General features: G+C 30.0%; 1 protein-coding gene across 2 annotated transcripts; it reads right to left on the bottom strand.

Annotated features, from left to right (window-relative positions):
• Nucleotides 1–19262: 19262 nt before the first annotated feature.
• Nucleotides 19263–64522, bottom strand: LOC129909318 (transmembrane protein fend). 2 transcript variants are annotated; one of them, XM_055986402.1, is made up of 5 exons: nt 63841–64522; nt 41167–41214; nt 27529–27585; nt 23152–23403; nt 19264–20654 (listed from the first exon to the last, which is right to left on the bottom strand). In XM_055986402.1, the coding sequence occupies exons 1-5, from the start codon at nt 63967–63969 to the stop codon at nt 20049–20051; spliced, it is 1092 nt and encodes a 363-aa protein (XP_055842377.1). In that variant the 5' UTR covers nt 63970–64522; the 3' UTR covers nt 19264–20048. The 2 variants fall into 2 exon arrangements, with proteins under 2 accessions (XP_055842378.1, XP_055842377.1); XM_055986403.1 differs by lacking the exon at nt 27529–27585 and having other exon boundaries at nt 19263–20654; nt 63841–64521.
• Nucleotides 64523–72089: the final 7567 nt, after the last annotated feature.

The following is a 72089-nucleotide window of genomic DNA, read 5'->3' as shown; positions in this document are numbered from 1 at the left end:
CGCTTATAGCCAAGTCAGCAGCCTGTTTCTTGATGTCTCGGTTCAGTGCACCCTCATTTGAAATAAATACACATACAGAAAGAACGAAGCGTATAAATAAAAGCCAAGAAAAATATCCTTATGTGTGCCATATGTGGATTTTTCTAATGTGGAAATTGTCCTTTAGTAAAATTTGATGCTGCTACTGCTGCTGCTGATAAAAAATATACAGAGATACAGCTACATTTACAGCCATTGGCGTAGTCGTCAACGCTCGTTTATTTCTAGTTGTCGTTGTCGTCGTATATAGAATAGTCGTACTCGTACTCGTCCTCGTCATTGTGCCTAATTCAACCAAATGAAGCGGAACGACAAAAGGGGACGAGCATATGAATGTGCAGGATATAACTATAGCTATAGAGAGCTAGTTTTGCTTTTTTTTCATACATTACAAGAACAAGTGCAAAATTCGATTGCAGGTTCTTTTTTTATGAATTTTTTTTTTCAAACAACGCTCCGGTTTTTGCTTATGAAGATCCTTAGCATCAATCGAAGGATTTTGTTGAACCTTAAGGACCAGTGAGAAGCGGTTGGTCGTAAAAACTTGCATTAGAGATGCTTGTTTTATTTTTCAGATCGGTTTTTTACTGTAATTGTACTGTTTCTTATACATTTTTATTATTTGACTTGGTACTGCACTAATAACACTGGTTAACAAAATTAAACTTTTTTTTTTGTTGCCTAATCAAAAATATACTTTTCTGAAGGTTTTCGGTGTGCTGAACTCGAATCCGAACTAAAAAAAAATTAATAAGCTCCCGTTTTTGAAATATTACCGTTAGAAAATGCAGTACTTCGGACCTTATCCTTTTATATAAGGAAAATTGTTTGAGCCGGTTTGAGCTACAAAACTAAGGTTTACATCAAAAATCTTCTTTCAAAAGCTACAATTAATGGCAAAAGAAAAATCTTAAAAAAGTGATTTTTCAAAAAGGTCTCTACTGGCCTGATCAAACCGGATGTGCACTTCTGAAACTTTAAGTTGAAATGAAAAATGACTGGGCTACAAAATTAATTTTTACGCAACAAATTAGCGCATATTAAAATAATAATTTTTAATATTTTCGTCCACTAACTTCAATCTTATTTTAGCGGAATTTTGAATATCAAAAAAACAGTTGAGGCTACCAAAACTAAGCTTGTGGAATTGAAAAGCTACAAATTTGGAGGTTAACTAAACTCCTTGTTTTTAATCATTTCAGATTTTGTCCGCTTACTTCAGACTTATTTTAGCGAAAAATTCAAAAATTCAAAAACTATGCGAGCTACAAGTTTTTGGTTTGCGCAACAAATTAGCATTTAATAAGCTACAATTAATGAGATTATTTTTTTTTTTGATTCCGCCACAAAGTGTCCGCGCCAAAGTAAGGGACGTGATTATGCTGATTTTTTCTAAAAAAAAAATTCAGCTAACAAGAATTACGGGGCTGTTTCGCGATAAAAACTTTTACCATAGATATTGCAGATTTCTGATACTTCTACACAGAAAAAAATATGACCCCCTAAAAACTAACAGATTGCCATATTGTTTTACTGTCCATACATTTTAAAAGGCAATCTTATTAAAATCAACGATAAATAACGTTTTTTAAGGAGATTTCTTATTATTTTTATAGAGAAAATCTTCTTAAAATTTTAGTGAAAAATTCATTTTTGTTTTCAAATTGGCACTAGAACAAAAATCGCGATCAATTTTTTTATGGCAGGTTGGTACAAGTGGTAAGATGTGTGACTCATGATTTATAGGCCCCAGTTCGATCCCCGGCCTGATCGTCCTTTTTTTTTCCTCTTAAAACCCTACAAGTGCAGATTTTTAAACAATTAGAAAAATCCGATTGTTTTAATAAGGTTTCCTTCTTGAATGAAAACCATAGAGAAATCTTATTGTTTTTGTTCCATTTTATGTGGTCTGTTTTTCTCTGTTTAGCCAGTTGTTTGAGTTTTTGATGATTCCTCAGAACGAAACATTTGGAATTTCAGAAGCGATATGGGAAGAATTGTTTGTCGTTAATCGTTAGATAAATATTTAATTTAGGTGACGGTTTCTTGATCTGGCACCCCCAAAGTGCTTGTGAATATCAATAAATAATTTTTCTGCAAAATTGCTCATTGCCCAGTTCTTTTATTGCAACTGTTGCCTCTCTACCATGTAAAACATTTGTAGGTGCGGTCTAATGCAGTTCTTGAAGCCCATAAAACGTATTTCGCAATGTTCAATTTTTGAAGCCGCTGATGTAGTTTAAATCTAAAACAGGCGAGGCGGTAAAAGGTTTAAAGAACAAGTCAACTTTTCAGTACAATCGGTACTCACTACCGCCCAAGAAATTAAGGACATCATTATCAAAAGATACCTGGTCAAAAAATTTCAACCTACTTCCATAAAAGTCTAGTTTTGTTTGAAAACACTTAGAGTAGAGATACTTAGTAAGTGGTATCTCACTGTTAAGTAAACATTTTTAGTATCATTTTAAGTAACCATATGACCAATAGTATTATCACATTGCATTGTTGCTGACACGATGGGAAATGATTTCTTACCAGTTCCCACTGAGTGTTCTTTTTAAGTATAATTATGTATTTTTTTGTATTCTATCACCCATTTTTACCTTTCCTACCATATCATATTTCCACACAACTCCTAATTCTGCGTGAGACCTGACGAAATAAGATCATTTAATAAAAGTTCAATGTTTAGTCTCACGCGCTGAGTGTTCATTATGCTGACTTGTCATTTTTGGCAAAGTACCTTTAAATGATCGGCATAATGGGCACTCGCTGTCCAACCACTTTCAAGTGAACATCAAATAAAAATTGTAATCAATAATAATAAAAAAAGGTGTTTGTATTTTCAAGGTTCTAAAGTTTAAAGAACATTTGGCGACCGTGACAGGACCTACTAAAAGAGTTTAGTGGCCTGTAAATTAATAAAACAAAACAAAATAAAAGAAAACAGTGTTGTGAAGTGAGTCGTTATTAAGAAGACTAAAAAAGAAAAAAAAAAAAAAAGAAAAGAAGTTCCTTTCAATTACTAACAATTCAATATAAAAAATAATTAAAATGGTGGCTACAATTGAAGAACTTACCAATCAGCAAGAAGCTGTAGGAAAAGAAATCTGTACACTTGCTCGCAATTACGGAAAGGATGGTCCAGGAAGGAAAACCCTGGATTATTTAAATGCGCGGTGGACAAGATTAAATGAATTATGGGAAGTATTCGACAATGTTGATAGCGAGATAAGAGACAATTATCCGCAGGTAACTGAACACGAATACTTCACTAAAGGTTTTTACGATGGGGTAAAAAAAATTCATGATCAAATGAAAGATGACATCATCAAGCGGTTTGCAGTAGCGGAAGAAGAAAAATCTGATGGGGCTATAGAGGAGACCGCAGCAGTCCATCCTCAGCCGGAGCAGCTAAAAGAAGCCCTCTTAGGACCAGCAGCCGTTAAGCCCCCAGCAGGGCATTCAGAGGGAGTTACCGCAGCAATTTCCAAATTTAACATACCACCAGGGCTGACAATAAAGCCCACTTTAATAGATGACACCAGTGTAAAGGTCAACAGGATGACTACGGATAGCAAATTCCGATTACTCTGCAAAATATTTCAAGGAGGTCTTAATAAGTGCCCATTGAAATTGCGGGAAACTTTACCGCAAGAATTTAACCAAAAAACAAAAACCCTAATGACCAATTGGGATGAAATAACAACAACATATAGACGACTTGGAGGCGATGCAGCTGTAGAAGATATACAGCTTTACTTTGAGCTCCAGGATGAATTAGATTTGAGGATCACCTGGCTACCAACTAATACATTGCCAGCTGAAACAGTTCAAATGAATCAAGGACGAGCAACAACAATCAAGCTTCCAAAAATTGAGATACCCAAATTCGATGGAAGCTATCTTAATTGGCCGCAGTTCTTCGATCTATACAAACAAATGGTGCACAACCAACCAATTGCACCGGCTCAAAAATTATACTTTTTAAAGACAAATCTTACTGGAGATGCCCAAAACCTCATTCAACATTTCCATGCCACTGATGACAATTATGAATTGGCTTGGAACACTCTAGTTGACAGGTTCAACAACAAGCGGTTGCTGTTATCCGCTCAGTTAAGCCGATTGTTCCAATCAAATACCATCGTAGACACTGTCAGAAGTCTCAAGAGGCTGCATGATACAACAAAGGAAGTCATTCAAGCCATCAACAATCTCGGCTATGACACCAGTGGATGGGACCCATTAGTTGTACATCTATTGCTGGAAAAAATGGACAAAGACACCCGAATGCTTTTCGAGGAATCCCTACAAGCACCAAGAATAACACCAACTCTAACCCAATTACTGGAATTTGTCGAATGCAGGTTCCAAGCCCTGGAGACGGTGAAATCAGATGAAAGGAAGAAAGCGGTAACCACCGCATCTGAAAATAGGGAAGTTTCAAATTGTCCATATTGTAAAACTAATAATCATAAGATCTTTAATTGTAAAAAATTTATTAATCTTTCAGTTGAGGATCGCAATCAGCAGGTGCGGAAGCTTCAACTTTGCACCAACTGTTTGCAAGGACATCGTTTCCCATCGTGTCAACAGCAACGTAGATGCAAGGTTTGCAACGGGAAACACAACACTCTACTACACTATCCAAATAAAAAAGATGTCAACGTAAAAAACCCAGCATCCGGTAAGTGTGATAATATTATTGGTCGGGTGGGTGAGTTTCCTTCAGGGTCCCATAATAACAATTCTCTAGGGGTCGTATTAAAGGGTCGCGAGGTATATCTCGCCACGGCGATTGTGAACGTCGTGAGTTCAAAAGGAACGCGTATTCCTTGTCGTGCTATGTTAGACTCGGGATCTCAATTACATTTTATTACAACATCCCTAGCCCAGCAGTTAGGGAGCATAAAGCGAAGAAAGGACATTCCGATTAGCGGAATTGGAGGCAGGGAAAGTCAGGCCAATTTCGTAATAAATGTTCATTTAGAATCTAGAACTTCATCATATAAAAGAACTATTGAGACCAGTATAATGCCAAAAATAAGTGATTATATGGCAACTGCATCTCTGGATAGGCAAACTTTGCAATTGCCCTCCAATATTCTTCTTGCTGACCCTAACACAATTAGTTCCAACCGCATAGACTTGTTAATTGGAGCAGAGTTATTCTTTGAGCTTCTTTTGCCGGGAGAATTTAAAATCTCAAACAATCTTCCTCTATTGCGGAATACTAGATTAGGATGGGTTTTAGCAGGAAGCGCTGTAGATTCTTCCCAAAATTCTCATTGTCATTCAGTGTCAAAACCTAGTCTGAGAACACTAGATAAAATGGTCCGATCACTGTGGGAAAGTGAAAATTTTGAAGTTGAATCGAAGGTCTACAGCGAAGAAGAATTTAAATGTGAAAAACATTTTAATGATAACGTGGAAACAACACGCCAGGGTCAGTACATAGTACGACTTCCTTTTAAGAAAGACCCAAACCAAACATTAGGAGGTTCAAAAGAAATTGCAAAGAAGCGTTTTTATTCATTAGAAAGAAAACTAGAAAAAAATGCAGACCTCAAAGAAAGTTACACAAACTTCATGGAGGAATATGAGCGTCTAGGTCATATGACTGCAATTCAAGAGCTTGACATACCAAAGTCAAATTATTTTCTTCCACACCATTGTGTAATTAAACCCGAGAGCTCATCAACAAAGCTCAGGGTGGTTTTCGATGCTTCTGCAAAGACGACATCTGGGTATTCACTTAATGACACCCTCATGGTTGGTCCAACAGTCCAATCAGATTTATTTTCAGTTATAGCCAATTTCAGATTACATAAATATGTATTCACTGGCGATATTAGCAAAATGTATCGTCAAATACTCATTCATCCAAAGGATAGAGCATATCAGCACATTTTATGGAGGCCAGATCCTAAGAGCACATTAAGAACATACCAGCTCAACACAGTTACGTATGGAATGGCGTCTGCCTCTTATTTATCTACAAGATGTTTGGTCAAATTAGCAGATGATTTTCAACATATATATCCTAATGCATCAAAAATTATTACAAAAAATATCTATGTGGATGACTGCCTAACAGGAGCAGATTCTCTTGAGGAAGCCAAGTTGCTTCTCAATGAAACAATAAAATTATTAAGTCAAGGAAATTTTAATTTAACCAAATTTTGTTCAAATGATCCACGCATTCTAGAAAATATTCCAATGCAAGATCGAGAAAGAATGTTAACAATCTATCAGTCGGAGGTCATTAAAACCCTTGGTTTGGTTTGGGACCCAATTGAAGACACATTCAAATTTTGCTACAAGTACAATGCACCCAATGATTTAAAGATTACCAAACGCCGCGTTCTTGCCGACTTGGGAAAATTCTTCGATCCCTTGGGATTGATAGGCCCAGCCATATTACTAGGAAAAATATTTTTACAAGAACTTTGGAAATCTAAGATATTGTGGGATGAGAATCTGCCTCAAGAACAGGCTTATAAGTGGGTAAACTATTTATCAGAATTTTCTTCTTTGTGTGAAATTAATATCCCACGCCTTATCTTAATAGACTCAGCTACGAAATTAGAAGTGCATGCATTTTCCGATAGTAGTGAAAGCGCATATGGCGCATGCATTTACTTAAAATCTATTGATAATGAAGGGAAAGTTTTTGTTCAATTGTTATGTTCAAAATCTCGTGTCGTTCCCTTAAAGGCGACAACTATAGCTCGGTTAGAGCTTCAGGCGGCTGTCCTAATGGTGGAATTAGTGCAAAAAATCCTTCCAATAATCAGTAGGACGATCACATCAGTCAGTTATTACACCGACTCTACAACGGTTTTAACATGGGTAAAGGCACCTTCCTATACTTGGGAGACATATATAGCAAATCGTGTAGCAAAAATCCAATCTAAATCAGATTTGAATCATTGGAATTATGTAAAGGGAGTATTAAATCCAGCAGATCTTATATCGCGTGGGTTAGGAATGCCCAATCTTGTAAGATCAACCATTTGGTTCAATGGCCCTGAGTTTTTAAGACAAACTTCAAGTATACAAATGGAGTATTCGATTCCAGAAGAAATCTCTGGGCATCGAAGGCCAAAGACAGTGCTAAATATGTCAATCCAAAATGATATAATAAATTCAATCAACCATAAAAACTCGTTTTTTACACTGCAGAAAATTTTTGCACATTGCTATAGATTCATGATGAATTTTAATATTCGCTGCAAAGGAAACAGAAGAACTGGTTCTTTAACCGCGGAAGAAATCCAGAAAGGAACGCATTTGTTATGGAGGATTGTTCAATTAAGTGTTTTTCCCGAAGAGTATAAGGCACTTCAGGCAGGGAAACCTCTCCGCAATACCTCTAGCATAATTTCGTTAAGCCCATATTTTAATAAAACAACAATGTTAATACATGTGGGTGGAAGACTTAAAAATGCTGAAATTCCTTCCCAAGCAAAAAATCAAATATTACTCCCAAAAAATAATATAGTTACCACATTACTCTCAGATCACTTACATAAAAAACATCTACACGTTTCCCATAGAACACTTGTATCTATCTCTCGGCAACAATTTTGGATTTTGAGTGTAGGAAGAGAAACACAAAAGGTACTTTCTAAATGCATCCAATGTTTCCGTGCGAAACCCAAATCCATAGATCAATTAATGGGTAATCTACCTAAGGAAAGAATCGTACCTTCTCGCCCATTCTATTATTCAGGGGTGGACTTTTGTGGGCCAATACGAACACATTATAATATTCGAGGGAAAACTCCAACAAAATCGTATCTTGCAGTATTTGTATGCTTTTCAACAAAAGCTATTCATATTGAAGTTGTATGCAACCTTACTACTGAATCATTTATTAACTGCTTGAAACGATTTATAGGAAGACGAGGTGTATGCCATACTATATTCTGTGACAATGCCACAAACTTTGTAGGGGCAAGAAACCAATTAAAAGATTTTCAAGATTTTCTTGATTCGTCTGAAACTCAATCATCGATTAATTCAAATTGTTTAAAAATGGGAATTAACTGGAAACACATTCCACCACGTTCTCCCCATTTCGGAGGCCTTTGGGAGGCCGCTGTTAAATCCGCAAAAACATTGTTGTTAAAATATTTAGGAGAAGCGTCTTTAACTTATGAAGAGCTTTCCACAGTTGTGATTCAAATTGAATCTATCTTGAATTCACGCCCACTTACACCTAACTCCTCAGATCCTAATGACATGCAGGCATTGACTCCCGGTCATTTTTTAATTGGTGCTCCGTTGACATCGCTTCCAGAACCTGACATAACTGATCATAACATCTCAAGATTAGACAAATTTCGTCAGATTCAGCATATTCAACAGCATTTTTGGCAAAGATGGTCAAATGAATACCTCCATCTTCTTCAACAGAAATTAAAGTGGAAGGTGGAATCCAAAAATCTAGAACCTGGAACAATGGTTGTTTTTAAAAGATGCACACCAGCCTCCAATGAAATGGAAGCTCGGACGTGTAATCGAAGTTGTCAAGGGAACAGACGGATTAGTACGAGTGGCATATGTTAAGACTGAAACCGGCACATATCAACGAGCTGTTCAAAATCTTTGTCCCCTACCGATTGACCATAAAGAGCAGCAAAAGGATGCTGCACAAATCCCAATAAAAAAACAACCCCTGATGAGATTAAGAAGTGGGAGATACCTCCTTAACTCTTTAACATCATTATTATGCTTCATGTTGCTATTGTTTCCATTAGCTGCCTCTTCAGATACCGAACCAATAAGAATAACCCAATTTGACCATCCCACAGGGATTTATTTTGAAGATATAGGTAGTGCGAGCACCGTTAATAGTTTTTGGAACATTTATATATTTTATAATTTATCATCATATTGGCTAGTAGCCCAGTCATTTTAGTCATTTTTAAGCCCAATCTGCGGAAAAATTCCTACTGGGCTGAATTTTGGTATACAGCTTAATGACGGCTTTGTTATGAAGATGTGAAAAATCGACATTGATATCGTGTCCGCGTTAAGAGTTATAGGGGTCAAAAGGTCACAAAAACTGGTTTTTCACGATTTTCAGCAAAACGGTAAGTCTTATCAAAAAATTTTCAATGCAAGAATTGTAGACCAGATTATTATATATAAAAAGTGTCATGACACTTTTTTTCCTAAGACCCACCGTTTCTTAGGTATAACGATTCAAAAAGTTGAAGTTTAGTTGTAATCGTCATAATCCTATTCCTGAAAAAAAAAACTCCTAACTGAAAAGTTCCTGAAATTTCATTATTTTTTTAGCTTGAATTTCGTTCCTCAACTGTTAAGGATATGGGGAAACCAAAAAAAAATGGAAATTTTCGCCATTTTTCCGATTGGGGCCCTTCTCCCGAAACCATTTCCCTGGGAATTTTTGTTTAGAATATGTCTGAAAATATACAGGGTGTGCAATAGAGAATGGACAACCCTAAAACGGCTTATAGCTACACTTATGATTGTTCTAAAAACAGATAGAAAAAAGTTCTATCGCAACCAGTTCATAAAATATGGACTTTTTTTCGTTCAGTGTATTTTAAATTTTATCATCTTATGTTTTCGTTCACTACAACCACGAATGAATGAATTTTATTTATTTCTTTTTTTTATAATTTTCTACAATAATTGGATGAGTACATAAACACTTTAAAAATTTCATAGCTATTGCACATTTTCGTAAAAAAAATTTTGAAATCTGTTTTTCGATGCAAAATGTAAAAAAAGTATTTTATGAAAAATTTTAAACACCTGTGGTATAAAATAAATCTATAGAAACCTAGGTAGCCATCTTTCTTAAAAATATTCTCCTTATACCAGAATATTTTTAAGAAAGATGGCCAGCTAGGTTTCTATAGATTTATTTTATACCACAGGTGTTTAAAATTTTTCATAAAATACTTTTTTTACATTTTGCATCAAAAAACAGATTTCAAAATTTTTTTTACGAAAATGTGCAATAGCTATGAAATTTTTAAAGTGTTTATGTACTCATACAATTATTGTAGAAAATTATAAAAAAAAAAAGAAATAAATAAAATTCATTCATTCGTGGTTGTAGTGAACGAAAACATAAGATGATAAAATTTAAAATACACTGAACGAAAAAAAGTCCATATTTTATGAACTGGTTGCGATAGAACTTTTTTCTATCTGTTTTTAGAACAATCATAAGTGTAGCTATAAGCCGTTTTAGGGTTGTCCATTCTCTATTGCACACCCTGTATATTTTCAGACATATTCTAAACAAAAATTCCCAGGGAAATGGTTTCGGGAGAAGGGCCCCAATCGGAAAAATGGCGAAAATTTCCATTTTTTTTTGGTTTCCCCATATCCTTAACAGTTGAGGAACGAAATTCAAGCTAAAAAAATAATGAAATTTCAGGAACTTTTCAGTTAGGAGTTTTTTTTTCAGGAATAGGATTATGACGATTACAACTAAACTTCAACTTTTTGAATCGTTATACCTAAGAAACGGTGGGTCTTAGGAAAAAAAGTGTCATGACACTTTTTATATATAATAATCTGGTCTACAATTCTTGCATTGAAAATTTTTTGATAAGACTTACCGTTTTGCTGAAAATCGTGAAAAACCAGTTTTTGTGACCTTTTGACCCCTATAACTCTTAACGCGGACACGATATCAATGTCGATTTTTCACATCTTCATAACAAAGCCGTCATTAAGCTGTATACCAAAATTCAGCCCAGTAGGAATTTTTCCGCAGATAAAACCTAAAATTACTGGACTATAGAGCTAGGAGAAGTGAAAACTTATTTACAGAGAATGGATAATATTTGTTTAGATGAATTGAAAATTAATCCGTACTGTTTGCCTACAGTAACAGCTCTCAAACAAAGAGTTATAGCAATCGAATCAAACAATGACCTCATTCATAATTATCATACTTCTTACAATAAAAGGATAAGAATTGCTAGATCTCCTTTCGATTTTATAGGAAACGTGGCACATAGCTTATTTGGGGTATTGGATCAAGATGATGCTAAGGACATACAGCACCAAATCTCTTTGGTCAACCAAGATGAACAGCATCTCGTGCATCTCCTTAAAAAGCAGAGCTCAATCGCAGATTCAACCGTAAATCTGCTTAAACGAAATAATCTGCAACTCAGTCAGCAATATCAAGGTTTTAAAACCATGTTCGAAAAATCCTTAAACAGCATTGAAAAGCATCAAGAAATAATCGATGTCAGTCAGCGCTTTTCTGCATTAACTTCATATTTGATTTTGTCAATTTCAAACCTCGAAAGAGTGCAAGACACATTACTTGACGTTCTTCTTAGTCTTAATAATGTCAAAATGAATCCTCATTTTATTTCGCCGTCACAATTTACTAAACAGCTCCAAATTATTCGGAACAACATTCCATCCCATCTTAACATTCCGACAGCATCTGTATTAGATATTTTTAAGCTGTCATCTATTAAAGGACGAAGTCTTAATGACTCAATAGTATTTGAAATGATGATCCCTTTGGTTGATAACCAAGAATTTCAGCTTTTTAATTTAGTTCAGTTTCCTCTATTTCAAAATGATTCAAGTTTCATAATAGAATTATCATCCCCTTATTTAGCAGTCACTGCAACAAGAGATAGGTATTTTGAATTAACAGAAAATCAGCTATCATCATGCCACTTCCTCTCAACGAAAAATTTTGTCTGTAACCAACAACTACCAACAATGATTCATCGAGACAGCGGTATAAGTTGTGAAGTCTCGCTTCTGAATCATTTGAGTAGTGCTTTAAGTCACTGTTGTTTAACGAGATCCATCTCTCAAGATCGATGGGTAAGCCTAAGAAGTTCCAATACTTGGATATTTGCTCTTAAGGAGGCTGTAACTGGTTTATTGGTGTGTGAAGGAATAACAAAAAGTCTTACCCTAAGTGACAGTGGTTTTATAGAATTTTTGATACCATGTATTTTAAAACTTCCACACATAGTGATAAATGGTCGAGTCTTTAGCAATACCACCTTAAAAAACTCATTTGTTCCCTCTATTAAAATTTCTGAGTCAATTAAAGGTAAAATTCCGATGAAAAATATTAACATCATAACATCCCCGAGCAATGAGACTAATTTTAAAGAGATAGAAGATTTAAAAGGCAAAATTAGTGAAGTTGATAAAGACCTAGATAATGATACCTGGGTAAATTCTATAAATACGCACGATTACCATCATTATAGCATGAGCTTCATATTATTCCTTACAATGATTGGCTTCATTATTTTTTATTTTATTAAAAAAAGAAAACCCAAACCACTTCCTAGAAGAAGCGCTCCTCGTTTTGAAATAGACACACAATTTTAAATTTTTTTTTTGAGGGATTAGATCCCTCAAAGGGGGGGAGTATGTTAAGTAAACATTTTTAGTATCATTTTAAGTAACCATATGACCAATAGTATTATCACATTGCATTGTTGCTGACACGATGGGAAATGATTTCTTACCAGTTCCCACTGAGTGTTCTTTTTAAGTATAATTATGTATTTTTTTGTATTCTATCACCCATTTTTACCTTTCCTACCATATCATATTTCCACCCAACTCCTACTTCTGCGTGAGACCAGACGAAATAAGATCATTTAATAAAAGTTCAATGTTTAGTCTCACGCGCTGAGTGTTCATTATGCTGACTTGTCATTTTTGGCAAAGTACCTTTAAATGATCGGCATAATGGGCACTCGCTGTCCAACCACTTTCAAGTGAACATCAAATAAAAATTGTAATCAATAATATTAAAAAAAGGTGTTTGTATTTTCAAGGTTCTAAAGTTTAAAGAACACTCACATATAAATATCTTATAAAACTGCAATTTTGTATAGGATGCAAACTGTTCGCAATATTTCAGAAACACTTGGAACAAGTCAAAACCAACTCTTTCATTTAAACAGAAGATAACTCGGATATCTTTTCCAACACCTCAAATTTTGTATAGAACTATTAGCGACCTATGTACATACTTATGACATTCCATCTATTAAACTTGTTATAAAAGCAATGCGTAATTAGTTAAAAATTTTATAAATGCCGTGTCCCTTTGGAGGTTTGAAAATTGGTCATGGGCACTTCAGCACGAATTGTAAATTGAAATCAAAGGAAATATTATCTAGCTTGTATGTTATTAATACTAGGTACTAAACATTTCTACTACCTAAACAACTTTTATTTAACTTCTTTTAATGTTTTCACTTAATGTGCTGTTTACTCTAACAAAACTGCTGTACTATTACTTCTGGTGCTAATGCTTCCTAAAATATTAAGTCTGAAGAACATTTCTATGGTATTATTGCAACTAACTCTTCTTGGTTTAGATACAACTAGTATTTCTTCCACTTCTACTTGTGCTACCTCTTCCTCTACTAACAGAGCAGTTTATTCCCATTCTTTTACTATTCCTTTTTCTGGTTCTTACACTGATTTCACTTCAGTATTAATTTTACCACTACAAATATCTTCGTCTTTTCCTTCTTTTTCTTTTTCTTCTTCTTCTTCTTCTTCTTCTTCTTCTTCTTCTTCTTCTTCTTCTTCTTCTTCTTCTTCTTCTTCTTCTTCTTCTTCTTCTTCTTCTTCTTCTTCTTCTTCTTCTTCTTCTTCTTCTTCTTCTTCTTCGTCTTCTGAAACTACTACTAACTTCATTTTCCACTGATACAGATTAAACTATTACTAGTTGTCTAATTACCAAGGTAGGTGTACAATGTACATCAAGTAAAGGACAAATATTTCCAAAAATAGTCTTTCTTTTATCAATCAAATACTTGTCCCCAAAATACAAAAAAATTAGCGCTGCAAAAAAAAGAAAAGGTTGTTGTTCTGAATTTTCCATGACGATGATCGAGTGCACTTAAATGATAAATTTTCTTGAGAAAAAATATATTCACGTTAGGTATATAATATAGCCTTTTATCTGGGGTGTTATGCAATATTCAACACGCTCGCGGGCCTTATCAAGGACATCAATATATGAAGGAGGAGGACAACACATTGTCGACGACGATGAAGCGCTCAAGTCAATTCGGCTATAATTTATTGAATTTTAAAAGGGCATCATCATTTTCTTGCATTGAACTCTGATTGAAAACGGCAGGCAGCACCCTCCTTTTTTTTCGAATGAAGAACCGATTCCAAATTAAAGTATATACAGAGCTCATCCTTTTTTTCTTTTGTGAGATATTGGATTAAATATTCCCGATTTGGGTCGTTGATTCTGCTGTGTTGCTTTCTCTCTACATACTCCCATTTGCATCAGGCGAACAAGCTGCCTTTCATTCTGCTAGAATTTTGAATCAAAAAGGAGAGAGAGAGAGAAATTCCTGCACCGTTATTCGCGATGTGAAAATACAAAACATTTTTTTTTTTTTTTTTTTTTTGTTTGAAGGAAAATTAATGGCATTTCCCTTCGGGCATTTCAGGAAATGATACGAATTGAAAGAATGATGACACAATCATGCGTTGCAGTGCCTCCGAATCGAATTGGTAACGAGAATAAAGGATAACAGGCCAAGGACGAGATTTTATTCATCTCTTTTGTTTTCTCTCAGAATTTTATAGATATTCTTTTTCTATACCGTAGGGAGAAAGTTCTACAATTAGCAATAATAATGTATAGGGTAAAGAGGGGTTCAATGATAAAATCAGAATTGACTCTATGAATTATGGGCGTGTGACCTTTTTTATTTTCACTCACATGACATTAATTGTTAAAATTTAAAATCATTTAGGAGAATAAATTGACATGAAAAAGTTGATTTTTATTTATGGGACGGTTAACTGGGTGTTTCTTTGTTGAAAGTGTGGCCAAAAAAAAAAACGATTTTTTATTTTTTAATTTTTGAATAAAAAAACAGCTCACCGTTTATTCTTATGTTTAACCTACTTGTTCATTAATCACACCTTCAAACGTGGGTTGATGAATATAGTAAAACTGCCGTCGCCAGCAGTGTTGGTCGTTGTCGTCGTCGATAGAAAACATTGATTTATTTCTTGGATTTCAATGAAGTTGCTTTCCGCATAGGTTATAGAAATATAATTTGCATAATGTTAATTCATGTTTTAGTTTACTGTGCATTTTTAGACTCAGATAATTCTTCTTTTCGAAAGAAGCGTTGATAGTGAAATTAAAATTTTTTTTGATCACAGTTGGTCAGTGACCAGGTTTGGAGTTTCATTTTAAAATAAAAAAAAAGAAGAAAAAAAAAATATTTTATTAGAAATCGTTTTTATTCAATAAAATGATTTTAAATCAGGTATCCGCTTACACAATATTAAATTTTCATGTATATTATGCATAGAATTATAACAAAATATCATGATTTTTTTTAGACCTTTCATTCTTTAATAGCAACTAAGGAAATCTGATTGAAATTGAAACCTTTTTTTCAACTTTTACTCAAGACTCTTTTCTAAAAACATTTTGAAGACTTTGGAACAATAAGTTAGTTTTGGTTTTATTGGAGTATTTCGCTCTTCGCATTTGGCTCGTTTCGCTCGATTGATATGAACTTAGCGAAACACTTAAAAAAACAATCGGAGCAAAAAAATCAAAACTGACCTTACTATCCAGCAACAAAATATGAACCTAATTTGGATTCGCTAAGTTCATATAAACTGGATCTAAATACCCAAAATACAAAAACTACGGGAGCCAATAAATCAAAATTGAAACAAATTAATTAACTATTTCCAATTCGATTTTCAAAAAGTGCATTGCTTAGTTAATACTCATTATGTCAATGACATTAGCTCTTAATCTAAGTGAAAAAAAACTGTAACGAAGCGTTACATATTCTCTCTATAACCCCCACCCCCGGACTATACACACCAGTCAACCATACCGCCCGGACTATTTACCTGTCCTATTACCACTATTACCTTTTGCAACTGTACGCCCGGACTATAAAATCCAAGAAACCGTACCGCTCAGACTATAAAGTGTACCAACCATCACCACACCATCAACAGCAACAACAACAACATCTTATATTTAAGAGTTATGATAATGTGTAATTTTGTACTAGAATTTTTGTTTAGTTTTTACAATTCACATTAAGTCTAAGCAAAAATATATGTAAGTAGAGGTGAAATTTTCACAGAAAATCGAAAATCGTCAACCTTCAAATAATAAAGAAGTAGTTCTCCCGCCGCTACTAAAGTTGAATAGCAACTTGGTTATGGTGCCAGAGGTCCAATTTTAATTAATTGTTCCGATTTTTTTAAATAAAAGTTTTTCTTAGTATTTTTATATATAAGTCTTTCACCCTCGTTAGGAGGCTGTGCACTAGGGACTTAATTAATTCTCACTCACTTTGAGACTGGGCTTTCTCCGAGAGTTATTAGGTAGCGCTCTATTCACCCTCGCTAGGAGGTGTGCACCAGAATAATCCCTCTCATCTTGGGCCTGGGCTAATTCCCACTCAACCTGAGAACTGGCTTTTCTAATCAGAGCATGTTAGGGTATAACATTGTTTAATAAATAAAGAAGTAAATAATTTTAATAATTAAAAAAGAAAGTAGTTAGTCTATTGAATGAATAAAGAACATTAATAATTGGAAAGAATTCGGTGCTTTTACTCTAACTGAATTTTAAGATTGCTTTTCTCAGGACGAACCTTGGATTCCGGCGAGCTTACCTCAGCCTTTAAAAATTAAGCATCATAGAACATTTGCATTTCCAAAAAAGAATTATAGGTATTTGCACTTTATGGTGTCCAGATGTGAGGGAAATTTAGACAAAAAGAGGCCTGACCCGGACAAAATTGTATGGAGCATTTTTACTGGTCGATATTGTGGACAGTAATACCATTTGGTTTTTGGTCACCATCGTCAAAAAACTGCATCAGTAATGTATTTTTCGGTTTAATTGTATACTGAGTCTAACAAAATTCATAGGAGTACTACTAAAAGTACCTACTTTTAACGTATCGGAATGTTTTGGGTGAAAGGGTGTTTGTTTAAGGGAGAAAGACCATTTTTGTATGACCGTCACTGATGGGCAATTTCGTGTAGTAAAAAGTTTTTTACTTTTTTTGTGTAAAAAACGTAAGAAATGGTATAAAACGGTAAATAACTTAAAAAAACGCATTCATTTTGACAGGTTGCCATACGAAGTATATAAATTTTGTATAGAAAACTTTATTTAGCGACATGCAATTCATTAATGGCCTTTTTTCCCTAGAGCCCAAAGACCTTTCCAAATTAGCTTTAAATTTGTCTGCTTAATCACCCCAAATGGCCCAACATTTAAATTTGACGCAAGTCCATTAACATTTGAAAGGTTTAGAAAATTAATTTACATTTATTTAACGTTGAACAGCAAACAAAATCAAGCATTTTCTCTGAATTTGGATGATGAAATAATTTAATTAAATTAACTATAAAACCATCGTTCAAAAATTGTAGTGTTTTTGTTTTTCTATAAATAGTTGAAAATAAAAAAACATAAAAGAAGTCAATCATTTAATTTTTCTGTCTTGACTTTCTGAAGCAATTTAATTTTTTACCATTTTTTACATCTTAACTCATGTAATTTTCAAGTTTTTTTACATCGAGTTTTTTAAATGTTAAATGTACTCAATGTTAAAAACCGACACAACACCGATGACCGTAAAAAAGTTATACTTTAGTAGGTATCTCAAATGGCTTAGAAGTATGCTATTTGATAACTCTCCTAGGAAAAAGAACTTTCTTCTGGAAAATTTGAAAAAAAAAACTTTATCGACGAACAAAATGCATTGAACTTTGACCCATTAAAATCTAACTTCAAGTGGAATCAATTCACAAAACTGGTTAAAAGCTCATTCAAGAGAAAATGATATTATCGATGGATCGTCCCACCACCTTTTGTCTTAAAATGACTAATTAATCCTAACCACATTCCACGCAACAAAAATTTAGTCCCTGCAATTATTTTAATTTTTTTTAAATTTCTCCTAAATCAAACAATATTTCAAATTTGTTGAAAGAATCTAAAAATTTTTTTTATTTTCTGAAAATTTTCATGATTCTGAAACTATCCGAAGTCATAGGCATTTTTTAGAATATTTCTATTTACCAGTTTACATCACAGCTTCAGAATGAAAAACATACAATTAGAGATAACCTAGTTTGCACTATAATTTTTTTCATTTTTGAAAATTTTAATTATCAGTGTTAATTCAGTTAATTGTTGTATTTTAATAGTTCCAAAGTTGCGAGAGAACACTTTTTATTTTAAAATTATATAATTGCATTTCCATATTTCTCATTAAACTTCACTAACCGTAGTCAAAACTACTTCAATAATAATCAATCACTTGCCACCATCGAGCTTGGGAAACACATTACATATATGTAAATATCATCTCCTTCAGACTTAAAGCATGTATGTATGTATGTGTAAAATTGAATACTTGGTTAAGTCAGTTTTTCCTTTTGGCTCTTGGATCACCTGAAAAATCCATCTTCATTTTTCATTTTAAATAAAAAGAAATTATTAAAATTTATTTTTTAGTGTTTTTATTTTTTTAATTTGTTTTAATTTTTTTCATTTTCTTGTTTTTGTTTTTTATAATAATTACAATTTTATTCAAGATATTCACTTCTCGAACTCATTCAACTCAACATAATTTCTAATATTAACTAGAATTGAAAATATTTCTTAAATACTTAAAAATATTACAATTTTCTTTTTTGTTGTATTATATAATTTAGTTGTTTTTTTTTTTCTTTTATTATTTGACAATTTTTTTTTTCTTTTTCACTTATTTTTCTTATTATTTTTACAAAGACAAAAAAAAAAAACAAATAAAAAAAAGTTAAACGAATTGCTTTCCCTTTAAATTTTTTTTTTCTTTAGAAAAAAAAAAATTAAACATAATTAAATTTAATTAATTTACATGTTTTTTAAAAAGAATTAACTTTTATCAGTCTTTGCATGTGTGCTTTCGTCGCCATTGTTTTTTTTTTTTTAGTTTTTTTGTTTTGAATTTTTATTTGAAAATTTAATTTAAATAAAACAAAACTTAAATGAAGAAAAAAATCTAACAGGAAAAATTGTTGTATTTTTATAATTTTTAATCTTAGAACTACTTTTTTGTTTTGTTTATTTTTTTTTTTAATTTTTATTGTTTTTTTTTTAATAAATATTTTGTTTTTAACTTTATAATAAATTAAATCTGAAATTTAACTTTGCAAATTAGGTTGAACTCTTATTTTTTTCTTTCTTTTTTTTTTCATTTTAATGGATTGCTTTTTTGATGAAAACACACGCAGAGAGTAAGCATTTTTATGTTTTACTTATATTTAAATATTTACAAATTTTTTTCTTTTTTTTTCTATTTACAAATTTTAAGGACAAAAAATCGTTTGTTTTTATTTATTTTAGATCTCATATGGAAGATTTAATTGATTTTATTTCATTTGTGAAGATACAAATGAAATTTTCAAAATAAATTAAAAAAATTTAAAAAAGAATCTCGAGAACAAATGAGATGGGGTAATAAATTTATATTCATCGTTTTTTTTCCCATTTCGAAAAAAATTATTTTTAGACATTTTTTTTTTTCTTTTTTATTAATGAAAATTAATGGTACACACGACAATATTTTTTTATTTTTTTTTCTCGCGGACTAGACAAATCCTTAAAATTAGAAATTTTTTTTATAAATTCTTCCTTTTATTTATTTCAGCTGAACTAAAGTGGGTCTCACTCATTTTGAAATGACACCGTCCCTGTTTCCCCACTTTTATTCTTCTCATTTTCACTTAGGGTTAGTTTTTTTTTGCTTCTTAAATTATTTACACTACTATTTACAATTTTTAATTTAATTTTTTCTTCTTTTTGTTTAACTATATACACCTAAGGACATCACTACTTCCAGTTTGGATGTTTCGTTGCTTAACCTTAGACAGGATAACACAAATTTATGGTACCTAATAATAATAATTAATAATGATTCACAGCTTTACACATGCAGCGTTCGGTTTGATGCCGTCGCTGTCGACACTTGCTCGCAGGTGACTTCATTGTGAATAAGATTGACTTTGTCGACAGGTACGTCTTTCCTCACAGGCCGTGTTAACACATACAATACGAATAGGCCGACGAAAAATGCAGCAGCTAACACAATACCAAACACTATACTTTGTGCAAGGACATCGGCTGAAAAGTAACCAGGTACTGTTGAAGAGGTAAGTTTAGTGCGAAGCACCGTCGACATATGCACAGGTGTTGATGATTCTCTTTCAATAATGTCATTGCTGATACCGCTACTGCTGCTAAGTCTGCTTCTGCTTGTGCTACTGCTGCTGCTCCTTTGACTTGAACTTGGTGTTTTCTCAACATTATTGGCACTGGGATTGTAGGTGCTGATGAAATCCTTTGAACTGTCCTTGAGAATGCGCATGCGGGAGTCGGTTTCGCCAGAGGAAGTTTCTTGAGCGAAGATATTTGGCAGAGACTTCATACCGGCATTTTCGATTGCGATAGCTTGCATGCTCGATGATGATTTGTCGGTAAGTTTGTGAGTGTCAACGATGAGTTTGAATGATCGACGCATACCACCAGTTTCCTAGAATAAAAGAAAGAAAATAGAATAATTAGATTGGTTGATGACAAAAAAAGGGATAGTTAAATACTAATTCAATAATAACTACTAGCTTTGTGGAAGGAATTAATACAGTCCACACCTTGTGAAAATTTGATGATGGACAACATTTTTAAAGTTTTAGCTTTTGCAATGCTATTTCCGTACATTTGCAGATTTCACAGCTTTAAACCTTATTATATGCGCAAGGACAATTGTGGAACCTTTTCGTTAATTTGGTTTTCTGCGGATAAAGTAGCCGACATTGAAAAAACTCATCAATTGTATAACCAAAAATAGCTCCTTTTTTGAGACAAAATGTAGATACAAAGATAATTGAGAGGAAACCAAACTTACATTCCACAGCTTACATACAATACCAGAGATGAACAAATGCGAAGTTCCTTAATGAAATTATAAAATAAAAGAATTTTCAACCTTAAATCATCATATTTTTGACACTTGCACGATAAACAAATCATAGGAAATGTTGTGGAACGTATTGCAAAAAGAATGAAAAATTATCATTTGTCAAGTTTTTTAGTGAAAGTTTCTCAGCCAACCTCGATTGATATAAAATTTATGTTTTCTGATATTCTATCCTGTTGTAGAACGTATTCATTTTTTAGGAGTTGGGTTAAATGTGATCATTTCTCAAACCAAAGTCTTAAAATTGGCTTAAAATACTGAGACAATCATAAAAAGAGTAGCAAATTCACCACAAATTTACAATCCACAAAGAGATTTTGCTATAGTTATTGTGGAACGTATTAATTTTTCACTCTATACTAAAAGTGTGGCAATAATTCTTTTGTGGAACATCGGCAAATGAAGTCCATAATGCTGTTTTGAAATGAAGCTGACTCACAATCTTAAAAGTTTTCTATATCTTTTCTACATGTCTTTTCGTTTTTTAAGTGAAAAACATTGTGTAACGTATTCATTTCCCATTTTAGTTGGAAATTATTAGTTATTTTTTTCTACAGTACGTTGGTTTCTTCAATTGTTTATATTTTTCTTCTTGCAATATTATCAAAATGAAATCATTCATAGAAATTTGTATGTGTGGACATTTTAGCAATACGTTCCACAGCTATTTTTTCATATTAAGTTGGTAACTTTCAAGTTTTTTTTTCTTTTGTTAAAAATTTTGAAAGATAAAAATAGTGGAACGTATATCTATTTTTAACTACATATTCCTCCATTTCTATTAGGTAAACTAGTTTACAAAATTTTTCACTGTTTAACGGAATTTCTCTTTAGCTTTGTTACACCACTCGTGGAGTGGGATTGCAGTACATGAATAATTATGTGGAATGTAATTCTTTTGCATTAAAAGTCTTCATCAGCAAAGTTGATACATGTTCCACTTTCTTCAAACTTTAAATAGAATTTTATTGAGAAAATTGGGATTGTGACATAAGATCAAAACGACACATTCTAAATATGTATTGGATTAGCTGTTTAGCTGAAAGTAGGTCACCAGGCCTTATTGCTAACTCTTATATACCTAGCTCATTGAAAATCAGGTTTTTCGCATTTAACTTACATAGATTAAACATGGTCTTTAATACCAACTTTAACGGAAGCCATACTAAGCTTGAATTCAAATGATATCGGTCCAAAAAATCAAACAAATTCGCAGATTTCTCCGATATTCTCCATTTGATTCCAAATTGATACCCAAGACCATAACTTAATGCCTACTGAACAAACTTTTTTCCAAAGCCTCCTTTCATCTGAAAATTAAAAATCTTAGATTCCTATCCGCATGCGTGCCAATAGATACCCATCCACTAGCAACACTAATCACTTTGCACGCAAATTCTTTCAACATGTTAGCAATACTTCTTTCTATCCACGCCTAGTTAGTTCTAGGAACCTCTATATCTTCAGTCTTTTAACTCTTATGCGCACTTGTTCAAAACTTGAAGAAGAAAAAAATAACTAAAACACTTGTGGAAGCACAACTTAACATTCTCACACATGCAATACAAAAAAAAAAAAAAAAGTTGGTAGTGGAACTAAAAACTAAGAAAAAAAAGTCCTTGGAATGTTCGCCAATGCAACACATCTCAATTGCAATGTAATTAGCCAATTAGTGATGCTTTCACACTCTGCGAACAAACAATTAACAAGTAAAGAGAGGTGCATCCCAGAACTCTACACACATAAACACACACATCGACATAGATTACAACCTCTATGGAGAACGGGAAAAATAATCGTGCGAAGATCTTTGGAATGCACATCAGCAATTTATTATGCTCTAAGGAAGAAGGCACACAGATGATATCTCTGCGCGCATCGTCGTCATCGGCGGACCTAGTCCACCGCATCAGGAGGAGAAATTCGTGATTTTCTAGAAAACATGTCCCCACTTTTTTTTTTCCTCATTGTGTATCTACTCTATGGGAGTAGGTAAAACTAAACACACACACAACATAATCTAAGTACTAAAAAAAAAACAACAATATCTTACCTTATGCTTACAGGTAACCTGCACGTGATATACTGTGTCCGGCCACAGGGACAGCTCAACAGTGGAGCTATCAGTCAGTAGATTACCCATCAGACCGCCTCCAGAGACCTCCCACGTGACCAGACACTGTTTAGATGCATTGGTAACAGCCTGATCCCATGCAATATCAGTTAGTACAAGAGATCCTTCTCGCATCGCTGAATTAACGTTCAATGGAAACGGTCCAAGTTGTTGATCGCAATTATTCCAGCACTGCAAAAGGAAGACATAAAAAATAAATAAATACATATATATAAAATGAAAAACTCAAACAAAAAACAAAATTAAAGGAAAAAGAGAGATGAAAAAAAGAAGATACTACTAAAAGGAAAAATAAAGATTTTTAAAAGGAAGACAGAAAGAGATAGAAGACAAAAGTTATACAACTCTAAACAAATGTTCGACAACGATCACGCAACAAAAGATTATCATTTTTGTTAGGCAAGTTGGTCGATGTACCACAAATGTAACTCTGCACTTTTGTGTACTAAAGAAAAAAAATTTTTTTTTTTTTCTTTTTTGGTTCAACTTTTTGTTGAGTATGCCCCATCGTGGTGGTGGATCGATCACGATTTAGTTCAGCGTTTTTATTCGATTGTGTCATAGGTCGGTTATGCTGTACGACGACGATGTCGACAATGCGAAGACGTGAACGACAACATGCTGCACAACAGGAATAGACTACAGTCTCATAGAGATCTTTGGGGGTAAATTGCTAAGTTTAGAGGAGCAGACGAAGAATTGTTGTTGTTTTTTTTTTATTTTTTTGTCAAAAAGTCTACAAAATAATTACCTTCTACCACATTGGGACAAGAGAGTAAGATAGATTCCACTCCTTAAAGTATATAAAAGTTTAAACATCCATTGGCATGTGCTTAATATGGTCGAAAAATATCGTAACATTTTGATCTTTATTATCTTGCAAAGTCTCATAGTATAACCAAACCATGCTATAGCGGTGCATAGTTTGAATTTTAAATTCGGAAGCTATAGTGCATGGAGATACATAGTTTTTGTTGACCAAAGATATCTTACAGAGAGTATAAAAGCGATGAAGGTAGAATGAATGAGGGGAGGAGACTTTTTTTTGTCCCCAATCAAGAGAGGATCAAGATAGTCGATTAGATTACTTAACTGCGGTTAATGTTTGGCATGGATTCAAAAAATAAAAAAATGTTGAAAAAATTGGACATGGTTGGTAACAGAGGTTGAAGTTGGCATAATGTGGAATTCAGTTGGGGTTTTTTTTTTGTTTTTGCCTAGTACGTGTTGACCAGTGTAAATAACAAAAGTGATAAATGACTAAGGTACTAAACATGAGAACTAGGTTGGTAAAAGTAGGTTATTTTGAGAATGAGTACAACTTCATTAAAATATGATTATCTGGGACAACACGTATTTACTACTATAGATATAAAAATATAATTTTTTCATCTTTTATTTTTAAGATCTTAACGAACCAAATTTAATGGATATAATTTTTCTTCGCAATTTATTTGATGATTTATTATAAATTTAGAACAGAATTGACATTATTTTTAAGAAATTACTTAAATTTTTGTTTATATCAGGTTTTAAAGATTTAGTACATTTTTAGTACACTTTTAGAACATTGGCCAAAACACACTTATAAATATTCTGTAAGGAATCAGAGTGGTCTCATTCGATCCTTTCTTGTTCCTTGACATTTTTAACATTTTTAGTACAAATATAAATTACTTGATTATTTTTGAGTTTCCCTTTTGGACCAAAAAAATCGAATACATCATCGTTAACATACAACATACTTTAGAGCGATTTTCTTAATTGGTCTGGGTTTCAAGAAATATCCAATGTACTTAGCAAAATATAAAATTTAGTACAGAGATAAAAGCCTTTTAGTACATCGTAAGAACTTGTTTTTAGAAGTTATTCAACTTCTAGCTTAATTAATATTTGCAGTTGATTTGATTCAACTCCCCAACAATAAATTTTTAGCACAAACGACATTAATGTATCCATATCTCTTCCGACATAAATCCGTTAAATATTTATTGTTTTATTTTCATTCAATCATAAGTCTTTAAACTTATTACAGTCCATTTATATTAAGGTTGGATTTTAAAACAATCTAATTAGAAACCAGTACATTTTGTTATGGTAAATTTATGTACTAAAATCAAATATTCTTTAACATTCTTCGCAGGAATTAGTACACGATGGTGTTTGTTCAGGTATGATACAAAGTAACAATAATTCATTTTAAATACATATCTAAACTTATATCACCTTGCATGCCAAATCAATTAAAGAATAGAGTACTAAAAAAATATTTATTTAGTACATTTAATTTTTTTGAATTTTTGAACATTTAAATTCTAAGCAAAGTAGTGTCATACCTATTAATTAAAAATAAGGATTTTAGTACAATTTAGAACAATAGTTCTTTTAGTTTTATAGCCTCATATCAGCTGAACTTTCAAAGAAGATACATTAAAAGTACTTAGTAGGTACTAAACTTAAATTTTCGGGTAAAAAAAAAGAAATTATCGTAGTAAAAAAACATGTACTAAATTAAATATGTATAATATACCTAACAACATTTATTTTTGAATAAAACATTTTTCTTAGAACATAATTAAATAGCTACAATAAGTTCATTTTTTTGTAAAATTTCAATATTCTTATGCCAAAAAATCTTGTTCATTATTTTGGCAATTTTGACACAAAAGAATCCTTTCAACGCATCTCATAACTTTAAGCAAAAACTTTTAACAAAAATTAATTTCGAAGTCAAATTGTGCTCATAAAACTCATAAAATACCATTGTGACCTCATTTCCTAAAGAGTATTTACTTTTCATCTTTTCCTTCAATTTTTTTTTTTTTTATTAAATTTGTGTTATCCCAAAGTAAGTTGAAGTAAATCCTTCATAAACACATTGTAGTTTTAAGAAAATAAAAAAAAAACAGAAGACAAACAAAAAAACTTAAAAACTTTTCCGTTTAGTACTAAAAAAAAGTTCACACAACAGATATAAAATATATAAAATAAACATATTGTTGCTGTAATTTTCTGATATTTTTACTCTAGTGTTTTTCACATTTTTTCTCTTCTTAGTGTGCTTGTGATTATTTATGCAGCTGATGAGCTGATTTCGTTGCCAAGAATGCTTTTGAACTAGAGTAAAGTTGTCATCCTTGATAGTAAGTAGTAGTTTGTAGATGTTGTTGTTCATCATCATCATCATAATACATCCGCATCATACATATCTACAGTTAAACATACTGCATATAACAGGACGAAAAGTAAGCTAAACGACTTCAAAAACTCGAGTAAATTTCAACAATCTCCCATAACATAAGCCCTATATCTCTCATTCTCCATATTATTGCTTGCATAAGCTCTCTATACAACAAAATTGTAGGTATATGTCCTGAAATAGGGTACCCGCTGATTTTTTGGGCGCGCATATTTATACAAAATTTTCAACTTCAACCCATGTATCCTGTGAACATACAGTAACAACAAAAGCATATTACTATAGCACACAAGCAGATTCTCTGTACTCTATACTACTTTAGTGAAACTTGCAACAGCAACGTTTTTGCATATGCGATGAGTTTTGCTGCATTTAACTCATATAACTTTTAATATTTAAATAGTTTTACCTCGCGCGTTTCGCATAAAATATTCCCTCAGGATGTGCAACCCTTTTTACGTTATAATATCCTCCTATCTCTCTGGATGGCGCATTTATAGTATCTAAAAGGGAGTGCAGTAGTAACTTTGCATGCTGGTTGTGTTGTGTTCCTTTTTTTTTGTGTGCCATTGTATGTGAACCTTTCAACGAGATACATCCTCTCAACAAGGAACAGAATAAAAACAACAACAACAACAACTTTTCCTATACAACCACAAAATGTGTTGAGAACGTTTTGCAGATATGTCGGTATACATCTCTGACATCAAAATGATAACTATTTTTTCGGGATTTTCATATACTTTTTTCATGGACACAAACTCTTTATAAATTCTTTTTTTCATTCGAGTTTCATACAAACACAAATATCAGGACATATAAAAAGGATATTTATAAAAAAAAAGGAACAAAAAAAAAATGCCACTCAAAAATAAAATGAGAAAGAAATATATATCCAAAAAAAGCGTTTAAACATAAAAATGATATAAGCGAATGGATTATGAATATATTTTTGCTGGCACATATTTATTATTTTTTTTTTTTTGATTATTATATTTTTTGTTATAGAAAATAATAAAAAAAAAAAATTATTATAGAGATGGAAAAATATAGTTTGACTTTTTTTTTTTTTTGAAAATATAAATTATATCACTCACCAGAAAACTGAACGCTTCTGGGATATAACTATTGATATTTGGTGGTGTGATGCACATCTGTAACATAAAAGAGAATTGTTTTCTATGTTTTAGTACTTTTTTTTTTTTTGAGAATAAGAATGATTGTTTGTACTAAAGAAAAAAATATAATGAATATAAAAAAAAGAAAATAACAAGCAAACATTATATAAATTTGTTTTAAATTTTGTTTTCGTTTAATTGAATTTTCTTTTAGTACATTCGAAAGTTAAAAAAAGAGGGTACTAAAAATTTACAAACATGGATTTGTTTATATAATTTTAGCACTAATATTTTTTGTTTTGTTAGGGTTATTTATTTAGTGCATCGTTGTTGTGATATAGATATATTTTTTTTTTTCGTTCTAAAATGTGTATGTGTGTGTTTTTTATTTACGTGAAATAATATACATTTTTTTTATTTATTTATTTTTTTGTTGTGCATGAAATGGAGGATGATTTTAAATTTATATAAAAATAAACTCAAAAGAAACTTTTTTAATATAAGCAAATGTATATATAACTTTTATATAATATAAAAAATATGGTTGCATTTTTACATTTTACAGGAATATTTTTAAGGATGCAAACAAAATTTATTTTATTTTCCAATTACTATTGTAGGAGAACATAACAGGGTTATACACGAGCAAAAGTGGGATAAACAAATTCGTTTAGCTTTTTTAGTTGCAAAAGCCCTAAATTAATCAATTACGTTAGGCGTTATTTTAAGTAAATGATATTTCATTCCCTGCATTTAGTACAATTTTTAGAACATAGAATACATCAAATCAACAGTGTTCTAAAAAAATTTAAAAGAAAATTGGGAATACCAATCCATATGGATCGATGATAGAGTATAAAATTTAGTACAGTTTTAGAACATTGGTTATTTCAACCAGCAGCGTTATTTATACTTAATATAATAAAAACCCCAAAAAATCTAATTCTTTTGTAGAAGTTCAATAGACCCAACACAATAAACAAAATAAAGTACTTAATTGCCAGTGATTTAGTACTTCAAGCTGAAGTTCAAGTCGCACATATTGATTTTATTTTATCTTAAAACACGAATTCTTTAGCCTATTTACAATGTCGTTATTCTTGTGATCAAATATATTTAACGTCCAATTTCTACGTTGGACGCCAAGATCAATCTTGTAGTTCGTTGGGCGCCATTTAAGAACTTACCTTTGGCAATTTTAAGGATAAACATTAAAATGAAATGAATAAAATTAAAGTTTTGCAGAAGAAAATCATTTTCAAAATGGAATAATTACACAAAATTGCTCTAAAAATATTTCGGATAAAGAAAGTTTCCGGAAGTCCAAGGCCCGTTAAATGGAATAAATTTAACATTTTTCATTCATTTTAATGACTGAGAATATAATTTTTGTTTATTTTCAGTTTTAATCTCCCAAAACAAATCAATAAACAAAAATGACCGCACGTTGGGCGCCATTCCAAACACAAAAATTCAAGTTTTATATAGCAATAATTTATCCCTTCAAATTGATTTGATCTCTATGATCTTCCAAAAAAATGCAAACATGAAATCCATTAAGAAACACTCATGTAAAAATACCACCAAATCAATCGATAAACCAAGAAAATTTCATAAAAAAAAAACACCACATGAAATTTTTCTTCTTTTTTAATTATTTTCTAAATATTTTTCTTATCCAATTTTTGTTAAAACATCTCATTTAGTTTTCCCTGCTGGAGATTATAGTTTTTTTTTTCTATTTTGTTCAAAGTGAAATACTTGGCCCCAATTTATTAAAAATATTTTTTTTTTTTTTTTTCAAAAAAAAAAATCAAAAAATCGACAATTAAAAACCTCTGAACCGTGTATATTGGATATAGAAGCGGTAATATCTCAATCACTTTATGCTCCATTCAATGTGCTGACAGATGAAACAAGTTACACCATCTCAGTGCAATCTTCCATTTCTTCAGCATAGCAGAGCGCCTCTGCTGGATATTATTTTTTTTTTTTTCCTTAGGATAGATATGTTATTCTTTAGCTGCATGTTGCTTCATATCTCAACGCATAACAGAATCTAATTAGTGCGGGATAATAACACAACAAAACATGCATTTCGTTTTTTTTTTTTTTTTTTTTTTTTTTTTTGAGAGAGAAAGAACTACTTGGAATTTATAAATAAACAAAAAAATACAAAATTCCATTTTATAGATGTTTTTTCCCCCTGAAAATTCAATTTGAATATCTTCCCAGCATAACTACTGATAAATCGGACAAAATATTTATTGATCCTGTTCAACAAAAAAAAAAGGGGGGAACAGATTTTCTAGACTTTCTGTTTTCGTTCTAAAAGGAGAAGATGAGATTTTGATTTCTGATTTCTTCTGATGGCCTGCCAATCATTTGTAAAGAATGCCAGATAAGCCTTTTGGAATATATATGTTTTCTATTCTAGAATAATTTACACCACTTAGGGGGGGGGGAGAGAATATCCATTAGATTTTCTATAAGGCATCTGGAAGATATTAAAAGAAAATAATATCACTCTTCCATTTTTTTTCTAAATGAAGGAAAATTTTGATCTAATCGTCTCACGATGCTGGCTAGAGGAGCTAGGATCCCTCCCAAGGGAATAGTCCATTTAAAATACCACAGAAATAAAACCATTCCATAACTTGGAATCTCAAATGACACACAAAATCTGTAAAAAAAAAAAAAAAAAAAAAAATTTTTATTTTTCTTCGAAGAACTAGAGAAAAGTCCTTCGAACAGAAAAAAACTTTTATGCTACATCATCCTTTTGTCGTTCTAGCTAGATGCTCTCCACTTCTTCCCCCATCCCTATACACATTCTCTAGGAGTTCTCGAATGTATACACTTTGTGTGACCACTTAAAGTGACAAATTGAAAGATATGACACAAATTGCAGATGATATTTGACACCCAAATGTGTTGTCGTTGCTGTTGTCGATGTTCCTTCGAATGTGGTTGGTGGAGTCCATTTTTTTTGTCCTTGTCTTGCTTTTGTTTTGTTTGTTCATTTCAAACATCAGGTCCTTTGAACTCTGAGATTTCACAACTCTCATCGTCCTTATACGTTTTATCTGTGTGTGGTTTGAATCTTTGGTTTTCATTTGTGGTCGCTGAGATGATGATGGTTTGGTTGAATTGGAATTCAATTCAGCTGCTGAAAGAAATGTGAATTATTTCTATCTATACACAGCAACAGAGCACACATTCTTGAAGAGATAATAATTTTTCTGGCTGTAATGTTCAATTTTTTTTTCTTTAGTGTGTAATACGAGAATATTTGACAATTTTTTTTTTCTTCTTCAGTTTAGTTTTAATTTTTTTTTTTTTTTTTGAGGATAATTGAAATTTTATGTTTATGTTCACTGGGAGGATTTATAATTCTTTCCAGAACAGTTGTTGTGTGTACTCTTTGTTACAGAGTAAATTTAAGTTGATGTCCAATTAAGATATTATGTTTTATGAAAAGAGACTCTTTTGTGTAAAGTGAATCCAGATGGTCTTAAATAATAGTATCTGGGATGTTTGGAATGTTGACAAATTTTTTCAAGTAAGTGTGATTAATAGCAGAAGATGTTTAATGATGGTTTATTTTGGTCTATGAATTTTTTACGCTTGCTTCACTCTGTTCATTAATACTCTCTATTTTATGCCCAATGAGTGGTATTCTATTAATCAAAATTATTCTTTCAAAAAAAAAGTGGCGCCCAACGTTAGTAATATTTCCTGTTAATAAGTAAAATTTTCAGTTTCAGTAGGTTTCTAAACTTGATCTTGGTGAACAACTTATATTGTAAAAAAAAAGAGAGTTTATGTTATGAAAATGGCGCCCAACGCCAGTCAATTTGATAAAAATCAAACGGTTCAGCAATTTTTATTCATTATTCAGTTATACACTATTAGCTTTAAAGCTCAGAACATTTAAGATTTCGGTTTGATTTTTAACTGGCGCCCAATGTGAGGAAAGTCTTTAAAGTAGCGCCCGACGTGAGGAAAGTCTTTAAAGTACCACCCAACGTCGGACGTCTACCAAACGAATTATAAAACGTGATTTTCTATTATGGTTATTATTGGCCTATAGCCCTTAAATTAGGCATCAAAAGTTAAACCTTAGGCTCAAACGGTTTTAAATTGATAGTTTTGACTCTTAAGTAGCGCCAAATGTTCTGACATTTTTTAATTGATTCCAAAAGAAAGTTCTTTAATTAAAATATGCTTTTCTCAAAATAAGCAATGTTCTGAAGTCTTCAAAGAAAAAAATATAACGAGATTTAATGCAATTGGCGCCCAATGTGAGGATATTGTACCAAATAAAAAAAAATTTGACATGGGCTCTTCTTAAATTGTTCTCTATTCGTAAAAAGAGAAATAAAAAATAAACTTTTTGCTTAGTTCAAAATATTTTTTTTTTATTTTTAACTGGCGCCCAATGCGCGGAAACAGTACAATTCTAAATAAAAGCTTTTTTCGGACTAAAACGAAAATGCACTTCTTCCTTAGCATAAAGTGGGCTTTGAAAGCCTCGAGGTTAAATACGGATGAGTAAAATTTTTGTTAAAAGTGGCGCCCAACAAAAATTAAACAAGAAGTGACCCAATTTCTCTATCGTTAATCGTGATTTCATAACTGTTTTGATTCTTATTAGACAGATATATGCACCTACATATTTTCAAAAATCTTGGAAAACCCCACGCAAAATTTTATCCTCCATCTTTAATCTCCATAGACATAATTCTAGATAGTTTATAAAGTTAAGCCAATTAATAAACCATATCGAAAAAAAATTCATACCTCTGACTAAACACATAATTGGTAGATACCAAAACAAAAAACTGATTTATAATGAAATTCCTATTGGCCATAAGCAAAACTATCTAGTAAATCTTCATAACATAAATCTTTGTATTTATAAATACAAAAAAAAAAAAAAAAAACAAATACCCGGGCGCCATTTTTGTTCGAAAACAACAAATTTGTAATAAATCGTTAAATTTATAAGTTATAAGTTATTCTTCTTCTTTATTTTTTTTTTTTTTTTGTTTTTTTTTGTAAATGAAATAAATCCTATCTATGCGTTTTAAATTAGTTTCAAGTTTCATTTTATATTTATTATTTTTTCTGTGTGGTTTAAGCTCATAGAGATACACGCATTTTAGATACATATCTAATGAATTTAATACAAAAATATTCAATTTTAATATTGTGACTGTTTTTTTTTATATTAAACACGAATAATAAATTAGTATAAAAATATCTCTACAAAATGATAAACAAAATTGTTTAGTTTTTTTTTTTTTTAAATGCGAATTTAATCCAATCGAATTCCAAATAAAGAATTTTTATATTTTTTCGATCAAAAAAAAGTATCGAGTTATACAGATAGAAAAGTGAGTAATAATATTGTAAACGAATACGGGATTTTTTATGTTCGATTAAAAATAAAAGATACAAACTTTTTGGTGTAATCAATGCAAGGGATATAGACTTAGACAAAAAATAAAAATAAATAAATGATTTTTATTCATATTTCGGGAAATTCAATATTTTTGACGATAAAAATTGGTCTTTTTTTGTATACAAATATGATATTTCTATATAAACAAGATAGATATTAACTAAACAATGTTTTATTAATCAATTTCTATAGGTTTTTATTGTCTGAGATGAATGTTTTAGAAAAACAAAAAAAAAATTTTTTTTTGAAAAAAAAAAAAATTATTGACTTTGTCTGTGATTCTAATTTATTTAATCATTGATCTAGTAATCGAATATATTGAGATATTGAAGATATTTTTGTCTTTGAAAATACAAAAATACACAAAAAAAAATACACATAAATAGATAATCAAAGAAATTGGAAAATGAAATGGAGTCGTAAATTTGATCTGTTTACGATTATTAGGTTGCTTTCGGGTGGCAAGTGGTCAAATGGTTTGACTCAATCCAATTTTTATTTTCGATTTTGCTTTTTGTTTCTTTTCAATCGAAATTGTCATCAGATTATTTTACATATTTTAAAAATACCAAAAAACGAAAAAAAAAGATACAAGTGTATCTTACATTCTTGAAATCAATTTCGTTGACATTTTTTTATCTGTTAATTCAATCAAAATCGATATCAAAAAAAAAAAAAAAGAGAAAATTCTTCTTATGCTTAGGCAAACACACAAGACAAGAAGATACACATTCGTTTATCGTTATTCACCTCGATTATTTTCTGTGAAGCTGGTGTTTTTTTTTTATTTTTTTTTTTTTTTTTTTTTTTTTTATTTTAATTATAAAAATATAAAAAAAAAAGGTAGAGAAAGAAAATTTCAACTTGTTTTTTTTTATATATTTTTAAATCATCGAAGAGCTGCAGTTTGCCCTGAATATTTTTATTGAAATTCAAAATAAATACAAAATATTCATCAGAACCGATGAACGAAGAAAAAGAAAAAAAAATATATAAAGATGATCCCATTTGTTTGTGCGTTTTGTTAATGAGCGGCTATCTAATATTTTCGTGTTCTTAATGTCATTTATAATCGAAACAGATCAGTTGACAATTTATTGACATTATAGTTTGTTCTAATTAAATACAAAATGTGAGGAGACCTAAATAGAAAATTGGGATGTGTTTAGAGTGAAATTTATATAAAATAGAAAAATTCACATTGCTAGCTAGTTTGTGTATCTTGACAGCTTACCAATGAATTGAATTGGTTTGTTGAAGGTTTTATTTAATAGTTATGAATAAATATGATACAAAGTTAGATTTAATGAAAAAAAGATTTTCTAATGAAAATTTGAACTTCTAGACATAAAATAGAGAATTAAATAGGTCACACGTTGGGCGCCATTTAAGTGTATTTCTAAATAAAAGTTGCATTGATGTATGCAAAATAAAATGCTAAGTCGTTTTAAATGATTAGAAACAAAAAAATCACTGATCTGCTGAAACAAAAGTGTTTTAAATGATTGTATCTCACCTTGGGCGCCAATTAATTACATTCAGCAAAGTTGGGCGCCATTTAAAAAAATAAAGTAAATAAAACTAGAATCTATCTTGTTAGTTGTTATATCGATTTAAGATGGTCGTTCGAGGCAAAAATTCATTTTAAAAAAATGCCTCACGTTGGGCGCCAATGAAATAAAAGTAATAATTTGTATATTTTCTGAAGTTTGACAGTCTTTTAACCCATTTTACGTAAACAAAGTCTCTAAAAAGCACATGTTTACTTATTCATTGAACGAGTATTACTAAAAATCAGCACTTCAAGTGAAAAAATTGAAAAAAAGGCCACACGTTGGGCGCCAATTTAAAAAAAAAAAAATAATGTAAAAGGTACTGTCTAAACATCAAACAAAAGAAATAAAATGTATATCCTGTCAAAACATCCCAAGATAATAATAATTCAACAATCGAAAGTAATCAATTTCAAATCAACAAATCAATACGAAAGAAAAAAAAAGTAAGAAAATTCATCATTTTTATTTGTTTTAATTTCATCGAAAGGATTTTCTTTCATCGATAAAATTGAAAAAGAGTAAAAAAAAACCTTCGATATAATTTTCAGTTCATTGAGCATTTTAAAAGAGTAAACACACACTCTTATAAAATCTATCCCTATTCCACTTATCTACATTTGCAAAAAAACAAAAAAAAAAAAACTTAAAACTTATAAAACAAAAGTTTATTTTCCATCAGAAAATCCTTCGAGCATTATTTTGATGCAATAGAGTAGAGCTCTAGCTACCTTCTATTAAAACAGTACAGTATAGTATGGGAGAATTTCATCTCCATTATTCAAAAAGTCATTAGGTCAAGGCTGTCGGATGTAATCTTCCAGCCATCAGGAGCTTATAGATACTTTTGTATTTTATTTTAGTTTAGTTTTTTTTTTTTTTTTAAATATATACTTTCTCTTCTTCAAATCGAAAGCTTTTACAACACAAACACAACACATATAGATATATCTTCTTCTCATTCTCGGAGGATATCCTTTCTCTGATAAGATTACCTACTTAATTCTTCCTTGCAAAACAAATATAACACACTCTTATACACCCACTCTTCTTCATTCTTTTTCACTTTATACCATGTTGGGTTCTGAATTTAGTATCTTAAATCCATTTGCACTAGAATAAGTATAGAATACTCGTACTCTTATGTTTAAGGATATAGAGTTGGTTGTCTATAGTGTAAGGATAGAAGAGAAGATATATCTACAATCTGGGAATCCTGGGTGTAATCGATATCCTTGCCGACCCATTCACAGTTCAGTCATCATCATCATTATCATTACTACGTATCTAGCACCCTTAATTGCTATAGAGCCAACTGTTACTTTATCTATTCTATATGTGCACCAGAGAGTATCCTTTGAAAAAAAAAAAAAAATATTTTTTTTCTTCTTCACTCGTGCGTTGTGTATTTAGAGTGAGAGAAGAAGTATCTTTCACGATTAAAATTACAAACACATGGACTCTGCGATGTTTCACAGGACTACAAAAAAAAAAAAAAAAAAAAAAAAAATACACATTATACTCCCTTTCGATTATTTTCACGTCCAATAAAATTTCTTTGAAATAAAACAAAGTCGAAAAGCATAAACATGAGCATATAGACATAGATATACTGTATCTCTATATGTTAAGGATAGAAAAAAGTCCTGACAATGGTTGTCCTGAATTGATTAGGGTAAAAGCGGGTGATATGGCGTAGCGGGGAAGATGGCGCACCTTAAATATCTTGAGCATTTATTGCTCTAAAAATGTATGAAAAATATTTTTAGCTTTCTTTAAATATTTTAAATCGAAGTAGCCAGTAATCGTTTCTTTATCTGTGATACAAAAAATTAAAAAAAATTTCGAAGCAAATAATGTGATGATTTTTTTCGAATTTTTTTTCGCTCTTTTTTTTTGTTCCGATATTTTGTGAGTTGTTGGGATCTTAGATGCCCTTGATACACCAATACATACAAGAGAGTATAAGTTATGCATTGCGTGTGAAATCTGAGCTCTAGTTCTATCTGCTTTTTATGGGTGCTTACGAATATGAATTATGCGCAAAAAGGTGAGATGGCGCAGTTTTTTGCGGGTGAAATGGCGCATTCCGTACTAGAATTTTTTACTCGAGTATAGTGTTAGCATGTGCCATATCACCCTCAAACTATTTTTTTTAAGTAATTCAACCAAGTTCAAATTTTATAAAAAAGACGACTAGTTGCAATCTATTATGCCATGCATTGGTGCTTGACTCCTTCACATCGTTCAACCATTTGTGCAATGAATTTGGCAATAGAAACCTAAAACAAACTCATGCGCCATCTCACCCACCCTATAGGGGGAGATGGTTTTTTTTTAAACTTTTTTTCTATATTAATTTAAAATTATAAATTTAATATATAAAAATCTGTAAAACAAACAATACGTTGGATATTGAATATAGAACATTTTTGCATTGTTAGAAATATGAAATGTGGTTTACTTTGAAAAATATCCCAAAAACAAAAAAGGTATGCCATCTCACCCGCTTTTACCCTATGTGGATCCTTTTATTTTCTGTTTTTTTTTTTTTTTTTTTTTTTTTTTTTTTTTAATCCATGATATAGGTACCTATAGTCGATTTGTGTGTGTTTTCTGTTTGGATGAGTAAAAATTTTTTCCAATTGGAGAATGTGTGAGATTTATAACGGATTTCCCCCTATAAAAAGATATATACGCAATAACACAAACTCCCTGTAATTGGTCAACAATAACATAAAATCTAGCCCCAAATAACTAGATGGGGTTTATATCTAAACAAACAGTCAGAGCCAATATGTGCTCCAAGGATGCTTGTTGTTTTTTTTTTTTTTTTTTTGTAGAAATGTCGCAGAAACATAAGGTCCTTGTTTCTCTTAAATAATTTGGGGACAAGAAGGATTTTCTAAATAAAAATCTTTAAGGAATGTCTGTCTGGGGTAAGTTTTTTTTTTTTTTTTTTAAACATACATGATGAAATTGAACAAAGAAGAAATGTTTTTTTTTTTTTTTTCTTTCAAATAGAAGGCTTATGTACATGAACATTCGAATATAAGGACGACTTATTTGAGAAAAAAAAAAAATATGAATCCTCTTTTTTTTCTTTTTTTTCGGATTAATTGAAATAAGTAATCTCCTTGGGGTAATCTCTATTCCAAAAACTTCGTTCCACAAAAAAAAAATTCTTCAAAATTAAAAAAAAAAACTGATTTACGATTTATATCTCGCACGAAAAACACATTGAAATGGAGAAATCAATTAATTTCCAAAAACAAACCAAAAAATACACCAACACGACTATAATGAACTTCTTCTCTATATGTTCGTTCTATGAGAATATACAAAAAAAAATCCTTAATCCTGTAAATCATAATCATAGAAAAGGTAGATTGACATTTTTAGAAAGAACTGAAAAGATTTTCATCGTTATTTTTTTTTTTTTTAATATATATTTTTGGTCTTTGTTCTAGAAAACGTGTTGAGTTTGTTTTTTTTTTTTTTAATTTTATTGGAATGCTTGATCCCAACGCGATGTTGACAAAGATATATATGTCATTTGGGATACAGGGAGCACATTGAAATCCCTGCAATAAATTAAAGGCGATATATCGAACAAAAAAAAATAGAAGACAGAAGTAAAAAAAAAAAAAAAAAAAATAGGTGCACGTAAAATCTATTCATAGTCTCTCTCTATAAACGCTTTCTATAGTCATTTTATATGGCTGGCAATAAAGGTGTATCTGGATCTGCCTACATATTTGGGCTTAAACGTATTTTTTTTTTTTTATTCTTTTGTGTTCACTATTGTAATCAGGAATATGTATGTATAATATGTGGAAGGAGAGATGAAATACGTGCGATTCAATTTGAAGAAAGAATTGATTTTCAAGCAAACACACAATGAAATCGAAAGGCTGTGAAATTTTGGATTTTTTTTTTTTTTTTTTCTTGAATAAATTTAAAGGGATTTAGGTCTTGACATGGTAAGGATAAAAAAAAAGAAGTTTTACATATATCAAGGATGCAGTGAACGTATTGATTTCATAGCAGACACCTTAGGAAAACCAAGAGAAATTGTTCAATAAAACACACGAATGGGTTGGAAAAACATTTGTTTATGGTTCAAGGGGCTCAATTTTAAAGGATTTTCAGTGAACTGATTCTTCTTTTAGAACAAACACAAAAATAACCCCCAAATGATTACAAAAAAAAAACAAGATTAAAATCATTTGAGAAACAAAAAATATACATTTTTCAATCTAAAAACCATAAAAGACAACTTTTCTAAAATTTTCTTCTAAAATTTATTATAAAATGAAAAAAACAACCAAAAATACATTTTAAAAATTTTGAATTTCAAAAAACTAAAAAAAAAAATTTTTTTCAAAAAAAAAATTTTTTTTTAACTTAGTCAAAATTCTCATTTAAACTCATTAAAGGGATAAAAACACATTTTTTTGAATGGTATACTGCAAAACCCTTTAGAAAAGCTTCAAAGTTCAACAGAGAACTCATAAAAAAGAAGTTACACTGGACTTTAAAATATTCAATCCCTTAACATTCCTCTCATCACTTCTTGTTTTTTTTTTATTTTTTGTCAGTAACAACTGTTTCAGTAGTCCATCAACAGTTAAGTCAACAAAGTAACGAAAAATTTCACAGATCCAGGTCATTTCTATTCGACCCTTTACCGTACTCTGTTTTTTTTTTTTTTCAAAAAAAAAAAATCTGTGAACATGTGTAAATTTGAATCTGTCAGAAACACAGTGACCCAAAATTTTTATTTTTTATAATTTCAAGGCAATTTAAAATCATAGATAGTGCAAACAACATCTGTTTGCTTCAAAAAAAAAAAAAAAAAAAAAAAATGGTAAAACAAGAGTACAAAGGATTCATTGGAATTTAACCGCCACATAACTTTAGGCAAAAGTGAGGTCCTTTTAGGTCAAATAAAAAGCAGAACAAAAAAATATAATAAAACATACACAAAAAAGGGTTCAAAAATGAATGTGTACAATGCGTTTCATCATATATATGCGGTAGTTGTTTTTATATTCCTCATTACAAAATGACAAGGGTTCAAAAAGAAGAGAAAATACAAAAATAACAGGACACAGAGCAAAATATACACTTCATGGATACGAGTACATATCCAAGTGTGTGTTGAAGAGTTTTGGTATAGTAGGTACCTCTATAACTAAACACATTCTTGAAAAACAAAATGAAATTATCCAAATGAATGATCAAAGTAACGTCATTTACAATGAGCCCTGTCATATGTATGTTTATTGTTTTTTTTTTTTTTTTTTTTTGAAAAAAAAAAACAGAGAAAGAGAGTGGAATCTCAAGTGGGCTGGACACTAACACTCCGGAGTAGGTACTCCATGTGGCCGGCCATGTTTCCATCCAACAGCAGCTCCCCACTTATAATAATATGATTTTTTTTTTTTTTTTAGTATGACAATATCCTCAAGCCCTTGTTGAGTTTGTTCGTCATACTTCCATGCAATGCAGTGTAATGGATACCCGTACTTTCGCGGCCATCCGATGACAATGATGACGTTGCCAACATACACGTATTTATATATATACAAACTATGTACATAATAATATTCGATTTGAGGTGTGTTCTTGTGTGTCAACCCCTTTTGGTTGTGTTTTCTTTGTCAACATATCACAATTTTTTTTTTTTTTTTTTTTATTTGCTATTTGCCTTTATTGCCTGAATGAAGAAACCCTTCAGAAAATCTCTTTTCTCCTCATACGGAAATGGACGGATGGATGGATGGATTGGATAGATGGATGGATGGATGGATGGACTTTGAAGAGTGTTTGTTCGTATTCGTACGTCCGTTTCGTCGTTCGTTGCTTTTATATGTCCCCCATCTCACAAAAAAAAAAAAAAAAAAAAAAATACGAACAACCATGAACGTATTATGTCAAACTAAAATGGATCTTAAGCATGCTTCTCTTCTGTTTTGCGGAAGAATTAATTAAGTGCATGACAAAGGGGGGAAGACACACACACGAACAGACGGATGGACATTATACCAAGAGAGACATAAACGGAGCAAATATAAAATGCACACCCTTTCTTCTATAAGCTACCTATAAGAGCTATACAAGAACAAGCTTTAATATGAGGACGATGTGTTTTTTTTTTTTTATAGGATGCGATGTTGGGGGTATTTGCAACTAACCAATGCGTGCGAAAGATGTTATTTGTATTTTTTTTTTTTTTTGTTTTTGTATTTTAGTAAATACCTATTGTGCGTTTTTGTTGCACATTCATCATTCATTCAAAGAGACATATAAAGGAAGAATTAGGGAGGAGTATTATAAAGTTTTTTTTTTTTTTTTTTTTGTTTTATTAATAGATTATACAAACGGAGTATAAAAAAAGATACAAATTAAATAAGAAAAAAAGGGGAGTTGGTATAGATTTTTGTTTTATGGGTTGAGAATATTATAAGGGGGATAGAGCTAGTTTATAGATATATATAGTATAACATGCATTATCATAGCAAAGAAAAATATTCTAATTTTATTGATTGAATTTTTTTTTTTTTTTTTTTTGAATTTTTGAAGGAAACTTACATTTTTGCAATCATCAAAGTCCATACAGTGATGCCAATCTTGAACAAACTGCAATTAAAAAAAGAAAAAAAAATTATTAGAAAAATAAAGAATTTGGTATAAAATATTAATTGGTATAAAAAAAAAACAAAATTGAATTTTTCGACCTAAATATTATTGGTAAGAAAAGCTTCTTACTAGAATAGTTGATCAAAATAATCCTTGTGTTAAGATTTGTAATTGGTCTAAAATAAAAATATCTGCAATATGATTAATTTTCATACTATCAGCTGTTGATTTTGGATCAAGTATGGGAAAATGAATAAAAAGTATCTACCACCAAATTCTCAAACTGGTATAAAAATTTTCCTGACTGGTATAAAATGGGATTTAACCACTTGATCGAATCTGAATTTTTTTAATTGACTGCAATCTAACTGAAATCGTACAGATAACGGTATTTATTCAATCTGTGTTGTTTGGTATAAACTGGTCTAAATCATAAGATCACTCAAAACTCTTTCAAAAACTCGTTTTAAGCTATCTCCATTGAATAGAAACTAAGAACCATTCTTCTACAAATTCTTCTTCTTACAAATATCATTGTTATGCAATAACAGTTGGTATAAATTGGTCTTGTGCTTAAAAGTAATGATTCACAATCAGTCTTTTTTTTTTTGAAACCCCTTTAATGTCTCTGTTTAACTTCAAGAATCATCATAAAAATGCCATTTTTCAATGAATAAAGTGACACTTTTTATCGAAATTCAAACAAATCAAATAGCTCAATTTGAGGTTCATGATATATTTCAAACCCATTAGTTTAAAAAAAAAAGCTCAACCTTACTCAAGAGTAAGAAAAAAAAAAAAAGTGTTAAAAAATAGTCTTTCAAGATAAACATACATAAAAGGATTGACTTGGCGAAGACAATCCAAGTTATTTATTGCATATTTAACTCTATCACAAATAAAACAAACAAAAAAGTCACCAATTTTGACCTCTTCTTAAGCGTTCACACAAGTGTATCTACTATATTCAACCCAAAAGATTGAATTTTTTTTTATATTTCTTTGTCATCGGTTTCGTACAAAAAGCTTAGTTTAGTTTTTTTTTTTTTTTTGGATTATCACATGGTTTTGTTTGCTTTTACACCATCAGATTGTCTCAAATGAAACATAAATTTCTACTTAATCTCCAAAAGACACTTAATTCTAAGAAGTGTCCTTGGCATCACGAACGTTATTGTATACAGCTATAGGAGCACCAGTGTGACACAAATAAATCAGCGACATATAAAAGCTTATATAGATGTATGCTTGCTCGATTCCCTTGTTGATTTGAGAATTTCTCATGCGACAGGCAATTTATCGAATTAGAAAAAAAAATACCAAAAAAAAAAACCTAATAATATACAAAGAGAATGTCGAGATGGTTATGTGTGCTAAAAGTATCTTTTAGTCTTTTTTTCCATCTCGAACTCAACTGGAAACTCATCCCACTCACCTATTATCCATCACCCCCGCAGAAAATAGCTTTGACTTAAAATAAATAAAAAAAAAAAAAGATACAAAAATGTATATCAACGAATATCTTTCAAAAAAATTATTTTTTATGGTTTTTTTTATCTGAACTGCGTGGAAATGTGTGAGCTCATTTTTTTGTGTCTACGTCTTTTTTGTAAGTCGAGTTGATTTATGAGGAGCATTTTGTATGGCGATACATTTCAATTTGTTGTTGCACTAAAATAATAAAAACTAATTAGTTATATAAATAATGGATCAGCCATCATCGATGGATGGATTTTTTGTTTTATATTTTTCATGAAAAAAAACCCTTAAAAAATATTCAAAAATTCAAGACTCACTCATTCAATGCTTTTTTTTTTTTTTTTTTGAAATTGATAATCAAAAATTACGATGGCAATACGAAATGGATTTCAAAGATACATTATTATGGCGTATTAAAATTTGATGGCGCGGAAAATTCGATTGGATGGAGAATAAGGAAGACTGGAAGATGATTTTGTGTTATGATGGTATTCAGGTTGATGTGAGAGCTCCTAAGAGTTCATCAAAAATAAAAAAAAATTATATGATTTGAAAATCTGCTTCTGGAGCTTTTTTGAATTGGATATAAAAAATATGTGGGGGAGGTATAAAATATGTGAGATAAATAGACGTACTTTAAGATACTTTTTCTCCCTCAGCATTTTTGTATATTTAAAGTCGAATATAAGTCGATTATTATCTTTTCATTTACATCAAATTTTTAATACATTTGGGTAATTTTTTGATGCGCTTTAAAAATAAAAATTCGTATAAAAATTTATCTCATTTACATCATCTCAAACAAATAATAAAACAAAATGATATCTTTTTATTGCAGTCACAATATTATCTGATATAAAAAAAAATATTCTCACACTTCTAATCTTTTTGTTTGAATTTATATTTTTTTTATTTTTGTTTCATTTTGTAATTCCCACAAATTGGTTTTAATTAATTTTTTTTTTCTTGTTTGGAAAAATATATTTTGTGAAATAAGAAGCTTAATGAATATAATTTGTCATGGAGTTTCTTTAATGATTTATTTGACATGGGTCAGGAAGTAAATATAAATATAAGACGGAAAAGGTAATAATGTAGAGTAAGAAATTTTAAAATAAAGAGGATGTTTGTTAAGTATAAAGATAAATGAAGAGGTGTAGTTTGTCGAGTTTTGATGAGTGGTTTAATTTATTATACATTTTAAATGGAGCATCTTTCTATCGGCTGTATTTTTGATGATAAAGTGTTTTGAAGGAGAAAGTTAATAAGACAATTTCCTTTTTGATATTTAGCAAATTTTATTTCTGCAGACTCTATCAAATTATGTTGTAGTGTTCTGAACTGGTCTAAAAAGAACATCAATTAAAATTAAAATATTTAGAGACTTTCTTTAAACTTTGTATACCTCTATAATTTCCAAGATATAACTAAAATACTAGGAAATTAAAGAGCCTCCAAAGACCAATCTTAAATTATGAAAATTGTATAATAATACAAATTTATACCAATTAATAAAATTAAAAATATGGAAAAAGAATTATTAAATAAATAAAGTAACGCATTTAATGTGTGATTTACAAATGGTATAAAAGTTATCAACACGTTCTAATAAACTCAGTTTTTAATGAAAGTATAACAATAATTTTTATCAAACTGTATATGAGTTCTAGACCAGTTAAGTCCAATCAGTAAATAACAGCAATGCAATAATAACAAAAATTAGAATTCTGCATAAATAAACCATAAATTATATTATTTGTTAGAAAATATATTAGCAACTCAGATTTTTTGTAATTATTTTTATACCATTTAGATAAAATGGATGTAAAGTGACTTTGTGTTTTACATGTTCATGTTAATCTCCATTTTTTCTGCATTGAGTTTGTAGATAAGGACGAAAATACATATTAAATTTCTCTTTATTCTAAACTGGTATAAAACTAGTATAATATCTACAATTACAATGAATGCAGTTTTTTTTATTTTCTATCAGAAATATGACTGACAAAAAAAACCAGACTTACTAAAATTTAAGATATACATATACCAGTTCAATGTTATGAATGACACTTAAATATAGGTAGGTACATATACATTTTTTTTCTTCAAAGAAATAGAGGAAGAAATAATTCAGATGTACACAAACATCTGAAACAATTTGTGTCGTTAAAAATAAGCTTAAGTGTATTTTATACCAGTCATTTATGGTTTGGAAAACAAGCATCTCTATTATTCTTTTTCAATTTAGTTTCAATTTTAATGAAATACTTAAATTAATGATTGGTCTAAAACAAGCATATTAATGATTTTATTAAAGATATATACATTTTATGTGAACCCTTTAAGGCACAAACTTTAATTAAAGATCATTTCCAAGTCATTGCCGGTCTTGATCATTAAAAAAAACTATTAAATTTTCTAAACTGATTGAACGAACAATGAATTTTGTATAATAAATCAGGAAGTCATAATTTTTTTTTTCTCAAAGCCTAAAGCTTTCTTAAATTATCTATATCATTATGAACGAATATCAATCAAACCAACTATACCTACCAAACTTATTGCAAAATTACACATTAATGATTTTTAAATTCTTCATTAAATTGCTTAACATTATATTGTTCTAACCCTCATATTGTTATAAACTATCTACACAATAAAATACAACATTAATTATTGCTCTGCATTTAATTTTCAAACTCATCTCACAATCCCAATGGCAATGAATCAGACTTAACTATAGTTAGCCAAAAAGACTTAAATTTTCTTTCAATTCCAATCAATTAAAGTGGTCAAGAATAAACGACATAAATATAAATTCCCATATAGATAGATACATGCCGGCCGCCGCTGACTTGTGTCGGTCCCATATTATTGATTGGAATTATTGCTTTTTTTGTTGTTGTTGGATAGCTTGCTCTGCATTCAATTTAACCCGTCCATCGTCGTTGGTCGGTCGATTGGGCTGGACTGTGTTGATGTGTGTCTGTCTGTCTATATGTTCGATACTACACCGTTTGGTCCATCTTTTGTACCCTTTTTTTCTATATGAAAAGGCATAAAATAAACTTCTCATAAAATTAAATCACCAATCGAAAGTCCCAACAGGGCAAACCAACAACAACAATAAAGAAAGAAAAACAGATTGTATAGTCAAAGAGAAAAAGTTGTAAATAGAAAAAGAAAAATACCTGTAACTTTTCTAATATTCAAAATATCGAAACATCTATTAAGACAAAAAAGACGCACAATATGATTATTTTCATTTTGTATGTTGAAAGCTTTTCCCTATCTCTAATAGATATGGAGAAAATCACTAAAAACTTAAATCCTAATCCAACTTTACCTTTCAGACTATCAAAAATCATCAAAAAAACTTCGAAAATTGAAGAAGAGATGAAAAAACAACACAACAACGTGAAATGCTGATGTGGGGGCTACCACATAAAAATAATTTTATTATTATCATTTTATTCTCTGGCTCTTTATTCTTGTTCATCCAGCAGCAATCTATCTCTCAAGCCACCAGAATACAATATATAGATCCAAAGTCATTGTTGTTGTTGTTTTTTGTTTCTGTTTTTTTTTTATTTTATACTTTCGGTTGAATTGATTCTCCCATGTACAATCTACATACCGCTGCTGGTGATGTATTTTTTTCTTTTTTTACGCATCAATGCAACCAAACATACAATTATTTATCTCTCAGATACTCTCGCACTCGTCGTCATTTTAAAGAGGAAACCAAAAAAATATATACGATCACCAAAATTCTGCTTCATTTTTATCCAAAAACAAGTTTTTTTTTTGATTAATTTATTTCAAGTTGGTTTTAATTTATATTTTGTTTGTGTATCTTTTGCACCTGTAGCGCTCTGAAACGAATGCAATTTTTGTATCTTTTTGAATGAGATAGTGTATCTTTAAGAAGATAGAGGTACACAAATTTTGACAAATTTCATGGGAAATTTTATTTATGGTTTGTGTTTCGATATATTTTCGCACAAACTATATCTTTTGTCAAGAAATTGAAAAAAAAAAAAAGATAAAATATCTTTTTGACAAAGTATCTCTCTCCATGTAATTGCACATCAATTTCGCCTCGCTCTCTAAAGAAATGGAATTATTTTCTGCTCAATTGAATTTTTCTCTAAAGACTGACTCCTTTCGACTTTCAATAATGAAAAAGGACACAAATAAAAAAAAAATTGTAAAAATCTGGACAATAGCAAATGCAGGAGGTCGTCGAAGAGAGAGAGAGATGAGTTAAAAGATTCAAGAAAGAACAAAAATAGATGAAAAATAAAAATCCTCAATGAATAGATAGAATGGGACATCTATTATAGTAGCCAAGCCCATTCAAGTATAAAAGTCACATTAATGCATTTAATTGTCCAACGCTGAGAGGAGCGATGGCCGGCAGAAAGGAAATGAACGAAGGCATTGGAAATAATATAAGAAAAAAAAAAAAAAAGGACGCACTCTAACATAATGGCAATTCATAAATGAAAATGCTTGCAAGGACGAAAAGACATTTATTTTATTTTATTTTTCTATTTTTCTCTCGCTGAGAGTTGAATAAGAGTAATGGTAATTTTTTTCTACCGCAATCCTAAAAGTAGGTAGAGTCTTCCTGTTATATTACTTCAAGGAGGTCAAAAAAAAAAAAAAACAAGCGTAATAAATATACAAGAAGTCCAAAAGTAGAAAAAAAAGGAAACAAAAAAATTCTTTTCAATGAATATTCACCACCGACTCTGAACTGACATTATGATTATGTGCTCACCTGAATGGGATTTTCTTTTCAACAAAATTTCATTCTCTCTTGGGAAATATTATTAAAATCGTTAAAGCCGTTGCCGAAACTATACTATTGGAAGGTACATATAAGGGTTCTTGTGGCTACTGCAGTTTTATAGTATATTCCTGCACCCTGAATGACTTTGAATGGATTGTTAAACAGAAGTACAATAGCCATATCCACTGTGAAGGAAAAAAAAAACATAAAGAAGGAAAGTGAAAAATTATCCTCTTAATCAATGCATGCTGCCACCATCATCATATTCATACAACGGAAACTTGGGATAAAAATTCTTGTTGTATGTGTATGTGAATTATTCAGAGAACTCTTTTCAAACTATAAAATAAAAAATGAATCGAAAAATAAAATAATACAAAAATCTCAGAGACAATAATTTTATTTTTTCGGGTTTGGGTGTGCAGTAGCGGCGGTAGGTATTTATTATAGAGGTTAAGAGGTGACTCTTGCTTGGTTGTGGACACTCATCTATTGTGTCATACTTTTATTATAATACTTCAACCAGCTCAGCTTTAGCTCATGGGGTTGCATTGTTTCGGCGAAAAGGAACTCTCTCTCATATAAAAATGAATGAAATTCAGTTTTTCTTTTATACTACTTTATCCAACACAAAACTTATAAAAATGTGTTTTATCGTTTTTTTGTATTATATAGAAGAGGTAGATTTGTATCCCTGACCTAGTTAAAGGTGGAAAAAAGTTTGACATTATTTTGCATTTAAATTGAATTAAAACAAAAAAAAAAAACAAAAAAATACTAAAATCAGAGAGGGAGAGTTTTTTTTTCATACAAAAGAATTTTTTGGAGAATTTTTTTGTAGGAGGGGGATTTTTATAGTTAGAACTGATTTTGGGTGTTTAAATTTTCTTGGAGGGTTATTATGTATTTAAATTTTTTGTCTTAAATCTACTACATTTTTGAGAAGATTTTTGAACGATTTTCTTAATTTTATAAATATTTTCAATTAAAAAAAAAATCTTGTTTGTTTGGTACAGCATTAAACCTATAAATCTAGTTGGATTTTGATAAAATTTGGAGTAGAATGGATATAGGCTTGTTTCTTTTTGGTATTACAAAGCTTTCAAAAAAACAGAAAAAAAAAAACAAACTTAATTCAAATCTGCTTAAATGCTTTTCAATGTACATAAGAAATTTTTTGTATTTAATAAAAGTTTTAGAATAATAAAACCTCCATCATGAATTATAGATTACAACTAATTTATTTGTTGTGTTAATAATAAATAAGTTTTTGTAAATTTTAATATTGAATAAAAATTTGCCAAAAAGCCATACATACATTCAATAATTAAATAATATTCAATTCAATGATTTATTATATTTTTTTCTATCAAACCTATAATAAGTGATGACATTTTATTAAAAATATAATTTTAAACAACATAAATTATTTTTACTAATATCTTAACAAAATATTTGCCATAAAACAAACTCTTGACAGGCAGATAAATATGCCATCATATTAGTTAAAAGTATCGGTCCTAGAGTTCAGCCTTTAAGTACTTCTCTCTTTATTCAAATTTAATTGTAGTTTGATTGTATTATTGAATATTTGAATGTAAAGTTCTATGAATATAATGTAATTTTTAAATATTTTTAAAATTACCATAATTTTTGAATAGATATTGAATTGCCCTCATCACAATATCACGTTTCTTCAAAAATTCAATATTAACAACTTTATTTATTTTTAATATTATTTTATTTTTAATTCTATTTAAAATTCAACTCGCATAATAAATTTTACCCGTTACAATTGAATAAACCCTTTCAATAATATAATATATTCAAAAACATTGTTTCCTTCGAACTTGTCTTTCAAGAAAGAAAAGAAAACAAGAAGTCCGTTGCGCTAACTGAATTCTAAATCAACTTTTTTTTTTTTGTATAGGTATCGGGAGCAGTAGTATTTCTAATCGACCTTTTTTGTGTTATCATCATCATCATCCTACTATATACCCCTATAACCAAAAAAGGAGTGCATCCAAAAGGAAACTCACAACAAAAAAAAAAAAAATCAACACGAAATTTCAAAAAAGTTCTAAAATTATTCAAAAGATACTCTCTGATATTAGATTCAAGATACACCGTCAAGGCGACAACAACAAAACAAAAAAACAACTACAAACGGTCAAAACGTGTGTCCGTGTGAGAGAGCCTCCTCTTCGATGAACGGAAGCCGTTTATTTAGTTGTTTTTTTTTTTTTAATATTTTCTCCTCGATTTTCTTGTTATTTTTCTTTTTATCGATGATTTTTTCCATAATTTTCTTTTGTCATATTCGGTCATAAATGTTTTATGATTTTTTATTATTCGTTATTTTTTTTTCGGGGGAGATAGAACAATAAAGCCTGGCGCATCGGAGTTCGACATCGGCATTATTATCTCTCCACTGAAGTCATGAAACATTGTCCTCTCATGTAAATATGACACGAAACGTGTATGGCTTTTTAACGCAATGCAGGACAGTGATGGATTTAAGGGGGACTTTGGGCCCTTTGAGTGCATCTAATTTGCATCAAGTTTTTCTATCTTTTTATATTTGGGGATGTTGACTAAAGTTTTAAGACTTTTGGTAAAAAATTCAAAATTTAAATGGCGCCCGGGTAGGGTTCCAACGTGAAATATATTTTTTTTTAAACTTTTAGATTTATTGTATCTCTAGTTTTTCGTCAATTGAATTCCTGATTTGTATCTTTCTTATCATCACCCCATTAAAATTGACGCCCTAAGCAGCTTATAAGTTGTTAATCCATCCCTGGGCTGCAGTACTCTTTTATACAACAACACCGATAAAAATCATGTAATTATTATTTATAATGTGTTGTCTGTTGTATACGTTTGTATATTTTTGGGAGACGTGTGTGCATTTTTTCAGATAAAATATCCATCATTAATAAAGGCAATCAAATAACAAAAATCATAGAGACGAGATATCCAAATCGACTCGCGTGCAAACAGTTGACTTCTGATATTGAACTCAAAATTACCTCTGCATGATGTCGGTGCATGACCAAAAAGAGGATTTCATTTCATTCTCAGGGGTGTTTTTTTGGCTGTATCAGCGAAGGCTGAACGATGCCAGACAATCTTGATAACTCAATAAAAAAAAAAAAATAAATCGTTTCCCAAAAAAAGAAAAAACAGGGTACCTTTTGTCATTAAAGCGTTATAGTCTGTGTATTTGTTTGCAAACAACATACCCGGGCGCCATTTTTTGAAAGAATTCCTCAAAACGTTCAGTCTAGGGGTTGAGATTGTGTCCCTGCTCATATGTATAATCGGATTAAATAGAGCGCAGATTCAATCTTTAATTTGTTGGAAATTCATGTAAATTCTGTTTTTTTCATTAAATTCCTTTTTCAAGGACAATGTATATAGACACAAAATCCCGACTGATGAGGTTTCTGGTTTAAATTAAATTCTCTCTCATTGTTTTCTTTTAATTTTATAAAAAAAAAAATAGAACAAACTCGTTTGAAAGAATGGGAATCTTTAAAAAAAGAAAAGAGGGATGTCCTTTTGAGAAGTGTTTTGTCATGAAAAGCGTGGAAAATCATTACTAGCGTGAGGAAAATAATATGCGTAGGAAGTTTTCCAGTTTCTTGCACAAATTTCAGCATACAACTGAGAAAAGGGTGTCACGATGAGCTTTTGACAGGATGACAATTAAAAAATCCCCCTTCAGACAGAACACAAGGCAATAGTCATGTAAAATGTGGCATATCCTTATATAGTCCTTGTGTGAGTGTGCATTTATTTAAATGTGTAAAATCCGATTTGAAATTGGGGGATTAAAATCACATTTGTAACGCATTTGGTTGGGGATTTGCATTATGCTTATTTTGTCTATCGATAAGGATATTATATCCTTGGGGGGGAGGCAGTAAATTTTCATATTAAATCCTTAATTCACCATAGCACACACACACACAAGAGTATTGTAATTTGCTTGAATTCTCGCAGCTTGTGGTTATGTTGTTGCTAAAGGAAATATATAATTTGTCTTTTTTTTGGTCCTCGAAAAAAAAATGTCCTTCAAATAAAAAAAAAGAGGCCAATTTGTGTAATTTAAAACAATAGGAGGTTCCTTACGGCTATAAAACTTCTCTTCTTTTTAAGTCGTCCTTTTTGAGTTAAATTAAATGGGAGGATCTTTGTTATATTTAAAGTCACGTAGAAAAGACAAAAGTCCCTAAAATACAAAACTTTAAGGAGGTCCTAAAAAAAGGAACGAACAACGAGTCTAAGAAACTTAATTAACTCAAAAACTTCAAAGGATATTGTTATTCCTTTTACCCCTCTCTTTTACTGTTTCCTTCGACAAGTTATAGGAACCATCAAGGATAAAAACATTCAAAATAACACAGAACTCATTTACTTTCGTCTTAGCAAAATTAATCGAAAGGATATTCTTTATAAGAAAAATAAAAAAAAAACTTTACTATTATAAAGGATCTTGAAGATAAATACCCTCACATTAACAAAAGGTGTCAGCTGGTGGTTTTTAAATGTTTCTATATCCCATCTATCTCTCCTCTCTCGCCAGGGTTTTTCTCTTTTGGTAAATTAAATTTGTTTACATCCGAAAAATTTGAACCAACCAGTAGTAGCTATAAGTTTTAAATTTAGAAGAAGTGATGGTATTATATTTATTTGCTCCTCTCCAATTTATTTATATTTATTAAAGAAAAGGATATACATATACAAGAAAATAGAAAATTAAGTTTAAGGGACAGAAATTGGATCTTAATCAGGGTTTTCTTCATTTTGGTTTTTATGGGTTGAAGGTTATATTTTGTTGCCATTGAAGATGAGATAATTGATTTTCCTTTAAATTTTATCAAAAAAATAAAAAAAAAACAACAAAATTAATAGAAAAGGTTTTTGAAGATTTAATCAATTTTTAAGAAAAGGACTTTTTATGAAGAAGATGTTGTTGATTTTAATTTACTTTGTGTGAGAAGAAAGTTAATTTTCTTAAAGTTTTGGGTTGGAGATACAACTTTGGTTTTTCTTGATTTTCTTTTTTTTTTTTATTTTTTTTGCTTATCAATAAAAATAGGAGATTTAAGGTCATATTCTTATTTTTTTATTTCGAAATACCATATTTTTCATTTTCCACCAAATACTTTATCTCATCCTTTAAGCTTTAAAAGAAATAAAAGTCAATGAGTTTTTGTGTGAAGAAATTATTCATTTAAAAATAAATGATATTTTTAACGACTGTCTCCAAAATTTCCTTAAAATCACGTGGAAGAACTTTGTTTAAATTTTGTAGATTTTATATACTAAGCAATTTAAAGCAGAAAAAATCGATTTGATTAAAAAAATATTTCAAACGACAAAAATTTCTAGCAACCGGAAATTATCAGTATGAAACCAAATTTTTATGAAATAGCTTTGTTATAGGGATTTTTATGAATTGAAATCTTCAAAAATTTTATCAGTTAACGAACTAAACAAATACATTTCATAGCTTCTTTTAGACTTGTATAAAGCTTCCGAAAGTATTTTTGGATGCTAAAAAAGGCATTGTTCAAGTTGTATAGACATAAGCAAATGCATCTTCTTAGTCTGAATTCTTACCAAGAAAAAACTTAAAGCAGCAGTTGCTTCTGTAAAGCTTGTATAAGGTTTCAAATCTAAGTAGATTATTCTTTGTGTCGTTTTTTTTTTTATTTCTTAAAAATGATTACATTTATCATGGAAAATCCGTTTGCTCGAAATTTTTCTACTGCTTAAAATATAAAACTAACAAACCTTGAATAAAATCCTTCATCAAGTTTATAGGAAATCTAAAAGTCAAAATCAAAATATATCATTGATTCAATTTTTGCAAATCTTTAATGCTATTATGACAGCGCTATCAATTCTTCTGATACCTTGAAATTCTTAAATACACACTGCATAATTCATCTTGAAACAGTGTTTTTCTAAAACTAAAAATAGCCAATGTTCTTCCGCCTGCCGTAAAAATCTGGGCCAAGGGTCAATTTGCTTTATATTATCGACAAAATAATAATCTTCTCTCATTTTCAAATCTAAATATTATTTCTTTGTTTCTATTTTAAAAATACAATTTTCCTATGTGAAATTTTTCAAATTCTATTTTTAGCTATGCCGAGTAATCTTCTTCAAGAATTTTTGCATTCACTTGTATCTTTCTATTTAATTATCGTGTAGGCGTTGGCTGGCGTTAAAATTGTTTAAAATTGTTTGAACTTTTGTCCTATTGATTGCTTCAAATCTATTTGAGAAAATTGCATCGTTACTTTTGTCAAAGAATTTTTATAAAAATAGACCATATACAAAATTGACAACAAACATGAGAAATAAATTGAATTTCCGTTTTGTATTCATTCGTTCGAATAACTGTAAATTCTAAAATTGTCATTCACTCTTTGACCATTTAAATGCAAATTAATATCATAACCATCATCGTCTTCATCATATCGATTCAACCAAACCCTGGCCACTATGAGCAAAAGACAATTATGACTGGCACTTCCGTTGTCAACTCTTTCTGACAAGAATACATAAAATAACGTTCTTTATAAGCAAAATAAGACCAAAGAAAAAAAAAAAAAAAACAACATGCTCATATAAATGCTCGATTAAATGCTGTCAATATTGGCCAAAGTATTTATAAAAAAAAAAAAAGAGAGAATGCTACAAGACTTTAAAGTTGGTTTAGCTTCAGTTGACAGCACGTCGTATGTAAATTGAATACTTAATTGCCAAAGTGGCACGTGCAACCGAAATAATGTTTTTTTTCTCTTTAGTCAAAGGTATTTTTTTTTGCGCGCATGCGTGCGTGCCTTTAAGTTTTTTTTTTCAGATCTTTGATTGGAATATCTAGATGGTTGCCTTTTTCGAAGGAACCAAGAGTGCGTCACGAATCACGACGTAGACCGACCGACGGAACAAACAACGTTTCAAACGTTTAATTCATTGCCCAGCAGGTATTCCAAAGCTCACTGCACAGACACCAAGGAGAAGACTTGTCCAAGAGTATACCCAACCAACTCTTGATTAGAATCTGTCCAAGTCAACATGTCATATTCACACTGACTTTATGTGCGGAAGAATTCGCTAGATTTGATCTAGCGGAGACTTGGCGAACTATAATATGAATTTACTTATTTTATGAGGCTCCCTCTGCCGCCAATTCACTGCATGGTCTCTCTCCATATGGTTTGCCGGTAGGTGGCGTGTGTGATGTTTTATTTGCTCAGGCGTCTTTAAAATTGCATTTCCCGTTAATTGATTTGTCAGTTTGGTTCAGAATTTGCACACCATGTCACTGGGAGAGATATTTTTTTTTTTTTTTTTCGAATCCAAGATGGAGCGACGAAACGCGTATTTATAAATTATATGCAGATTGCAATTAAAAACCAAATGTAGATTCTGGCCATGATGATGACTCGAGGAGTAATCGCACACTCGAGAGTGTGTTGTGTACTCCATCATCGAGATAATTACATGCCTTTCGAATTATATATATTTTTTTTTTTTTTATTTTTACTTGTTGGCGCTTTCTTGGAGATTCTTCAAGTTTTTTTTTTTGTATAGAAAAAAAGATACAGATACGAAAAAATGAAACGATGTTGACTCGTACAAGCAATGAAACGTGAAGAGAGATGTCTCATTTGGATTTAGTAGTTTATATATATATATTTTTTTTTTTATCTTCTCACAAAATAAAAAAAAAAACATATTTTATCATTTTGTTGATCGCATTTTAATTGGACGTTGATATGTGGTCGAGAGCTAAAAAAGTTTTATGAAGTTTTGTATTTTATTTTTTTTTTATTTCGAATGAAAGAAGATGATAAGTTTTGTATGTTTTTTGAAATATTAATTGGGGCCAAGAGCCATTAAAATGTAATGCGCGGAAAATCATTTCGCGCGGGGGAGTTTTTTTTTTTTTTAATAGCACAGGGGGAAAGATTGAGTATAATTTACTTGGAGCGGAAATAGCAAGAGAGTAAAAAAAGGAAAAGATTACTTTTTGTTTTTTCCTGTTTTTTTTTTTTTTTTTTTTTTTTTTGTGAATCAAGTGTGCCCCTTAGCAGTTTTGGTATACTTTTGTTTAATGTCTTTAGAATATTTTTTTTACTTCAAGATGATAGAAGGCTTTTGTGGATATTAAGAGTGTGGGAATAAACAAATAATTTAATTGTTGTTTTGTAAGTGTTTTTTTTTTTTTTTTTGTAACAAAGAAAAGTTTTTGGTTGAGTAGGAATTTTGGCAAGAAAGCAAAAAAACAAAAAACAAAAATAAATGTTTGATAATTATTTCTGTCTAAGACCTAATTGCTGTGTTAATTTTTTATTATTATTTTTGTTGTTCAAAAGAGAAGCCGTCTTTAAAAAGTTTTAGAATAATTAAGATGTTTGTTTGGGTTGAAATGAGTATAATGTGAGTTTGGGTACCAGCAGCACCTTTTTTAGTTTAACTTTTATGAGACTAAAATTTTTTGGTACTTCAGATAGAGATTTTAATTGTTAGGCGTTTCTTAAGCTCTTCGTGTTTCTTTGTCAAGAGTTTTCTGACAAGATTTGCCATGATATTAATTCAAAATTTATTTAGTATGTGCAAGAAACTGCAAAGAATATGAAATCTTGAAGTTTTTAACAAAATCCTTCAAAACGTTTTTCAAGAAATCTAAAAGACAGTACTGAACTTATTTTACTTTTTTGATCAAAAACCCTCTCACTATTCATTTAAGAAATTTCTGAACTATCAACTGATTTCGGTTTGCTAGAAATTTCAATATTTTTCTGAAGAAATCAAATATTAATACTTAATATCTACATCTCAGAGCCAACATGATAGGATACCTACCAAAGAAATGAATATGCCCCCAATGACTTTAAAGTCACTAATTAGTCATTCAAAGTGCAAAAACTACTATAGTAACCCTGACAAATAATTTCCTGATCCACTTGTAGATTTAATTTGTCAAAAAAGTCACAAACTTTTACACAAAAAATACAATGTTCGTCCTTCTTAATTACTTTATATTTGTATGCAGTTTTTTCTGTTTTGTTGCTGTGTTGTCAACTAAATAGGTATACATTTCAAGTTTTATACCCTTTACCTACTTTAGAAAGAAATAAAACAAAAAACCCAACGAAAAAAAAAAAACTAGGTCGAAGTTGGTAAACAAGTCAGGGACAGAATGTTTTCATTTTTTTTTTCATTCTCCCATAACGATTATAAATCCAACTAGAAAAGTTACCAAAAATAAAGAAGAAAAAAAAAAATGATGCAATTTTCTAACACAAAAGATGCACTTATAAATCAACTTTTCTCTCTCCGTCTCTTTTTTTCCGAAAAGGGAAAAAAAATTGCATTCTACCTGCCATGCAAAACAACAAACTTAACAAAAAAAGAAAAATATTGTAACCTATTTTAGTTTCCTTTTTATGTTTTTAGTTTTTTTTTTTTTTTTCTTTATATTTTTTTGTCAGTCAACAATCTCATTGTCATTGACATGAATTTTGTTCTTCTTAAAAAAAAAATACAAACAAAAAAAAAAAAGATATAATTGTAACTTATTCTGCAAATAAAAAAAAAATATTTTTTTGCACAAATCCAGTTTTTTTTTTTCCATTCTGTGTGAAATTCATTTCTTCTTTTAGTAGAGATACATTTTATTTTCTCTTTTTTCCTCCATTTGAGTGCACATCAACAAACCAACCAACTAACAGAAAAAAATTCTATATAATAAAGTATCTGAGAGATAAGAATTAAAACATTTTTTTGACAACAATGCAAACACTCAAAATCATCACACAGAGGATATTTCTTTGTATATCATTTTTTTTTTTTTTCTATGTACTATCTCTCTAGAAATATTTTTGTTGGTTTTGTACATCAAGAAGACGAATGAGATGATATATATCACAGTGAGATAGAAAAAATAACATAATCGAACATCATGAACATGAAATACAAAAAAAAGAAAAAAAAAAACTAAAAACTATAAAGATTGTGAAACCTGAAACTTGTCAGCAAATAAAAGTATCTCACATCTAGCATTTATACCATTGAAGAGTATCTATCTATCTATCTGTCATGGCTATTTGGTCAAATAAAAAAAAAGTAGAAAATAACGCGCGTGAGTAAACATAAACGGCTGTCAGAAAAAGTGATTACTCCTCCAAATTTATATACAGGTTACCTCTCTCTGATATGTTACCATTAACTGATTGAGTATCGACATTTCGACAATAATGGTGATTGAAAGCTTTAAAACAAATAAAAGTCAAAGGGTGTTTGGCGAAAAGAATGAAATTCGTGAAAAAATGATATTTTTCATTACTGACTTTTTGATTTCCTCGAAATCCTGTGAAAGGATTTTTATGAAAATTTGTAGATTTCATATTCTTAGCAGTTGAAAACAGAAAAATTCGATTTCTTCAAGAAAAAATGAAAAACACCAAAAATTTCTAGCAAACTGATATCACTTGATGAGTTAGTACCATCGATTTGCTAGAATTTTTTTTTGTTTTCAATATTTTCTTTAAGAGATCGATTGATTCTGTTTGCAACTGTAAAGAACATGAAATCTACAAATTTTGAGTTAATTTCATCAAGTAGTTGCTGAGGAAATCAACAAGTCAGTATTGAAAAATATCATTTACAACCAAAAAATTCATTTCAATGCAAGTGCTGAAGTCAAAAATGTTTAACATCCAACACAACCTTCTATCATATTTTAAAAGTTATCAGCCGAAACACCCTGTTCGAGTGTCCCAGTTTACTGTATTCTTCCTGAATCGTGTGATCAATAGAGAAGTGCACTCAATTGATATCAAACAAAGTGGACTATTGATTCACTACACGCTATCAACCCCAAAACCAAACAGAAACCAACAAACAAAAAAAAAAAAGAAGAACAACACACACAAAAAATGAACAAACATAACCAATCTATCTGAATTCATTCAGTTCTTGATATAATCTAATTTACGACAAGTAATAAACTTTTATTGGATTTTGTAGAGAAAAAAAAAAACCGAAGAACTACTCTTATATCTGCTACCGATAATAATTAAAATGAAAATCGGTGCAGTTGTGAGACCAAAAAAGCTACCCAAAAAATCATATTTTAACTTATATCGACAAACAATAATAATAATAAGAATTCGGCGGCGTGATGGAGTACCACGCGTAGCCACAGAAATAATAAAAAATAATTTCCTTTGTTATCAGTTAATTGACTCCAATTTATTCATTCTTTCCTTCTGCTCTGCTTTTGTAGTTGATTATTGATGACGGGGCCAAAAGGCTAAGTTTAACGACATTCGAAAAATGCAGTTACAAGAGTATCGGAGTCGAAAACATCAAAGACTTGGAAATCTAATATCTTATGTCAGAAATACTTTTTTTTTTATTGTGATGAAATACGATTTGTGTAATAAATTTTGATTTTATTACCACATACATGAAATGAAATGAAACGAAAAATCCATTGCAGAATGAATAAAGAAATTTTGTGTTATGTGCGCTTATTTACACAAATAGGAAGCAATTTTTTATTGATGATATGCGATACCATACGTTTAGTTTTTTTTTTTTTTAATTTTATTGCGCGGTGCTCTCTTCAAATGAAGAAAAATTAATGTTTATGTACAGTTTCAAATATCAATACAAGTCAGTTGGAAGATTTGAATTTTAATGATTTCATGACATTGTAAGAAAATAATAAGGATTGGTTGAGGTAGTGTATTTTTCTCTACTGACTTTTTGATTTCCTGGAAAACTTGTGAAAGGATTTAGCTCAAAATTTGTAGATTTCATATTCTAAGGAGTTGGAAGCTGAAGCAATCAATTTCTATGGAAATATATTGCGAACAACAAAAATTTCTAGCAAACTGATATCAGTTGATATGTCAGAAATTGCTTATCCAATACTGATCCAAGTGTTTAATATGGACATTTTTAACATTTAACACATAGCTAACTGGTGAGAAACACTTTTTACAACAGTTTAGAAAATTTGGAGGCTAAAAAAAAAACCCTGTAATAGTTTGTCAGCTGTTTGCGCTATACTCGGTGATTGTGAGTTTTTCACTTTTACATTTTTTTTTTTGGTTCTCCAAAATTCATATTCTTTTATATTTAAGAAAATCGTTGAAAGTGTTTGAGTAATTCTAATTTTTGGAGTCCTTAAAACAGTTTTTGAAACATTAAAACTGATTTCAAAGCTTATTTTCTAATAACTTGGGAAAAAAAAGGAAAAATAAACTTTATGATTTTGACTTTGAAAAAATTACTTTGTGTGTTAAAAGCCGACGGTATTAGATTAAAAGGTTGTAATTAAGTTTTTTTTTCAGTATAGCGCAAGAAAGTAACAATTTAATCTCATTATCATCAGAATTAAAAGCAAAAAAAAGCAATTAAAAAATGTACACCCTACTGTATTTCTTATTATATATTTCAACTGGAATGTTGTCATCTCCAATGATTGTCATAGTCAGAAATAAGATGCAGATGCAATCATCAGTGAAGTATGAAACTTGAACAAGAAACAAAAAAAGAAACAACAATTAACCTTATAATAACAAGATTCTAATGCTTGTTGGTTAAGTGTCGTGGGTGTTAAATTCATTTTCATATGGCTTGATGTCAATTAGTATTGTCTTTAAGAAATACGAGATAGTTAAGATAGATTTACCAAAGACTATGCAAATATTTGTATCTATCTCCAAATGAAATATTATCTTTGGCGTCTTCACCAAAGTTAATTCATGAATAAATAAATAATTCTAAGCAAAAAGCACGTTCAATGGTTTTTTATTACAATTTGACATGCGACTGTAAAATAATTCTCGAGAAATTTAAAATCAAAGACTTCAAGACTACGTATCTAAACATTCTTGAGTATTTATCTATTTTATTTTTTGCTATGACAAGGATTTATTTATATATTTTTAATTTTTCCAAATTGCAAATAGCTAATAGAATTCCTAGAACTATAGGTACAGTATTATTAAAGGCAAAACATAGAAAAATAAAATTCTAAGAAAAATTAATATTGAAGTTTTATGAAAAATTGCAGGAAATTGGATTTTCTGCAATGTTTTATAACAATGTTTTTTTTAGTTTGAACATGAGATTTTAATTTTAAATTTCATGGAATTTTTACATTTTTTTTATCATGAAATTGAACCTAGTTAAATTGCAACTAAAGCAAATTTGCAGACATGAAACAGTCACATTTTTTTTTTTTGAAAGCTGTTTTGTCAATACTGAAACTACGATTCTTTGATTTAAATTCAAAATGTATTAGGCAATAACTTTAACATAGTTTTTACATTTTCGTATTTTTAATTTTTATAGGTTTAAAGAAAATCAGCCAAATTTATTAAACTTAAATGCTATTAAATAAATGCTAATAAAAAATACACAAAAAAAATTGAGTAAAAATATATTTAAAATAAACTAAACAAAAAGGACCAACAAAGAGGTGGATTTTTTAATATTGCAATTTATTTAAAATCGTCGTAGCATACAAATTTTATCAAGTAATACACAATATGCCTAATGTACCAAAAAGATTTTCCAAAGTCTTTCTAATAAAATTTAAGTAAACAACTTTCGATAGTAACCACTAAAAAACTACTGTAAAATATCGTTATTACAATAGTTTCAAAATCCTTCAGATATCTTTAAAAAATGATTGTGAAATTTTTTAAGAATTTCTTGAAAAATATCTTGAAAAAGTATATGTCAAAATCAGCTCATTAAAAAAAAAATTGATTTTTCAGCAAAAAAAAAAAATGTGTTCATTAAATAAACAATTATTGGCAATAAAGAAAAACAGCTAAGTGAATTTTTGATTATATCTGTATGAGCAAACCAATTTTGCATATTTTTTAAATGACTATTTTAATCATTATAAAAATTTTTTTTGTCGGGATGAAAAATAGATATTGGTAGGAAATTAGCTCTTCTTTTTTCGTTAAAAAATTGTGAAGCAAACAAAATCGATTTTCACTTATGTCGACATAATCTCTTTTAACTTATAGCCACATACCTATTTACGAAACACCACACCGAGTGGAGTTTTTAAATATTTGATATCTAAGATGTGTTGCTGTACAAACGTCGTATGAAGTTACGAAGTAACAGCTATTCTTATTTTGGAAAATGTATTTTACACTTCAGTCTCAAAAGTTCGTCAATTCATTCTTTGTTAACATTTGACTTTGAATACTTGAATATACCTACATTTCAAAAAAAAAAAAATTTTATTTTCATTTTTAAGTAACTTGCAAGTCACGAAATAGTTGTTCAAAATGACTTTTAAATTCAGACCTCGAGACTTGTGTTTCTAATCTCAAAAAATAAAAAAAAATAAATGAGAAACTAGACACTATAGATATTAGGTATATATTAGACGAATGACTAAATTTCACAAAAACCACATTTTTGTAGAGGTTCTGTCAAATCAAGTTTAGGTATCCTATCAACTTGACATACCGCAACATTTTTGTCTCAAGTACATACCTAACCTAGCTTATGTAAGTAACATCTACCTGAATTATTTATTTGCTATTTAACTAAAAGGTCGAAGAAAAAAAAAAAATAAATAAAAACAATTTGAACTGTCAAATGCTACAATTAGTTCTCATAAGAAGCACATATGTCTAACACGATTTGCACTTTGCTAAAGATGGGTTTCTATTTTTACTCAAAAAAAAAAAAAAAAAAATTAAGTAGACATCTTATTGTGTACTCATTTCATCAGGTAGGTAAGAAAAATTCATTTTAAAAGTATCTATAAATTATATTGGATAAGAACTCTCTTCAAAAAAACAACCACCACTGAAGGACATTTAATTTAGAAAATTATATTTTGGGTCAAAAAAGGTTTTGTATAGATACAAATTTGTGTTAACAACATTTACTTGAAAGATTGACATTTTTTTTATAAATTAGAAAATTTTTTCAGTCTTTTTATTGGGATTTAAAATAGAAATAGATCTGATATTGTTTTAATAAACTGTTATACAGACTTAAATCTTGAAGATATTTAAAGCTATTTCAATACAATAAACAATAAACTATAATACTAGATAATGTCGTAAAAATTCACATTTATTTAAGTTCAGATGCAAAAGTGATTACATTGAAATATTCGTTAATATTTTTAAACATTCCTCAAAATCTTAAAACTTGAAGTGGAAAATCAAATTGATCAGAATTTGCATTTCAAGTGAAGACAGTTTGTCTAGAAAAATTTCTGTATCTACTTGACAGTTTTTATATAAGTTCAAAGTTTGACTAATTTATAAAAGTGACGAGCATGCGTAAAAAAGATGTTAGAAGATTTTACAGCAAATAATTTTACAGAATGTGCTTCAAAATCAACCTTTTGACCTCAACAATGTTTTCTTACAGTCTTAAAAGAATGCATTAATGCACCTAAAATTGCATAACAATTATTTTTTTGTTTTATGTAGCTTTGCGACTATCAAAACTTCATGAGCTGACATTAATACGTTTTCAGAATATCCAAAGAAATACTAAACCAACTTCTCAATACCGATATTTAAAGCCTTATTTTTTTCTTTCTGTACCTAGTCATCAATTTTGACATAAAGTTGGTTCCTAGAAATTGCAATAGTTTTATAAGTGTCATAAGTGACCTGCCTGAAGCCTGATTTTAACATGCCTACTTTTGTCAAGAGATAAAACCGAATGTTCTGATAATTCTTTTTTCATATGAAATCGCTTCTTTAATAAGTAAAAGACCAAAAAAGTTAACCTAAGAGATACTCGCAATTTATCATAAAGTTCTTCAAACACCGGTTCAGATTGTTATCCTTTGAGCCTTGATAGTGTAAGTTACAAAAAAAGATCTAATACTTTTTTTTTCAATCTCAAGCCAGTCTGCCTAATTTTGTTCTTAGAAATAACTAGACAAGGAACTTGTTCTCTACCGGCTTATTATTGTAGTTTTTTTTAACTACCAATAAGTTCTGAGAAACTTAAACTATTGATAAAAATCCTTTACAGATTTCTCAAGACTTTTATACCCATCCTTAAGACTCTAACAGTCGTTTTTTAACGTAACTTCATTTTTTTTGTCATTTTCTTTTCAAAATCCATTTTTTTTTTTTCGAAAAGTCAGAAAAAAGCTATTCAACTAATTTCATCCTCTGAGATACAAAAATATCTAATCTATCAATTTTCTATCCTAGTTCCTTAAAACATTTTCTGGCGCGCAACAAGTTTCGGCTCCTACTATCATCATCATCATCAATACTCATCAAAAAAAAAATCCTTACCTTTTCATAGCAACTCTGTCGGCACAGGAACAAATCCTTTGACCCAACTCCTTGGGCATTAATAAATCCTAAAATTGTGGCGGCAATTACCATCAGCATTTGGGTATACGATACTAGTGAGTTCACCATTTTTAATAATTTTTTTTTTCAAATAATTTTTTTTCCTTTAAATTTTTATATTTTAACAGAAATCCGGTGAAAAATATTTGTATTTACACCAAAAAACACTTCAGAATAAATTCTTCTATAAAAATATCACTTTTCAGATATATCTCACTCCCAGGATGATAAAAAAGGACACACAAATAAAATAAAAACCAAAAAAAACTAAGAAAAAATCTTAATTTTTATTTCGGAAAAATCACTTTTAAATTATATTTTCATATGATAAATCTCATAGTATGCAATATATTCTCGTAACGACGAAACAAAAATCCCAATCAAATTGAATTCTCTCGACGGTGAATAAAATCTAAAGGGTATTTGGGTTGGTTGGATATAGACTCGTACGTAAACTCTCTATTCTCGAATTCCGAAATTTGCAAATATCAACTCGACCAACTTGCTCGAAGGTAAATTCTAAACTGAAGCAACTGGCTGTATCGAGATACTTTTAAAAACTTCTTTCGTTCGTGTATATTTAGATAGATACAAAACAGTCGAACACTGTGCCGACCGACACATATGGAATGGATGCATGCAAACAGCGGGGACAGACTGTAGTCTTTTAGGTTTTTTGTTGTTGTTGGTTTGTTGCCTTCTCTTGTTCTCATCGTTTGTTGCTTTGAATTTGTATTGACGATTTGTTTTGTTGCTTTTGGTGTTTTTGTATGTTGCTGCAGCAATACTGCAGAAGTAGTTTCTGCAAAAAGTATCTATCTCCTGAGTCTGTATACAGATACTTCGAACATTATTCGGTATGAAGAGATACACAGAATTACAGTACTTTTCGAAGATTGTGTTGCGAGACCGTTAAGCAAAGCACGTGTTTCGAAGTAGATTCGACCAATCAGAAGAAAGATACAAAATTTTATAGATACTTTGTGCAGATTTTGCAGAAATGTTGTTCGAAATCGGGTAAACTGGTTTCGTAATGAGGGGAAAATGTGTTTTTGGTTTTTTCTCTTAAACCTTTGCAGACTGGCTGATTTCGACTTCGAAACAGAAATATTGATATAGCAGTTAAAGGAGGTCTATGGGGAATTATTTCTTTGGCATTGATTTTGTACGTTTTGTGTGTTTCTTCTATAACTTCTGTGTCATTGCAGAAGTTTTGGCTGTTGAATAAATTTTTTTTTTTGTTGGGGAAGTAATAACAATAAAAATGTATCTATGAGAAACATTCACATAAACACTAGAAATATATCTGCAATCCGAACCCGATCCTGATGCTGTTGTATGATGATGATGATACTGCTGTTGTACTATGCTGATGCTGGAAAAATGCTCTTGTGTTTCTTGTGAAGGTCATTCCATTGAAGCATCATCGTCGTTGTAGTCGTCGCCATCATCATCGTCATCTTCCTTCATCGTCGTCGCTGATGATGTTTTTGCAACATAAATGAGTTTCCTGTGAGTTTTGTTTCTTTCTCTTGCTTTTATGTGAGATACTTTTTTTCTCGGTGCTTTTTTTTTGTTTTTTTCTTCCTTTTTATCTTGTCATTCCATTTAGTTGTCTGCACTTTCTGGTGATATGAGTTGAAGTAGTATGATGTGCAATATAGAAAAATACTCGCATATAAAGACGCAGATAAGTACGTTGCGATTCTGCGAAGTTATCATTACTTTTCAACGTTTTTTTTTTTTTTTTTTTTTTTTTTGTACCTCTGATGGGATTTAAAAGACAATCTCATAATAAAACATGAGTTTTTTCTAGGAATTATTTGATTTTTTTTTTCGCAATTTTTCTTTGTTTTTTGTTTTGCGTTGCGCGCACTGTGAGGAAATATAGGAATTTGCAACTAAACAAAACCTTTATAATGTAAGAAGTATAATTGTGCGTAAAATACGTGCATTATAAGTAAAAGGTGAAGATGCCAGTTAAAGATAATTTTTTTGTTTTTATTTTTTTTATTTTAGTGTTTATAAGTAGAGGCTTAAGATTTATTAGAGATAAAGAAGGATTTCATCATACCTAATATGAGAAAAGAATTTTATGGCCCTTAGCATTAATAAGATAATGCTGAAGGCACCCTTTGAAAATTTAAAGTTTTTGCTTGATAGTGAAATAATCAAGAAAAATATTTTGGGGCTTGATTTCTATTACTATTTTTCTTTAATTTATTCGAAATAATTGTTATTACAAAGAACAAAAATGCATAAAACACGATTCTTAGATTAAAAGGAACGTGATAATCGTTTTATACTTCATTTAATATGGCATTTTAACAGACAGAAAACTTAGGTACTTACGCGTTACATCAATGCAATGTTTTCAGGTGTATTTAACCTATTTATAATCGGTCATAAGCAGAAGAAAATATTTCTGTGGTACCTATAATTTTTTCTTTTTAATTAATTACCTATTATAAATAATATAATTTACACGAGGAAAGCCCCTGAATTCTTCTGAAACAAAAACTTGAAAATTTGTTTGAATCCTGGTTGAAAGTGTTCTTAGAGGAGGCAATAACGATACATATTGTGGTTTTATTTCTTTTTAGATTAGATTAGATTCTTCCTTTATTCATTTGATAAATTACAATTTATTCGATTTTATTTCTTTCTAATTTGGGGGCTTAAATCAAGGGAAAAGGGATTTTGTTTAGGGGCCGGTAAGTACTACACCTTGCGAGGAATTGACAAAGCCTCCAAGAACACCATTGCTATGAATAAGTGCTTTTTTGCTATAATATTATTAAAGTTGACCCGGAAGACGTTATCCTACATTATGCCGTATTAGGTATATAGATTGCAAATTGATATTGATTTCTAACTTACATTTAAAAATTTTGAAAAAGTCGTTATTTTTGTTATGAAATATTTGTAATACCTAAAGAGTGAAAATGGTCGTTTCTTTGTTTCACAAAACTACATAGGTACACGGTTAAAAATTCAAATTTTTCAATACTTTTTGGGTTACATATAGGTCTACACCAGAAATGTATTAAAATTTAATACAAGACAAATATTAAAATTTTTTAGTTAATACCAAATGTATTAAAATATAATACAGTTGTATTAAAAAATAATACAGTTTATATTAGAATTTAAAACCAAATGTATTAAATTTCAATTATTGTATATTAAAATTTAATCTTTTTATATTAATTTCTAATAATTTTATTAAAAGATAATACAAATACATTTCAATTCAATACAAAATGTATTTAAAGTTAATAAAATATATTCTTTTTCTTAATTCATTACTGAAAATATATATTAATCATAAATAATATAATAATGGTGATATTATTTTCTCTATTTTACCTGTTTCACAAACTGTGGCATGTAAAATCTTATTGCCGATCAAAATTTATCTGTAATGTATGTATTTTGCTTCGAAAAAACACAAAGCGCCTTCAAATTAGTAAAAATTTGCAAATTTTAATTAAATTTTTTTTTAGAAAAGGTACCTCAAACAAAGGATTTTTTTTCATTTTTAATATGGCTTCTGCTGACCACAGTACACATAAAAGGTAATATCTTCCAAACCAATGTCAGCTACCGTAAATCTTATTTCTTTTATTTAGCGACGGAAAACGCACAAAAACTGAAAAACCACGCACACGACTAATTTGTTTACAATAATTCACCGTTTTCCGCAAGGAAACACGAAGAAAATTTGTTATTTTTTAATTTATAATTTTTTCAAATGACACTTTATAAATTTAAACTAAAACAAATTTCCTGTTTACCGCGGTTAAAATATAAAATACAAATTTTGACAACGTTCGGAATATAATAACCTTATTATGTGTGCTGTGGCTGCTGACGTTTGATTAAAATTTTATATTCTCGTATTACAATTTAATACTTTTTATATTAGTTTTTAATAAATTTGTATTATATTTTAATACAATTATATTAAAATGTAATATAATTATATTAAAATAGAAATACAATACACTCAAATATAATACAAAAATATTAAAATCCAATACAGCGGTATTAAAATTCAATACAAGATTAGAATTTAACCCACGGAGATTATTTTTTAATAATTTTTGTATTACAAGTAGTAAACTTAATACTTAAATATTGAAATTTAATACCAAAAAGATTAAAAATAATTTTAATATTTTGGAAGTATTAAATTGTAATATTTTTTGTATTGAAAATTGCTTTAATACAAGAGCTGTATTAAAAAATACTCCAGAATTTTTAACCGTGTATGTATAAATAATTTTTTGTTGGTTATATTGAAGCTAAAACTATCTAAAACTATGACATATGAAGTGTCACATCATAATTGAATTTTATTTTACACTACTTTGAAAATTGAATACTGGATTTCACATGAAAAATGTTTAAAATTTCTGCATACTTATCCCAAAATAAGTTTTAACAATATGCCTGGGCAGCAAGGCACAGTCTTAGATATTCTTTTAAAGCTTAAAAATGTATTCCCACAATTCTTTAAAAAAAAAACTGGGAATACCTTGGCTCATGCCCCTTTTCTTTTCAACCCTTCCATTAAATCAGGAAAATTCGTCTGTGGAAAAAGTCATTTGTAACTTCAATTTTTTAAAAGCGATGATAAGACATTGATAACAAACTATACACTGAGGGAAAAAATAACTTAAAATCACGTCAATTCAACTATTTATCGGAATGATTTTGGGTTGAAGACGAAAATTTTAAAATCAAATTACCTAGAACATCTTTAGTTTAAAGTGGTTTTCAGTTATATAATATCCTTAAATCAAAATTGCTTAAAATTTGAAAAAAAAGCACAAATTTAAATAAAATAATACCTAAACATTGGCAGCCACTAGGGATCGATCCTACAACTCCTGGGTCACATGGCGATTGTTTTACCAACGTCTTATTGCACTGTTAAAAATTAGGGTGATAAAATGCAACAAAATCTAAATTCCGACAGTTATTTAAATTTTTTTTATGTTGTTTCAATTTTAATTTATACGTTTTATGTTAGTTTTTTTTTCAAAATTAAAATAACGTTGAGCAAATTACATTTTACGTTATATTTTTTCCCTCATGGTAGACCGATTTAAAAGAACTATCTTAAAAACAATTTTTTTTAAATTTTTTATAGGTAAAGTTATAATGCATTTCAGCTTCAAATTCATTTTTGGTACGATTCATTTTTCGAAGATATTGCATTGCGATGAAGGTAAGGTATCAAAGTTATTCGTAAAAGATGTTTTGTTTTAGAAATTTTCCGAAAAGTAAAGCAAATTTATTTCATTTGAAGCAAAGTTGGTTGGTAATTTGGCAATTCAAATGGAAATTAATATTAATTTTTCATTAGAGCGACCAGGTTTGGTTCTGTGAAATTTTATATTCTCACACTTTCACTGGATCTATATTTCTTCAAACAAAAAACAACTCAAATGCTAGAATTAGGTATAAATGAATATTTCTTAGATGGGTTCACTTTAAGTTTTTAGTTTTAACTTTTCTGAAAAATGTGTTTACCAACGAGTCAATTTTTATTAGGAAAAGATTTCATTACATTGAGAAAGAATTCTGGTTATCGGAATTTTGTCTGTCTATTTTAGATAGTTCACCAGAATTTTTGTCAATGGACAGTTTTAAAAGTTTTCTAATTCTGACCTGAAGTGATTTTTTTCTTTTTTCATTAAAACCAATAAAACAGTCAAATGGAAGTGTAATACCAAAAAATCAGAAGAGCAGAGTACAAGTAGGTACATACTTGTTTAGGTAAATATACATATATTAGACATATCTCTTAAAACTATAAAGTAATTAGTGTCACAACAAGGGTCTTGCTGAAATAGCTACCCCATACCTACCTATAAAAAGAAGGTTTAACGTTTTAAATTGCAATATTACACAACCTTAAATTTAATTTTTTTATGATTTGTCTGTGTTCATTTTTAGAATTTAGGAGAAGTTAGGATATATTGCGGATTTTGAAAAATATTTATGTCTTCCTCTTACTTTTTTTTTCAAGTACCTATTCTTTTATTTTATGACACGTAATAGTTGTAATTTTAGTTTCATTTCCTGTTTTTTTTTTTCTTCTTTGTCAATGATTTAAAACTATTTTAATATAGGTATTCCTTAAGGGTCAGAAATCTTTACAATTCTCATATTCCCTTCTGATTTTTGTAATTTAAAATATACTAGAAAAAGGTATTTTTTTAAAAATAGTTCCGAAGATCGACTTAAGATTAAAGAAAATGCAAGGATTTGCGAACATTAAAAAATTGATTCATACAAAATATTGCAGAAAAGAAATTATTCTTAGGTCAATCTCTTTCAAATGAAAATAATGCCAGCCCACAAAGGTAAATTTATATTCCCTCAAACTTTCTATCTTTTTGCAATAATTGACTTTTTTTTAATGACATACAATTATTATCTCTGAAAAAAAAAATGATAAACAAACCATTTAATTGGGAGTTTTCAATCAAAAAAAAATGTCTATTAGATTCCTCCAACAAAAGCTTTTAACTTTCAGGAAGTTAAAATTCTCTCCACAAACAAAAAATAGGAAAAAATACATTAAGATTCTAAAAGATACCTCTAATAAGTATAGCGAAATAGAAGCCATAGAAATCTCTTTGTTGATCTATCTTTTTTTTTTATAAAAATCATCTAATAACTACCCAAAGAATCTTTTTAAATCCAAACAATCTATACTCTACTGATGAAAACTTTGAATCTTTGAGTAGAGTGAAAGGAAAAAGAAGAAAAGATAAAAGCAAAACAAATGCTTTGAAATGGTTGAATGAATGAATGCCTCGAGATCGTCATCGTAATTTTGTTCAGCCGACGGCATATTTATTATAAAAATATATAAAACCCCGAATCATTAGCCAAGTAGTTAGTTTTAGTTGTTGTTTTGTGTTCGCAAGGAAGTGGATTGTGGAAACAAAAAAAAGCCTAACGATCACACATAGGTAACCCCTCTTGATGATTATCAAATGCAATCAACTGATGCGATCCGAAGCAACAACATCATCAACAAACCGCACAATTTTAATGATTACACACATAAAACCCATTTCTTCGCGCAACTCAATCTTGACTATGAGGCTATTACCTTTAAAACTATGATGTGTGAAAGGTGTTAATGTGCCCGATGCGCCCAATGCGCGAATCAACTCAATTCTCATAAAGAGTTCAGTTGTATGGTCTTCTATACGACTCCTATAAGCAACGACACCTCCTATAACACTCTTGTCATCGTTCGCATACTTACATCAAGTGGAACTTGGAATCTTGATCTTGATCATCGTCAACTCGTATAGAGTCCCATCATCATCACATCACAGAACAGGGAATCACCCACCAAAACCATCTTTTAATGCGATTATAATTGTTGCAACCATGTGAACCAATTTCCTTGGATGGTTTCTGGTCGGTGTGGAAGGAGCAATTAGATCGCGGCTGCGGATGGGTATTTTATGTTATGTATCCATTTTGCTAGTCTTGGGATGGGACACAATGCGCGACAAGATAAGTAGATCCACTTTTTGGCTACGTCATTTCCGGACCTAGACTGAAGCACTGTCAAAGTGGCAAGGCAACTCCCGATGTGGAACGTCTTCAAAAGTGGTTTCCATGCCACAGCAATTATCGCGATCAGAGTTTTTTCTGACAATTAGTAGCTTGGTTACAAGATTGCAGGGTTGTTATAAGAAAGATAACCCGTTAAAAAAAGTCGTTGTCTGTAAAGTCGGTTTATGGGCGATCATTTTACGTGACAACGTCATAAGGCTTTTGTTAACAAAAAAAATCACTTCCATCACTCAAAAATCCATTCTATATTAAATTGTTTGCCATCTGAAAACCTATTATTTCAGCTCAAAATATTTATATCGATCATGTTGAAATGCTAACGGAGTTACGAATAACAGAGTTACGCGCGACAGAGTTACGGCCATCAAAGTTACGCGAAACCGAAGTTACGAAAAACTAGAGTTACGAATTCTAAAGTTATATTAAGCTATGACATGTGATTTTTGGGTTGGCAACAATTGCGAGGAACGATATGGAATTATGGAAATACAAACAAGAGATTAACATTTTTCTCATTGGTCAGAACTAAATGAGTTAAGCGAAAATGGGTGTTATTTAATCTTGTAAATCTCGTA

Source organism: Episyrphus balteatus, chromosome 2 (genome assembly GCF_945859705.1).
Source record: "Episyrphus balteatus chromosome 2, idEpiBalt1.1, whole genome shotgun sequence".
Lineage (NCBI taxonomy): Eukaryota > Metazoa > Arthropoda > Insecta > Diptera > Syrphidae > Episyrphus > Episyrphus balteatus.
Note: the sequence above shows the minus strand (reverse complement) of the source record. Positions and strands in the feature narration are given on the sequence as shown.

Coding starts and splice junctions, on each gene's coding strand:
- LOC129909318 (XM_055986402.1), bottom strand. CDS start 63,969: ATGGTGAACTCACTAGTATCGTATACCCAAATGCTGATGGTAATTGCC. Junction 27,586..41,166: donor ACTTTGATGATTGCAAAAAT/GTAAGTTTCCTT, acceptor TTTATGTTACAG/ATGTGCATCACACCACCAAA. Junction 23,404..27,528: donor CAGAAGCGTTCAGTTTTCTG/GTGAGTGATATA, acceptor TTCCTTTTGCAG/TGCTGGAATAATTGCGATCA.